Source organism: Malaya genurostris, chromosome 3 (genome assembly GCF_030247185.1).
Source record: "Malaya genurostris strain Urasoe2022 chromosome 3, Malgen_1.1, whole genome shotgun sequence".
Lineage (NCBI taxonomy): Eukaryota > Metazoa > Arthropoda > Insecta > Diptera > Culicidae > Malaya > Malaya genurostris.
In genome coordinates this window covers 36669067-36741155 of record NC_080572.1, presented here as the reverse complement: position 1 = coordinate 36741155, position 72089 = coordinate 36669067, and the positions used below count along the sequence as shown (strand labels likewise).

Here is a 72089-nt window from a genome sequence, read left to right as displayed (position 1 = left end):
TACTAGAAATTTAAACGATGCGCCTAGATTAAATTACAGATTAGTTACATTAAACATTCTGAAACGCACTTAAATACTATGAAATAAGCAGTATAGTTCTTTATAATAAAAAAAATGGTGACGATTTTAGTTAGTTCAGCACGCAGACTCTGAATTCTAAACCCATATTCCAGAACTAAGCTCTAAAACATGAAGACGATTTTTCGCCATGACTACCAGAATGGGTTTTATAGAGTACAGTAAAGTAAATTTCCGCATAATTCTTTAGGAGTGTTATTATGGTTCTAAAAAGAACCGAATAGAAGAAGTCTGGAATAAAGAACTGGATCCTGAGTTCAAGAACTAAATTTAGAACCAATAACAGACTCAGAATCCAGTTTCAATTCTAGAATTGCAATTTCGAAACTCAAATTAGTTCCGGAATACAGTTCCAGAATCCAGTTTCAGCACGCAGGCTCTGAATTCTAAACCTATATTGCGGAACTACAATCTGAAAATTGAACTTCTCGTTATGACTACCGAAAACCAAATGATGGCAGGTGGTCTCTCCGTCGCTGATGGTTTAACTCCCGCGATGGCAGTCTGCTTGCCTTGAAGCCCAGCAAGCGAATGAAAGTTGCTACCTGAGCGTTTGAGCTTTTAACCACGCAGAAGGCGCTCTCTCCGTCGCTGCTGGTTGATGGTTTAACTCTCGCGATGGCAGTCTGCTCGCCTTGAAGGCCAGCAAGCGAATGAAAGTTGCTACCTGAGCGTTTGAGGTTTTAACCACGCAAAAGGCGCTCTCTCCGTCGCTGCTGGTTGATGGTTTAACTCTCGCGATGGCAGTCTGCTCGCCTTGAAGGCCAGCAAGCGAATGAAAGTTGCTACCTGAGCGTTTGAGGTTTTAACCACGCAAAAGGCGCTCTCTCCGTCGCTGCTGGTTGATGGTTTAACTCTCGCGATGGCAGTCTGCTCGCCTTGAAGGCCAGCAAGCGAATGAAAGTTGCTACCTGAGCGTTTGTGCTTTTAACCACGCAAAAGGCGCTCTCTCCGTCGCTGCTGGTTGATGGTTTAAGGGTCAAACCGCATTCGGCCGACATTTCCATAGCCGATCTTTTTTTCGCTCTTCGGTTATGACTGAGCTGCCGGCGTGCACATGTATAGGTACGCCGGACCCGACATAAAATCCATATCTTTGGCAACGATATTCCTCACCGAGCTTTTCGCACCGTATCAATCGTGTCGGGTCCGGCGTACCTATACATGCGCACGCTGGTAGCTCAGCCATAGCCGAAGTCAACACCGGAGAGCTCGGATCGGTTGGTTCGGCCGAATGCGGAGTGCCCTTAACTCTCGCGATGGCAGTCTTCTCGCCTTGAAGGCCAGCAAGCGAATGAAAGTTGCTACCTGAGCGTTTGAGGTTTTAACCACGCAAAAGGCGCTCTCTTCGTCGCTGCTGGTTGATGGTTTAACTCTCGCGATGGCAGTCTGCTCGCCTTGAAGACCAGCAAGCGAATGAAAGTTGCTACCTGAGCGTTTGAGGTTTTAACCACGCAAAAGGCGCTCTCTCCGTCGCTGGTGGTTGATGGTTTAACTCTCGCGATGGCAGTCTGCTCGCCTTGAAGGCCAGCAAGCGAATGAAAGTTGCTACCTGAGCGTTTGAGGTTTTAACCACGCAAAAGGCGCTCTCTCCGTCGCTGCTGGTTGATGGTTTAAATCTCGCGATGGCAGTCTGCTCGCCTTGAAGGCCAGCAAGCGAATGAAAGTTGCTACCTGAGCGTTTGAGGTTTTAACCACGCAAAAGGCGCTCTCTCCGTCGCTGCTGGTTGATGGTTTAACTCTCGCGATGGCAGTCTGCTCGCCTTGAAGGCCAGCAAGCGAATGAAAGTTGCTACCTGAGCGTTTGAGGTTTTAACCACGCAAAAGGCCTCCGTCGCTGCTGGTTGATGGTTTAACTCTCGCGATGGCAGTCTGCTCGCCTTGAAGGCCAGCAAGCGAATGAAAGTTGCTACCTGAGCGTTTGAGGTTTTAACCACGCAAAAGGCGCCCTCTCCGTCGCTGCTGGTTGAAGGTTTAACTCCCACGACGTCTGCTCCCATCGAACGCACGAAAAGAAATGATCGATTTTCACCACGGTTCCCCTTTTATACGCATTCAGTTGAAGATATGTGCCTGACTACCTCAAAATCGTCGTCCTTGCGCGAAAAACCCAAGCGAAAGTAAAGAGTTTTCCGCATTATTTTGAAATTTTGAGAAAACTTAATTTTTGAGTTGTTTGTGGTTATCTCACACTGTTCAAAATATTATCCTAAATTCCTGATCATATTTTTGATGAAATGGTGAAAGAATTATGTTGCTACCATTAATACAAGTCGAGATATTCACGATTAAGTTCTGCCCATTCTTCCATATGGCTAATTTTGAAAAGGCACCCCATAGTAAAGTAGGTCGTATTCACGACAAAACAACGGTGGAGAGCATTGCACAAGATCAGCCGTTCTAATGGCTCTAAAAGTTTTCTAAAGAACTATTAGGATTTGTTGTTTGCAAATCGTACGGAAATATCCTCAGTTTACTGCAAATCAAGAACAGTTTGCTTAGATTTGTGCACTTTTCGCTGTGTGAAACTCACAGTAATCGAGATCAAGTGAAGCCTTCTTTGTTTTTGCGAAAAATGTTCCAGAGTTTAATGTCGTAGAGAATTACGCAATTTGACCTTTCTGAATGCTAGAAACGAGTCCCTTCAGCATATTGATAGTTTCTTTCAATAAATTATGCAAATCTGAAATGAAATAATCAACATTAAAATTCTGAATGCGGTTATTTTTATAGCCGTTAGGACCGCCCATTAGTGAAAAAGCTACAAACGAAATCACATAAAAGGAAATCTCTTAACAAAATTTGAATCAGTTTGGATTCTATCGCCACTGCGAGAAGATGTGTTTTGTGTCGTCTGCACAGCTAGTTTCGCTTTCGACAAGAGCGATTACGTCACAGCTGCCAGTCATTAGCATTGGGAAAAAACCTGTTTTGATCCACCTAGTGGTGTAATGATGCCTTTCTCATATCAATCATACTATCATATATAATACTGTGGTATTCTTCAAAATAATTCTCTGCGATTCTTGAAAGAATAACCGAAATTGGTTTGTTTGACCGTCTACTGATAAAAACAATCAATTGGAAAAGATTTGAGGTCGATTTAGAATTTTTTTAAAGATTTTTCCCCATTTTCAGTGATGGTATACAATTTTTAACACACTTCACCCTATATTTCCGGATCCGGAAGTCGGATCCGCATGAAATTCAGGAATTACGCATGGGACCACAGGACCTTTCATTTGAATCTAAGTTTGTGAAAATCGGTCGCGCCATCTATGAGAAAAATTAGAACACATATTTTCATATTTTAATTCCGGAACCGGAAGTCGGATCCAAATAATATTCAGGAATTTTTTATGGGATCACAAGACCTTTCATTTGAATCTAAGTTTGTGAAAATCGGTTCAGCCATCTCCGAGAAAAGTTAGTGCAAAAAAACGTTACATACACACATACGCACATACACACACACACACACACACACATACACACACACACACACACACATACACACACAGACATTTTGCGTACTCGACGAACTGAGTCGAATGGTATATGACACTCGGCCCTCCGGGCCTCGGTTCAAAAGTCGGTTTTCACAGTGATTGCATAACCTTTCTATATGAGAAAGGCAAAACAACGGTGGAGAGCATTGCACAATATCAGCCGTTGTAATGGCCCTAAAAGTTTTTTAAAGAACTATTAGGATTTGTTGTTTGCAAATCGTAGGGAAATATCCTCAGTTTACTGTAAATCAAGAACAGTTTGCTTAGATTTGTGCACTTTTCGCTGTGTGAAATTCACAGTAATCGAGATCAAGTGAAGCTTTCTTTGTTTTTGCGAAAAATGTGAAAAAGGGGAATGCGTGCATAATTCATACAATTGATATTCGGAAGTGTTAAGGAACATGTCAGTTGTTTTCGTATTCACAACATCCAGTTATGTCTCTGACATTACCCACCCGCCTTTTTTACCTATGATAAAACCTTGATCCGAAGTGAAATATGCAACTTTATGCAGCTGGTTTTTACAAAATTTATAGGAAAAGATATGCCAAATACAATAAAAAAATCTAAGAGGAACTCGATGAACTTTTTTCAGGCCTTTCTAAAGTTAGTTCTAGTTATTGAATTATGACAACCACCTTGAAGCTAGTTTTCTAATCATAAGTTGTTTCGAATTATTTTTTATGCCTAATTTGTTTGCAATAATTGTAGAAAATATAAAATCCCATAATTTTGTAGAAGGTAATGCATAGGTTTATTCTTTTCTCGAAAAGTTATACATCATTTTACATTGTGCCGAAGCGAAATATGCAACTTAATGCAGCAAACTTTTACTTTTATAATACTTATAGGAAAAAATATTCCTAATCCAATTTATTTTCCAAATCTTAAAATCCGTCTTAAAAATCGTGTTGCTTCGTGATAAATCAATTCATTCATTTACACGTTTAAACATGAAATCTCTTCGGAAAGATATTTCGTATTGGACTATTACAAAACTTTCATATTTTGTGTAGAAAACATCAGCCCGGGTCGGCAGTTCAATGCATAGGACACTGGTCTCACAAGCCGGTTGTCGTGTGTTCGAGCCTCGACCTGTGGAAGGATTCTTAGTGTCAATAGGATCGTAGCGCATGCAATGATTTAGTACGCTATGAATCGGCTGCGCGAGGTCTGTTGAAACAGAAAGGCCAAATTCCACGAAAGGAATGTAGTGCTAGGATTTTGCATTGCTTGTAGAAAATATTTTTTCATTTTTCAAATAAGTGTTTACCTTTTGATAATTTTTCGGATTTTGAATAATTGAAACTAACTTTGAAAAGACCTAAAAAAAATTGCATTGAGTTTCACTTAGATTTTTTTGTCAATAGCGGCCCTTACTCGTGACAATATTATTGTCAATACCGTCAATCCAATTGACTTGGTAACTTGAGTCCGCATTTTTCGAACAAATCAAGCGTTTGAAGCTTAAAATATTGCAACTGAACATTGAAACATTGAGAGAAGAGTTCATTACACATATTTGACAGTTTCTTCTCTGGAGAGAAAGTATTGTCGGATTGATGAGCAGTTTTGATTTTTTGATAATGAAGTCCAATGAAGTTTCCACTACACGATCAAAAGTATTGTCAATACATCTTGTATTGACAATACTATTGTCTCGTGTAAAGCTGCCCTTACACGTGACAATATTATTGTCAATCCAAAGTATTGTCAATACCATCAATCCAATTGGCTTGATAACTTGAGTCCGAGTTTTTCGAAAAATTCAAGCGTTTGGCGCGTTAAATATTGCAAATGAATTTTAAAATATTGAGAGAAGAGGTCATTGCACATATTTGACAGTTTCCTCTCTGGAGAAAAAGTATTGTCGGATTGATGAGCAGTTTTGATTTTTTGACAATATTTTCGTCAATCCAATGAAGTTTCCATTACACGATCAAAAGTATTGTCAATACTCCTTGTATTGACAATAATATTGTCTCGTGTAAGGGTCGCTTTTTTGTCAAAAAAATCAAAACTGCTCATCAATCCAACAATACTTTCTCTCCAAAGAGAAACTGTTAAATATGTGCAATAATTTCTTCTCTCTATATTTTAATATTCATTTGCAATATTTGAAGCTCCAAAAGCAGCCCTTACACGAGACAATATTATTGTCAATACAGAGAGTATTGACAATACTTTTGATCGTGTAATGGAAACTTCATTGGATTGACGAAAATATTGTCAAAAAATCAAAACTGCTCATCAATCCGACAATACTTTTTCTCCAGAGAGGAAACTGTCAAATATGTACAATGGACTCTTCTCTCAATGTTTCAATGTTCAGTTGCAATATTTGAAGCTTCAAACGCTTAATTATTTCGAAAAATGCGGACTCATGTTACCAAGTCAATTAGATTGACGGTATTGACAATACTTTGGATTGACAATAGTATTGCCACGTGTAAGGGCTGCTAAACGCAAGTTATCAAGTCAATTGGATTGACGGTATTGACAATACTTTGGATTGACAATAATATTGTCACGTGTAAGGGCTGCTTAAGGGCCGCTAATTGTCAAAAAGTAAACAAAATAAAAATCGCAACAATTTGCTTAAGTTGCGCGTGCAAGCATGTTTATGCGTGTTTACGCGCGTCCAGACTGGTAGTCGTTGGTTTCACTCCTCCTCGGAAATCGGATAGAAATATCATTATCTTGTTATACACTATATTAATTTAAAAGCTTAGCTCTTAAAAATCAGTGAAAGCCAGTACAGATTTTTGAATGTCTTTTTCCAGTTTTGGAGATGGCAGCCATGTCTCCCTCAGAACCGATCTTCATCGGTTCTGAGGGAGACATCGGTTCTGAGGGAGACATGGCTGCTATCTATTTGCCATACTGCTGGTAGCCAAAATGACCAGAACCGCATGTGAAAATCGTTTTGACTCGGTTCTACATTTTTAGCACCCTCAATTATTTTTGTCGTGAATACGACTTACTTTACTATGGGGTGCCTTTTCAAAATTAGCCATATGGAAGAATGGGCAGAACTTAATCGTGAATATCTCGACTTGTATTCATGGTAGCAACATAATTCTTTCACCATTTCATCAAAAATATGATCAGGAATTTAGGATAATATTTTGAACAGTGTGAGATAACCACAAACAACTCAAAAATTAAGTTTTCTCAAAATTTCAAAATAATGCGGAAAACTCTTTACTTTCGCTTGGGTTTTTCGCGCAAGGACGACGATTTTGAGGTAGTCAGGCACATATCTTCAACTGAATGCGTATAAAAGGGGAACCGTGGTGAAAATCGATCATTCATTCTCGATCGTACTTCGGTTAAGTTCGGACGTGTCTTATTCCCGGGTGTATCACCGTTAGTTTATTTGAAATCGTTAGTAAATCGTTGTCGTTCTCGTCGCGTTGTCTCGCGAAAGGAAGCAACCCGACATGGGTAAAAAGAGCTCTTCGAAAGGGCAAACTAAAAAACGCCCAGCCGATGGGGAAACTGATACAACGAGTTCCAAGAAGCTTTTGGCAAGCAACCAGTACTCCATTCTTCCGGAAGAGGGATTAGAAAGGAAAGAGAAACTTCCCCCGTTCTATGTGAAAGGAAAATCGGAACATCTTATCACGGATATTACCGACCTTGTTAACAAAGGCCTCCAAGCATCGATCAGACTGTGCTCTGATGGATACAAAATCACCGTTCCTTCCATTCGTCATTTCAAAGCAGTGGAAAAATATCTGGAATTACGAAAAATGGAATACTTCACTCATGACATCGCTGCGAACAAGCCGTTCAAAGTGGTGTTGCGTGGGTTGCCTGAAATGGAAGTGGAGGTGTTGAAGCAAGCACTGGAAAATGTAAAATTGGTCCCAGAATCAATTTACAAAATCATGCGTCACAACAAGGAAGCTAAATATCGCGACCAGCTGTATCTGATCCATTTGAAACGTGGTTCAATCACTTTAGCCGAACTGAAGTCACTCCGCACACTTCACAATATTGCCGTTCAATGGGAGCGGTACAAGCCCGTTCATCGTGATGTCACGCAATGTTCCAATTGTCTGAATTTTTGACATGGAACCAGAAACTGCCATATACGCCCTCGATGCCTGAAATGCGGTGATGACCACAAACCAGATGAATGCCAGATGAAAGAAGAAATAGACATAGTTAAGTGTCACAATTGTGGAGGTGATCACTTGTCCACCAGCCGTACGTGCCCCGAGCGTAAGGAGTTCATCGATTTTCGTAAACGAACATCCAACAAGAATCAACCGAAACGCAAAAAGGAGGTGGAATTCGACATCAATGATTTCCCTCCCTTGAACCCTGTACTTCCCGGTCGGCCATCAGCTCCGCAGCTATCAAATCCAAATCCGATTAATCCTACCCCTCCAAGATTTCGGTCATACGCTCAAGTGACAGGTGCTACCCAATCCGGTGGCATGTACTCCATGGATCAACTAGCTTTCCTTTTTCTTGAATTGGATAAGCAAACCCGTGCTTGCCGTTCAGCCCAAGACCAGGTGGCTGTAATGATGAAGTTTTATTATAACCATGGACAGTTCTTCAATCCGAGTCCTTAATTGGAATGCCAGGAGTGTGGCACCAAAAAAACTGGAATTCAGCGAGTTCCTAGAAGCCGAAAAAATCGACATAGCTGCAATCACCGAGACGCATCTAAATCCAAATGATACCTTCAGTCTTCCTGACTTCACATTCGTCCGCTTAGATCGCACATCGTCCGGAGGGGGTGGTGTGGCGATAGCAATTCGTAAAGGGATTCCCTTTAAGCTACTGCCTAGTTTCAACACAACGACCATCGAAGCGCTTGGCATCATAGTTACAACATCAATCGGTGAAATAGTGTTTATAACAGTTTACTGTCCTAAGCAGTTCAGTGCCCGTGCTAACGGGAGCAATCAGTTCCAGAATGATCTCCAGAAGCTGACACGCAGAAATACCAAATTTATTATTGCTGGTGATTTAAATGCTCGCTCCGGTTCCTGGGGCTGCACAACGACGAACAGAAATGGCAAAATTCTCCATGAAGATGCTCAGTGTGGACATTATATCATCGCAAACCCGGATGAACCCACGTTTTATTCACATGCGGGTGTTGGATCTACGCTCGACCTATTTCTGACAAACATGGTTGTCGGTTTATCTATTCCGGAAACAAAAACTGCACTATCGTCTGACCACCTTCCGGTGATGTTGGAGATCGGTGCTGAATACGTTCGTTCCCGTAGTTCCCGTAAAAACTTCCATCGTGCTAACTGGGACCGGTTGGTAAATCACATCGAAAGCCGCATTGATGATACCACTTCCATCGAGACCTGCGAAGACGTCGACAGTGTATTAGAAAGATTTACCAAGTTAGTGCAGGAATCTGAGGATCTACATGTTCCGGTGGTGCCGATCAAACGTAAGTTTATTCAACTTGATCAGAAAACCAAGCAATTGATTTCTCTAAAAAATTCGCTGAGGCGTCAATATCAGCGAACTCTGAATAACAGCCGAAAAGTTCTTTTCAAAGCACTATCTCGGATTGTAAAAATCAGACTGGAAAAAATTCGGAATAGAAAATTTTCCAAAGATATTAAACATCTTCCGGACTACTCTCGTCCCTTCTGGCGGCTGGCCGAGGTACTGAAAGAGAAGCCGAAACCGATTCCTCCGTTGAAGGATAATGATGCTTTGCTCATTACTCCCTTGGAAAAGGCTAATTCAATTGCTCTGCACTTTAAATCGTCACACTGTCTCGGTATTAATATCGTCAGTCCGAAAGAAGGCTTAGTCCAGGAGTCAATCTTGCACACTGATCGTGCTACCGTCGAAGTTTCCCCCGAAGCCCGTATTACCGTTGATGAAATAAAGAAAAACATCAAGTTTACTCGAAATATGAAGGCGCCCGGTTTTGATGGGCTTTTTAACGTTGTCCTGAAAAAACTGGGTCCCAAATCTTTGGAGTTGCTCTGTAAAATTTTCAACAGTTGCCTTGCTCTGAGCTATTTCCCGTCGCAATGGAAACTTGCAAAAGTTGTTCCTATCCTCAAGCCCGGAAAAGATCCGACATCACCGTCAAGCTATCGACCAATTAGCTTGCTGTCTTCACTCAGCAAACTGTTTGAACGCTCCATCTACAGTCGCATTTTAATGCATGTGGATGATCACCGCATTCTCCCGGATGAACAGTTCGGCTTCCGTAAAGGTCACTCGACAGTGCACCAACTGCTTCGTGTGACAAATGAAATCAACCGTAACAAAACCGTCTCTAAATCAACCATAATGGCCTTCCTGGACATCGAGAAGGCTTTCGACAGTGTTTGGCATAATGGTCTCATCCACAAATTGGTTACCTTCAACTTTCCAATGTACCTGGTTAAAATGGTTAACAGTTACCTGAAACAGCGTAGCTCCCGAGTGTTCCTCCAAGGAACGCTTTCTGACGAGTTCGACGTTCCAGCCGGAGTCCCCCAGGGAAGCATCCTTGGGCCTGTTCTGTACAATATATTCACTGCCGATGCCCCCGTTCTTCCTCGGAATGGGAAACGTTCATTTTTCGCCGATGATTCATCGTTGTCGTACAGCGGCCGAGTGGTCAATCATCTAATAAGCAATCTTCAGAGAGGAATTGACTGCTACACCAGCTACCTGTCGGACTGGAAGATTCGCGTGAATGCTTCCAAGACACAGGCCATCATCTTCCCTCACCGGAACACGCAGCGGTTGCTAAATCCACCGAAAAACATCCAGGTCCAAGGAGTGAACATCGCATGGTCAGACTCAGTACTGTACTTGGGGCTGAACATGGATGCCAAATCTCTTTACCGACACCACGTAGAAGCCGTTGGGCAAAAAAGCTTGCTCTTGCTTAAGAAGCTCTACCCGTTAATAAATAGGAAGTCGAAACTGTCCATCATTAACCGTCTTGCAGTTTACATGCAAATCGTCCGTCCGATGCTGCTGTATGCTTCGCCCATCTGGATGAACTGTGCTCCAACTCACAGGAGAAAAGTTCAAGTGATCCAGAATAAATATCTTCGGATGATACTCCAGGTCCCGCTGTCCACGCGAATCTCGGATATCCACGAACTGGCCAACATCAAAATGATCAACGAACAAATGGTTGAAGTCTACAATCGCTACCAGCAAGCAGCAAGTGTATCTGAACATCACATCATTCGTGAATTGTTTTCTTAGGTCTTACATTAAATTCGTAGGTTATCAAATTAAAAACATCAACTACAAAGTTAAAATGTAAATTAGCAAACTGCAAAAATTCCAAAATTTGTTAAAAACATTACTACAAAAACTGAGATGAAAAACTAATTGTTGAATCCCTCTATATGTAAAATAGCACATTGTAAACCGTCAAACTGTTTTAATAAAAATTAAATTTATGCAAAAAAAAAAAAAATCGATCATTTCTTTTCGTGCGTTCGATGGGAGCAGACGTCGTGGGAGTTAAACCTTCAACCAGCAGCGACGGAGAGGGCGCCTTTTGCGTGGATAAAACCTCAAACGCTCAGGTAGCAACTTTCATTCGTTTGCTGGCCTTCAAGGCGAGTAGACTGCCATCGCGAGAGTTAAACCATCAACCAGCAGCGACGGAGAGAGCGCCTTTTGCGTGGTTAAAACCTCAAACGCTCAGGTAGCAACTTTCATTCGCTTGTTGGCCTTCAAGGCGAGCAGACTGCCATCGCGAGAGTTAAACCATCAACCAGCAGCGACGGAGAGAGCGCCTTTTGCGTGATTAAAACCTCAACGCTCAGGTAGCAACTTTCATTCGCTTGCTGGTCTTCAAGGCGAGCAAACTGCCATCGCGAGAGTTAAACCATCAACCAGCAGCGACGGAGAGAGCGCCTTTTGCGTGGTTAAAACCTCAAACGCTCAGGTAGCAACTTTCATTCGCTTGCTGGCCAGGGTTGCCACATATACAGATTAATCTGCATTTTACAGATTTTTCAGATAAATTTGTGACCAAGATTCTGTATATGCAGATTACAGATTTTTGGCAAAAAATACAGATTTGTGCAGATTTTTGATAGCGGGGATTGAAAATTGAATAAAGATCAAGTTAAAATATATTAAATGATGGTATTGATTATTTTTTCAAAGCGAAAACATTATCCTGATTGTGTGTTAATTCTAAAAAGAGACCAGATTAAGTTTCACTTTCAGATTGGATTTTGAAAGTTTTTCGTCAAATCATTATTTGGAAAGGCTCCAACGCAAAAACAACTTCCAGCGTTTTTTCAACTTCAAAATCATGAAATTCAGACTAGACTGGTTTCTTTAAATTTGGGTTCTAAAGACTTTTTCATTGCGTTGTGCTTCGATTTCTTATCACTTCTATATACAGATTTTCAATACAGGTTTTTGAGCTCCCGATACAGATTTACAGATTTTTCTTCTGAAAAATGCAGATTTAAATGTGGCAACCCTGTTGCTGGCCTTCAAGGCGAGCAGACTGCCATCGCGAGAGTTAAACCATCAACCAGCAGCGACGGAGAGAGCGCCTTCTGCGTGGTTAAAAGCTCAAACGCTCATTTAGCAACTTTCATTCGCTTGCTGGGCTTCAAGGCAAGCAGACTGCCATCGCGGGAGTTAAACCATCAGCGACGGAGAGAGCACCTGCCATCATTTGGTTTTCGGTAATCATAACGAGAAGTTCAATTTTCAGATTGTAGTTCCGCAATATAGGTTTAGAATTCAGAGCCTGCGTGCTGAAACTGGATTCTGGAACTGTATTCCGGAACTAATTTGAGTTTCGAAATTGCAATTCTAGAATGGAAACTGGATTCTGAGTTTGTTATTGGTTCTAAATTTAGTTCTTGAACTCAGGATCCAGTTCTTTATTCCAGACTTCTTCTATTCGGTTCTTTTTAGAACCATAATAATACTCCTAAAGAATTATGCGGAAATTTACTTTACTGTACTCTATAAAACCCATTCTGGTAGTCATGGCGAAAAATCGTCTTCATGTTTTAGAGCTTAGTTCTGGAATATGGGTTTAGAATTCAGAGTCTGCGTGCTGAACTAACTAAAATCGTCACCATTTTTTTTATTATAAAGAACTATACTGCTTATTTCATAGTATTTAAGTGCGTTTCAGAATGTTTAATGTAACTAATCTGTAATTTAGTCTAGGCGCATCGTTTAAATTTCTAGTAATGAAAGAGGGGAAAGTTGCACAATTCAAACAATCGATGAACTACCAATTCGAATTCGGAAGCATAAATAAATCGTGTCATATTCGTATTCACGACATCCAGTTATGTCTCTGACATTACACACCCGTACTTTTATTATAAAGAACTATACTGCTTATTTCATAGTATTTAAGTGCGTTTCAGAATGTTTAATGTAACTAATCTGTAATTTAGTCTAGGCGCATCGTTTAAATTTCTAGTAATGAAAGAGGGGAAAGTTGCACAATTCAAACAATCGATGAACTACCAATTCGAATTCGGAAGCATAAATAAATCGTGTCATATTCGTATTCACGACATCCAGTTATGTCTCTGACATTACACACCCGTACTTTTTTATAAGTATAAAGAAAGACGATAACATAGCTTCCTTACTACTAAACATGATATGCAAATTTACATCTCAAATTACCCATATACCAATCTCATTTAACCTGGCCTCAAGTCTCGTTTATATTTTTGTATGTCCATATGCATTAACGAATATCGAATGAAGTAATTGCATACATTTGGACTATCGATATAATTTCGTCCGATATGACACACAAGACATGGTTCATGTGTTTGGCGTTCTTTGAATTTCCACAAGAAAACTAAAAACTCTCTGTCGTGAATAAAGCTCGACCGAATGTGATGCTCGTGCGATTGCACATTCATGTTGAAGCATTAAGGACTATTCACACATATACGGTCCGGTTCAGTGCCGGCACGACACCGTGATATTATTTCATTCGTTTTCTATGCGCCTATCCGGCACCGTGTCGTTTCAGTGCAGCTCGCCGTCAGTGTAGCATCCGTCCGGCAAACTCAAATTCGTCGTCACCGATATTTTTTATTTTCACTGAAGTCGGTATGTTATTGCATTGGCTGTGCCGGAACGGAAACAGTACGGAAACGGAACGGAAGGGTTCCGATAAAAAAGATCACTGACGGCGCACTGAAGGCACTTTCACTGAATTGTCACGGAACTGAAATGTGTGAATAGTCCTTTATGGCGACTATACTATATTCAATATAAAATATCAATTATTTAAAAAAAATGGTTGCCTTGTTTCACATCCATGGAACTGATCCTAGTAATTTGATAACCGGTTTCGACTGGGTGCTGCAGACTCCAGCGGTAGTAACACTAATACCGTTTTTGTTTTAGAACCTACACGCGGGCGACCTTGACTCCGAGTAAAACGAACACGTGGTACGCGCCCTAAACAACAACTCATATAAAAAACTACAAGGATCAGCCCCATGTGGTTGTTCGAGCCGTCACACTTTTGAATCCGCAAATGCACGAATCTGCTTAGATTGATCTTTATTAGAAACCAACACCGAACACGCGAACCCAGAATATAGACTCTACCCGATCAGATGCACATAACAAAATCATAACACAAGTATATCAACAGTTGGAATATATAACAATTTGTGTTATTTTGAGATATTTAACAAATGAAAACAATTGAAAGTTAAATCTTATTATAACAACATAATAACAAAATCAGTTATGTTGTTTTATTTTCATTTGAAAATAAAATGATAAAGTTCATTAATTGGAAAAATGAGTTCTTATATTGATCAGAATTTCAAAGAATTAAAAGAAGAAACCAGATCACTAAATAAATTACTTATTTAATATAAAAAAACATTCAACAATTTTGGATTAGAACGATGCTAAATAAAGTTCTGTGATAAAGTTCTTCTGTGTTAAATTTGCTATCTAATTTATTACAACTATTATTAGGAATTTCTGCTTTCGGACTTCTGTAGTCATACCAAATTCAATAATAATTGTGATACAAACGTTTCAAAATCTGTTAAGATTTTGTTCCCGCTAGAGTCTTTTTTGTTATGATTTTTGTTATTTTAACAGCTTACCAGCCAAAAATATTTCAAAATTTGTTACAAAATATTTCTGAAATAAATTACTCTAGTTGTTATAATTCTGTTATTACCATCTGATCGGGTATTTGTCGTGTTTTGTATTTGTTTTATAGCCGACGAAATTACATCAATAGCCCAAATGTATGCAATTATATGTTTGTACATGCTTGCGATACGGATATCGATATTTAAGCTTCTCTTCACCAAACTTGTGTTCAAGTTTTGAATGCAAGCAGTTATTTTTATAGCGTTTCTATACCATTACTACCATTCTGCGATTTCGGTTGAAGCGATAAACTTTTTCACATTATCAATCGAGTTCATCTTATATAAATTAGAAATTAATCTTATGCACTCAACATTTACCCTGGGATAGTTGTCAATTCCTCAGACGAAACGACATAACATGGAATTTCATCCAATCTTTCATGACACAATATCAGAGCATAGTAATTAAAGCTTCAAATCGTTTTATGACACTTTTTATCTTGCTGTCTAGCAACCTACCTCTAGCAAGCTACGCGTAGGACTGAAACGTTAGCTATAATTTCGCTTCTATTTATAGATTCGCGTGATTCCAACAGCTTCGCTTTTGCATCGATTGACCAATCAGAGTGATGCTTTCCCTTTGATATATCGCTTACTCCTTCAAAACCGTCGACTATGGCAGGGAAATCCGGTATGCCATAGATTTTTTGCAGCCAAAATAGGACACTGCTAGCTATTAATCAACATTTCAATGATACATAATTGAAAATACATGGCTATGAACATTCAAATCAATACGTAGAAATATTTCCAAACAAATGGTGACATAATATTGATAATTGATACAAAATCGACTGAGCTGTAATTGTTCAAAACCTGACCACATTTCTACGTGTATTTTTCTTGAGTTTCTAATTTGCACCCCTATATAGAAAACAAAAATGTGTTCCACATTAAAAGAAAAAATAAATAAACTTGCATGGATACGTGGTGCGACCCGAAAAAATTTTCAGAGCGAAACTACGCGATTGGAGTCCAATCTAGAGCGACCCCAGGTTGCTAAAACAAACTCATCAAAATTTGTTTTGGCGACTCTGGGTCAGCTCTCGGGCTGCTCTGATCAATAAACGAAAACGGTATAAGCATAAATCAAATAAACATAGATTTCCCAGTGTAATAGTAATGTAGTTGAGCAACCCGTGACACCAAAAGCACCGTCTGGTGGAGAATGGGTGCGTAAATGCTCCTAAATGCATGCAAAAAGTCGCCTGCGCATTCAACACAACCTGTTCGCTAATTTAGCTCAGAGGAATTAAGTTTCAGGTGGTTTAATGGTGATTCCAAGAGTCAATTAATAAAACGTGCTTTCGATACAAGCGTATATTTCTAACTGAGTTATAAAGTCAACCTTCTCTCTTCTCTCTCACTTGAGTTCTAGTTCTTAAGCCAAGGGGTCTATCGAAATGCAATTACACGTATCATCATTCTGCCCCCGTTGAGTCCACCGGATCAACTGAAGGAAGCAAGCAGATCTTCGTCACCGCTCGCCGAAAATCTCCAGTAGCTGTTTTGATGGTTACAACTCGAACTATACCATCTGCTCCTGGATGCGTTGCTACGATGCGTCCCAGTCGCCATTGGTGTGGCGGCATATTGTCCTCCTTGAGTACTACTATTGCACCGAGTTCAAATTTAATGATGTTTTTGTGCCACTTAGATCTGGATTGAAGATGATGCAAATATTCAGCGGACCATCGCTTCCAGAAATGCTCCTTCATAAGCTGAATATGTTGCCAACGATCAAGCCGCCCAACCTTTAGCCCTTCGTATGACGGTTCAGGAATACTTACTGCTGTTCTTTGAATAAGAAAATGTGATGGAGTCAACGCCTGATAGTCATTCGGATCATTGGAAACTGGAATCAGCGGTCTGCTGTTCAATACGGCTTCGCATTGCGCCAGGAAGTGGTCATTTCCTCAAATGTTAATTTGGTTTCACCAACAACACGTTTCAGATGGTGCTTCGCTGATTTGACGCCTGCTTCCCAGACGCCACCGAAATGTGGACTACGAGGAGGTATGAAGTGCCACTGGATTCCCTTTGCAGTGCAGAAGTCGTTCAATTTGCTCTGGTGTGTTTGATCTTCAAATAGTTTGCGCATGGCAGCAAGTTCGTGATTGGCTCCAACAAACGTAGTGCCATTATCGGAGTACAAATTAGCAGCATATCCTCGTCGACTTACGAATCTTTGCAGTGCTGCGATAAAATTACCTGTCGTGAGATTCGACACCACTTCAAAATGAATAGCCTTGGTGGCCATACAAATAAACACACAAATGTTTGCTTTATACAACGTTGTCTTCCTTCCCATTTCCTTTAAATATATTGGACCGGCATAGTCGACTCCCGTGTTGGCAAACACGGCCAATAAATGGAGCTAACCCACTGAATCTGTTCTGCCTTTTACCGTTGTTTTCCAAAGTGTGAAATAATTCTCGAAATTCGTCTCGTTGAATCAACAGAACGATAGCATGAAGTGCATCATACCATGTTCACATTAGCGCTTATATCACGTGATATACCGAGATGATACGCATATCACGTGGAAGTGTTCACATATGATCGAAATGATATCGTTTGACAATCAAGTTTTCATATTGAATGTTCCCATTAGGAGTAAGATCAATAATATTGCTTTTCTCTCCTACAATTCCATCAATAATTTAAGTCTTGCATTTAATGGTCTCCGAACGCAAGTATTCGTTGAAAAATTCGAAATTATAATGATTGTTTATTGTCACTCTCAAAGTGACGTTCATAAATAAGTGCGTTCAATGCCATTATCCGTGTTGCTAGTTGCGATTTTTGACAACTCGAGATGATATCGTACATGATATCCCGTATATCATGCCAAAATGGTGATACGCGTTGACATCAAATTGTATGGGATATCAAGTGATATCGCACATGATATCATCGGATATCAAGTATATCTGTATACCACTTGATATCACCGCTAATGTGAACATACTATCAGTCATTTCGTGTGCCTTGAACTCCGATGTGTCACGGATTTTAGTGCGGGTGTTCTTGATGAAGCGCAACACGTACACCCATGATCTCTGCAGTCGTCTAAAATTATTTAATCTTGTCAATTCAATCTAAAGCTTTCATTGCACAGTAGCCACAACCGTCGCTAGTTTTAATTCAGGAATTTCATCATCGCTCAGCTGGATTTCACCTTCGTCGTATTCTAGAAACTGTTGTCGCAAAAGAACGGATGGTTCCCACCACTGCTTCGTCATCAAAAGGTCCTCTGGAAGTACGCCACGTGAGATCAAGTCGGCTGGGTTGTGCTCAGATCGTACGTACTGCCAACGATAGTTTTGTGTTAGTTAGATGGATTCGGCAACACGGTTTGAAACAAACTGATTCAGAGCAAGCGGTGATTTTCTCAACCAGCACAGTCGAGTCGAGATGCAGTGTCACATTCTTGAACGGAATTTTTATTGCTGCAAAAGTTTTATCAACCAGTCGTGCGAGAAGAAGTGCCCCACACAATTCCAAACGTGGAATCGTCAACGGCTTCAACGGAGCAACGCGAGATTTACTGCACACCAGCTGCACATCAATTGTTCCATCAGGGGAGATGCACCTTGTGTACAAGACAGCCCCGTATGCGCGCAGAGACGCATCTGCAAATCCATGTAACTCTAATTCGGTTGCGTTACCATTGACAACGCATCGTTTTTTCTTCAATTCGTTGACCAACGGAAGTTGTTTGCAGAAGGCCAACCATAAATTCACTTGTTCGTCAGGCAGAATATCGTCCCAATTAAGCTTCAGTCGCCATAAATCTTGCATTAGCATTTTCGCCGTTGTGTCACGTACAGTTCATCGTAGAGTTCCTCAGTTTCAAATCGATTCTGTTTAAACTCATCTCGATCGTCTCTGGGAACAATTTCGCAAATCTCCAAATAACAATTTTCCAGCTCATCGTTGGTCCGTCGGAGATTCTCCAACTGTAGATTTAACCAATAAATGTTTTTATCCGTTCTCTGCATATTCGTATGAATCCGTAACAGCTTCTCTTTCGCCAGGTCTTGGCGATCGATCACTTTCTCCAAACGCTTAGCCATGGCTTTTTTGCCTTTTTGTCACTTTGTTTTTGTTTTTGCACTTTCACTGAATCGTTCATAGATTCCCCACTTAAACAGTCTATAAGTTTCTTCGGGGATTTTTTACGCGTCACTATTGGAGTTTTTTCGTCTCCACTCATAGGAAAATCGTGGGTTCACTTTTCGATTCGTATATCGTATATGTTGTAGGACGCGTCGTTTGCAAAATGGCGGATTTTTTTCAGAATGTGAAAATCGCGAAACAAAAAGCATCACTTTTTGTCAGAATATCACCATAAACCAACAATAAACATATCAAATGTTTCTATCCGGCTCGAAGGACCAAAATGTTCGCTAATTTAGCTCAGAGGAATTAAGTTTCAGGTGGTTTAATGGTGATTCCAAGAGTCAATTAATAAAACGTGCTTTCGATATGTACAAGCGTATATTTCTAACTGAGTTATAAAGTCAACCTTCTCTCTTCTCTCTCACTTGAGTTCTAGTTCTTAAGCCAAGGGGTCTGTTCACACCGCTGGGCAGTCACCGTCGAACAAAAAGGATGTCGGCGAAATCACCGAACCCCTTTTCAAGTGATGTACTTCGCAAAGGTGGAAAGTTGTCAGTGCTGTAAAAAAGGAGAAACAACAACTAGAAGAAAAACGTCAACAACATTAAAATTGCATATCATCTTATAGTGAGTTTATTTCGGATTGCTCATATAGTTTAATAAAAAATTTATTAATTGGTTGAATAGTTGGTAGATGACTGAATAGTGTTGATAATACAAAGGTAAAAATTTAATCCATTTAGAGTAAGATTTGAGATTATTGAAATGTGTTTGTAGGTCGGTGAAACCGTTAGCGTGAAGTAAAATCTTTGCTAAAAACGTCGTCGAAGGCCATATTCAACAAAGCGTAAGATGATTCTGTAAATAAAAGAAAAAATATTATAAACAATTAAATATTAATAGGAATAGCTGAATTGTACGAACAAAGTTTGTAGAAGGAAACGAGATCTAGGAAGGATTCGATATTGTGAAAAAAGGAAAGAGGATACTATTTGAGTATGTATATAAAAAAAAAACGAATGAAATTATTGTTAAACTGAAATAAAATTACTTACAGTTTTTGAGCTGCTACTAAAAGTTGCTGCAAAAGATAGTTTCTGGTTCATCCGAACAAACTCAAAAATCAAATATTGAGATTTCGGAGAACCTCAATCACGATGAGCGAATCGAACCTGGATTTCACCATGACACCGTGCGAAGCCTGTGGGGAAATATCGACGCAGAATGAGGAGATGATTGCTTGTGATAACTGTGAGCGATGGTATCACACTCGTTGTGTAGATGTTACGGCGGCAGACAAAAAAGGCAAGAAATGGTTCTGTCCTGAAGATGTCTGCCAAGCGGCTTCCCAAGACTACCAGAAACGGAAGAAAATGTCACGGTCGAAGAATAACGCGGAAGATTCGGATAGTTTGACTACGAAATCCGGAGAACGTCAACATCCGCCAGTATCTCCTTCCTTGCAAAATAAAATCAAAGAAATGGAAGTGGAGAAAAAGCGTTTGGAAGAAGAAATGGACGCAGAATATTTACTGAAGGTAAAGGAACTCGAATTAAGAAAATCAATGCGAGAGAAAAAAATGCGTTTAGAAAGAGACTTGCGTGAAAGGGAGCTGCAGTATGATAGAGAGCTTCGTGAGAAGGAAATCAAAGAAACAAAGTCTCAACATCGTAGAGAACTTCAGGAAAAGAAGGATCATTTATGCCGTCTGAAGAAGATACAAGATCTTCACGAAGCAGAAATGTCGTTTGTAAAAGAGCAATTAGAAAAGGTAAAATTGGAGAACAGTGGAAAAATGCAGAAATCATCGGTTGATCCACGACAAAGTTCTTCTAAATTGCAAGGGCGGAAAGGTACGCCATCGCGTAGTCCGGCGCTTGACAGTAAAAATCTAACGGTTGAAAATGAGATGTCAGATGAAAATAATGATGACATTGATGATGAAAATATCCAGTCAGGACGCTCGGATAGCGAATCGAATAGCGAAGCGGGTGGTGAAGCTGGCGGCGAAGCGGATAGCGATAGCGAATACAGCGTCGGAAATGGGGACACAGTGCCCGACGGATTTCCAAACGGACTGGGGCCACAGCGTACTGGACCAAGTAGGGCTCAATTGACCGCGCGTAATGGGCTTACCAAAAAGCTTCCTGTTTTCTCAGGAAGACCTGAAGAGTGGCCACTGTTTTTCGGAGCATATCAAGCGTCCAACGAAGCGTGCGGATTCTCCGACGTAGAAAATCTGGTGAGACTTCAGGAGTGTTTGAAAGGACAAGCTCTGGAGTGTGTTCGTGGTCAGCTTCTTCTTCCAAAATCGGTTCCCCGAGTGATAGCAAAACTCCGTCAACTTTACGGACGTCCTGAACAGCTACTGCAAAGTCATTTAGAGAAAGTGCGAAAGCTTGAACCGCCAAGATCTGACAAGTTGGCCAGTTTCATACCGTTCGGAATACAGTCGAGCAACTATGCGAGCACTTGGAAGCGGCGGATCTTTCACAACATCTGGTGAATCCGATCCTCATCCAAGATCTAGTAAGCAAGCTGCCGGATGGGGAAAAGCGACAATGGGTACAGTATAAAAGGAAGAAGAACACTGTAACGCTTCGAACGTTCACAAATTTCCTTTCGAGGATCGTGACAGACGCTTGTGAAGCAAATGTAACCTACGAATACAAACCGGAGGTAAGAACTACTGCTGGGACAAGCGGAAGAACAAAAGCGAAGGAAAAAGCTGCGCTCTTCAGTCATAGCGAAGTACAGAGTTCTAGTTCAAACGGATCTGATAGGAAACAACAAAGGCCGTGTAGGGTATGCCAGCGTACGGATCATCGTCTGCGGTTTTGCCAAGACTTTCAAAACTTGCACTTTGCGGAACGCTTGAAAATTGTAACAAAATGGAAACTTTGCAAGATTTGTCTTAATGAACACGGTGGACAATGTCGTTTCAAGATTCGTTGCAACGTCGGTGACTGTAAAGAACAGCACAATCCGTTGATTCATCCAAGCTCGGGCGCCGTTGGAATGAGTGCGCACATTATATCGAGCAGTACGGTAATGTTCCGAATGATTCCGGTGCAAGTGCATTGCGGACGCAAATCGGTAATCGTTCTCGCTTTCTTGGATGAAGGTGCCTCAGTAACTTTGATCGAAAGCAAGTTGGCAGATCGCTTAGGGCTTTCAGGGGTACAGGAAAAACTCACTATTAAGTGGACTGCAGAGGTTACACGAGTGGAGAAAGCATCGAGGCGAATGAACGTCTGGGCTTCCGCTGTTGGAGCGAGAAATCAAGGGAAGCTGTTACTGCAAACGGTTCGTACAGTCGAAAGAATGATGTTGCCTCATCAAACGCTAAACGCGATGCAGTTGGCGTCGAAGTACGAGCACTTACGTGGTGTGCCAATCGAATCCTACGATGGTAGGCCGGAACTTCTGATCGGTTTAAATAACATTCACTGTTTTGCACCGGTAGAGGCGAAAATCGGTACTACAGTCGATCCAATTGCGGTTCGATGCAAGCTTGGGTGGACGATCTACGGACCGAGACAAGCAGACTCATCGTTAGGAAAGAATTATCTGGGATTCCATCAAGAAGTTTCGAATGAAGTAATCCATGAAATTCTAAAAAGCCACTATGCATTAGAAGAATCGGTGGTAAACGTTCAGCAGGAATCGGCTGAGGACAAACGAGCTCGCTCGATCTTAGAACGGACGACAAAGCGCGTGGGTAGTCGATTTGAAACCGGTCTTCTGTGGAATTCAGATGCCGTATGTTTTCCTGATAGTTATCCCATGGCTCTCAAACGAATGAAGCTGCTAGAGAAGAAGTTGGGAAAAACGCCCGAATTGTTTCAGAACGTCCGTAACCAGATAACAGAATATCGAGACAAGGGTTATGCTCATCTAGCCACGGCAGATGAATTGATCGACACTGACGATAAAAAGGTTTGGTATCTCCCGCTAAACGTCGTACTGAACCCGAAGAAACCAGGAAAGGTTCGTATAGTTTGGGATGCGGCGGCAACTGTGCAAGGAGTTTCATTGAATTCCATGTTGCTGAAAGGACCTGATCTACTCGTCCCACTTGTGTCGGTGATAGTTGGATTCCGTGAACGAAAAATCGCTTTCGGCGGGGATATCAGAGAGATGTACCATCAGTTGAAGATCACTTCGGAAGACAAGCATGCACAGCGTTTCCTGTTCCGGGATAGCTGCAATGAGTCACCTAAAATCTACGTGATGGACGTCGCAACATTTGGGTCGAAGTGTTCCCCGGCATCGGCGCAGTACGTGAAAAACCGGAATGCAGAAGAATATGCTACTCAATTCCCGGAGGCAGCGGCAGCGATCATCGACCGCCACTACGTTGATGATTACTTTGACAGCGTCGACACAATTGATGAAGCAGTAGAGCGAGCAAAGCAGGTGAGTTACATCCATAAACAAGCTGGATTCGATATTCGCAATTGGGTGTCTAATTCGCCAGTGGTGCTTTCGGCTTTGGGAGAAGAGAAATCGATGGGGCCCGTTCTGTTTAACCAAGATAAACAAATGTATGGTGAGCGTGTACTAGGAGTGGTTTGGGATCCTACACAAGACATGTTTGCGTTTACTGTACAACATCGTGATGAAGTTCGAGCCTATTTGTACGATGGTAAGCGCCCGACAAAGCGTATCGTTTTGAGCTGTGTTATGGGATTTTTCGATCCACTGGGTTTGCTATCTCTTTTTACGATCCATGGTAAAATAATCGTTCAACATTTATGGCGAACCGGATGTGAATGGGATCAACTGATCGATGAGAACTGTTGGGCTAAATGGAAGCAATGGACAGAATTACTTCCGGAGGTAGAGTCGTTACGCATACCACGATGCTATCTAGGTGAAGCTGTATCGTCGTCCATTGACTCTTTGGAACTGCACATTTTTACGGATGCGAGTGAGCATGCTTACGGTTGTGTCGCATATCTTCGTGCGTCGAAGAATGGAATCGTACACTGTAGTCTGGTAATGTCACGAGCAAAGGTAGCTCCACTCAAAAGACAATCTATTCCTCGATTAGAATTGATGGCCGCAGTTCTCGGCGCACGTATGAGTCAAACAATTCTGGCTTCACATACTTTACAAATCACTAAGACTGTACTGTGGACAGATTCACGAACGGTTCTCTCGTGGCTGTGTTCGGACACGTACAGATATAAGCAGTTCGTGGCATTTCGAGTAGGAGAAATTCTTGAATTGACGGGGATGACGGCTTGGCGCTGGGTCCCAACAAAACAAAACGTTGCGGACGTACTCACAAAGTGGGGACGAGGTCCTCCGTTGCAGAACGATGCTGAATGGAGAAATGGTCCCAGTTTTCTGTATAAATCTCACGACCAATGGCCATCAATGGAAAATACTGTCGAGACGGACGAAGAATCAAGAGGAGTAATGCTATTCCATGCTGTTGTTAAGGCTGAAGCATTTTCTCATTGGACTAAGCTAGTCAGAGTGACGGCAACAGTGGTGCGTTTTATTTCTAACTGCCGGCGCAAGATGGCTGGACAGTCGATTGTTACATCGAAAGCGACGAAAAATCAGCTACGTTTCATTAAAAAGGAAAACAATAACGTTCAGAGACCCCTCCAGCAGGACGAAATGTACAAGAAACCATTTTATGGAAGCAGGCGCAGTTTGACAGTTTTCCTGACGAGATGAGTACGATGACGGAAAATCTACAGCGGAAGCCGGATCGGCCAATGAAGAAAATTGAACGATCTAGTTGTTTGTACAAATTGTCGCCGGTGATGGACGTAGAAGGTGTACTGAGAGTGCGAGGCAGGCTAGAGAAGAACGAAACAATCCCGTTCGACAAAAGATACCCGATTATTCTATCCCGGAAGCATGAAATCACAAGAAAGTTGATTATGCATCTTCATGAAAAGTATGGTCATGCAAACCGCGAAACTGTCTTCAACGAGTTGAGGCAGAAATTCTGGATACCAAATGCTCGCGCTGCTATTCAGCAAGTTACGAAAGAATGTGTGTGGTGCAAGGTTAATCGATGTTTGCCTTCCGTACCAATGATGGCTCCGTTACCAGTTCAAAGAATTACGTCTCATTTGCGGCCATTCAGTTCAGTCGGCGTTGATTACTTGGGTCCGGTCGAGGTCTCGGTAGGACGTAGGAAAGAGAAAAGATGGATCGCCGTCTTTACGTGTATGGCTGTTAGAGCTGTACATCTCGAGATTGTACACACTTTAACGACGCAATCTTGTTTAATGGCCATCCGTAGATTCGCGTGCAAGCGAGGAGCTCCGGAACAAATATTTTCGGATAATGCAACGTGTTTTCGTGGAGCAGATGCCGTGATGGAGAAGACGAAAAAGAAAATCCACAGTGAATGCGCAGAAAAAGTCTCGTCAGCGGTGACGGCATGGCACTTTAATCCTCCAGGAACGCCGCATATGGGCGGCGTATGGGAACGCATGGTACGATCCGTTAAGGAAGCAATGCGTGCGTTGGACGACGGGCGGAAATTGACAGACGAAATCCTCGCCACTACGCTGGCCGAAGCTGAAGATATTATTAATACGCGGCCACTGACTTATATTCCACAAGAATCAGCCGAGGAAGAAGCTATTACTCCAAACCATTTTCTGCGCGGAACCGTAACCAATACGGATAAGAAGATGGATGATTCTGTTGATTTTGCTGATGCTCTGCGAGATGTTTACAAACGATCGCGGTACTTGGCTGATAAAATGTGGGACCGGTGGTCGAAGGAATACTTGCCGTCACTAACTCATCGCTCTAAATGGATGGAGGATCAAAAGCCAATAAAGACTGGAGATCTAGTGTTCGTGATAGACGGAAAGAATAGGAGAAACTGGGTACGTGGACGAGTACAAGAAGTAATAGAAGGAGCTGATGGAAGAATCCGTCAAGCAAATGTAAAGACTGCAGATGGAAAAGTGCATCGACGTGCTGTGGCTAATTTGGCGGTGTTAGATGTTCAGGATGGTAAATCTGGTATTTCCGGAGAACCTACCGGATGTTACGGGCTGGGGATTGTTCACACCGCTGGGCAGTCACCGTCGAACAAAAAGGATGTCGACGAAATCACCGAACCCCTTTTCAAGTGATGTACTTCGCAAAGGTGGAAAGTTGTCAGTGCTGTAAAAAAGGAGAAACAACAACTAGAAGAAAAACGTCAACAACATTAAAATTGCATATCATCTTATAGTGAGTTTATTTCGGATTGCTCATATAGTTTAATAAAAAATTTATTAATTGGTTGAATAGTTGGTAGATGACTGAATAGTGTTGATAATACAAAGGTAAAAATTTAATCCATTTAGAGTAAGATTTGAGATTATTGAAATGTGTTTGTAGGTCGGTGAAACCGTTAGCGTGAAGTAAAATCTTTGCTAAAAACGTCGTCGAAGGCCATATTCAACAAAGCGTAAGATGATTCTGTAAATAAAAGAAAAAATATTATAAACAATTAAATATTAATAGGAATAGCTGAATTGTACGAACAAAGTTTGTAGAAGGAAACGAGATCTAGGAAGGATTCGATATTGTGAAAAAAGGAAAGAGGATACTATTTGAGTATGTATATAAAAAAAAAAAACGAATGAAATTATTGTTAAACTGAAATAAAATTACTTACAGTTTTTGAGCTGCTACTAAAAGTTGCTGCAAAAGATAGTTTCTGGTTCATCCGAACAGGGTCTATCGAAATGCAATTACACGTATCATCACAACCACAGTAGCTAATGGAAAAAGTACATCCGTTTGTCACTAAAGGGGCTGTTAGTGTCACCGTACAGTGAGAAATCTATGTTTATTTGATTTATGGTATAAGTGAGAGGGTAAATGTAAATGTGTAAATGTGCGAGGGTGCGGTAACCTTCTTTAGAATGAACAAAATGTATGACCTCAATGACGAAAGAATAAGAAATACCTGTTTTAATCCACCTAGTGGATATATATATATATATATATATATATATATATATATATATATATATATATATATATATATATATATATATATATATATATATATATATATATATATATATATATATATATATATATATATATTATTTCGAAATGTTTCTCTTCGATTTTTGATGATAGCCGAAATCGGCTTGTCTAGATTTGAGTTCAGGTTAGAAAAATCGGTTCGTACGGTCACCAATTAATTTTTACTAGTCGAATTTTCAAGTAATTGGCATAACCTTTCTGTATGAGAAAAGCAAAACATGCATGTACCCAACCACACTGGTCGACTAAATATAACGAAATTCTTTCTATAAAAAGTCATTCACAATTGATATTTCTGATATTTACCTTCTTTTTTATTCATACACTTGTTATTCTGTTGAGAATAGTCTAAAATAGTATTTCGAAATAAATATAACCATACAGTTGCTTACACATGTCTTGTGGATCATTAAGTGCTTACATGCTGTAGAATAGCTTCCGAGCATATTTCACATTAATGTTCTCCATTATTACACCACAGAAAATCTGACCACAAAGAAAACGCGTGCATCGATAACCTAAACCTCTGGTACAACGGTACGGAATAGAATGCAGAACAAATCTTAGCTTAGTTCGAATCCAGATCCACTCTGAATTGCATAAAGTAATTTCTCGCGCAGCACTTCCTCTTTTTCGACGGCCGGCAGTTTGAGCAAATTCATGCACGTACTCGCAGACGGAAGACGATCTGTGTCACCGGCATTTTGGATACAAAACGGAGGGTCCAAATCTTTGAATCCCAGAAGCGGTGGCCGTGAGCAACTGGTGACAAACTTAAGCAATTGTCGCCGCTGAATATCATCGAACTCTTCTACCACTTTCCAAAACAGTTGGATTGTGTTATGTTCTATCGTAAAATCGCCACCGTAGCGTGTATTTTGCCGTAGATCATGTACATCCACTGGAATTTCAGCACCCGATATGAGTACTTGCAGTTCCTTATTACTAAACATGTATAACCACTCAATCGGTAACACATTTGCTAAACCTTGCCGAAACGCTAAACACTGTGAACGTATCTGTCTGTTCAGTTTAAAATCGGCCATCAGTTGAATATACTCCAAGCGGTTGGACGTGGTCACCATTATGTTGGAACCGTTCGGCTTAAGCTCTTCTATCTATAATTGTACAGAATAATTATGAATTGCCGACACTCGATTTATTGAATACATTCAAGCGTACCCTAGTTTCGCCTAGTTCATCACAAACTATTGTAAAATCTAATCCAAGATCGCTTACGTCACCTTCGTATGCCTTCAGAGACATAAGGTTCCTGTGCGTGTGGTCAAAATTACTCCTCACTATAATGCTATCTAAATTAAGTTAGAGAACCTACCTATGCAGAACGGGATCAAGCGATGCCAGCTGATGAATGTCTACATCAGAATGTTTCCCAGCCAGTTTGGAAAGAAAAAATTCTGCTAGTGGCAATTCAACCAACAAATTTTCGTACAGTGCTTTGCCCAGAATTCGCCCGATGAAGTAGTAATGTCGCTGATAGTCTTCCACAATTTTGCCTACACTCGGATTCGGGTACAGCATATTGTCCTTTGTGATCCTGGTAAAACAAACATGTTAATCATCGAATATAAAAATCCATAACAAATCAATGTCATACATGAAAAAACCACGATGCGGATCGAAAGCAGTTTTAATAAGCTCGGATAGAAATTCTCTGAACACTCCACCTCCATCTATGCCAGCTTCTCTCATGCCGGCAGAGTTAACCATTTCTATGCGGAATTTTGGCCGTAGATCCGGTTCTGATTTTGAAAACCAATAATCAAATAGTTAGTATATCAAGAGATTAAACGAATAAAAAATAGCGTGCTACCATTTATCGGACTCAACTTGTCGAATGCATCCTCATACATGTGCGACCTTCGAATAGTCAACTGAATTGAAGGTCCCTGTAAGAATCCCTGTAGATCACCCTGGGTTCGGAGTTTGTCGGCCGCTACCAATCCCTGAAAGACACCGACGCGTGTGTTGAACGCCACCACAAATGGAATCTCCCGCAGAATCGTTATAGAACGGATCTGCTTTGTTGAGAGAGGAGGTCCATCTTCCACATCTTCACGTGTAAAATCCCTGATGGGTTGAAATGGCCGTGGTCCACGTCGTCCACGGGACAGATGCAAATCGGTGGGTTTATCCAAAGGAAGGTTCAGATTCTGTGCCGTCCAGTGGCCGTCAGGGCAAAAACCTCGTCGCAGGTCACGAGTGTGGATTTGTCGTAGTAACGAAACGCATACTTTCAGCAGGTGGGGCCAAACGTTCTTAGTTTGCTCATTTAGATCACATTTTAATCGGTAGTGAGAGGTGGACTCATTGTTCAGTGAGGTTAACATGGTTCGATAGCTGTCCTTCAGTGAGGATCGTGTTTCGGGAAAAGCTAGTTCTACCAAACCGAGTGAAATTTCCTTTAGAGTCGTACTAAGCGGAATGATTTCTGCAATCGTAAATGGCATGATTTTGCTGACCGTTCCTGGCAGGACGTTTTCCTGGCAGAATTCGCCATCATGCAATGTGGCTATAAGTCTACCAAACAGTGCACAAAACGATGCCAGTATTGGCACAATTCGATCGGAGTCATACTTGGCTAGAACGAAAATAATAATTCATAATTCTAGAAAAACGAAAGCACAAATAAACATACATATTGTCAATCCTTTTGATAATAACGATATTGGTGACGAGAACCCTTGGCTTACTGTTTGGGCAGTCAAGGTATACCAGAGCGAACGGATAAATTGCGGTTTCGATGCTAGCATGTACAACAATTTGTACTCGTAAACAGCTAGCCGATTGTAGGTCATCAGATTATGACAGATGAGGCACAGATGCTGCATCACATCGGGCTTATCTAATATCTCGTCAACGTGTCTCACCACGAACGCCACTCGCTGGTTATCGTTAAGCATGTTGATAATTTCCCGTAGCGTTTGATTCTCCACGCTGGTTAGCATCTCGATATCATCGGATTCTGAATCGGAGTCACTAGAAACGTCCTGCCGGTGGTGATAACTTTCGGCTGACATACGTGGAAGTTTCGTGATGTTGTTCACCATCGATGAAAGAACTTTCACGTATGCACTATAAAGTGTTACGTTGTTGAGATTTTCTGCAAATAATACGAAACCTATTTTAATCCCTCTAGTGATGATTCATAAACGTGTGTGGATATTTCTTCGAAAAACTTTTCATTGACTCTTTATTTATTGATTTATTTATATAATGTATAATGAATAGACACAATATGGTTCTACATATTTAGGTTTTTTGTTTGTCACCCTTTTCGATGCTAGTGCATATTTTTTTGTATAGCCTACACTATGTTTTAAGGAGGAAATATTGAAAACGTTTCATTGTTTAAAAAAGTGGGAGCGTTATGTCAGAGACATAACTGGATGACGTGAATACGAATAAAACTGACATGATTTTTCCACACATCCGAATATCGAGAATCGCTCGGACTGATTGATGGTGTGAGCTGAATACATGAGACTAAAAAAATACGGGGTTGTGTAAAGGACAAGACCGATTAAATCAAGAAGGCAATGTTCAAATGCATTCATAAATTGAAAGACTCACCAAACATGGACAAAAAGTATCTCTAATTCCTTCTAAACTTTATGAGAAATGGTAAAATATTATTCACTCATATACTGATATGATATGCACTTCACAAACTAGATGTTTTAAGTGAAAATAATATGATACATAGTTGGAATCAGGTAGGTAAAGTATTGTCATCATGGTAAAAATTTTGATCTGTAACAAAGAATGAACAATTCCGCAATAGATGAGAAAATCAATTTTGAGTGCATTTTGGTTATAAATTCACCGTCTTAAACAACATGCATAAATGTTTCTGCCCACTTGGTCACTGTTTTTTTGTACTGATTCAAACAGATTTTATAAAATTGTTGTTATATTGTTTTCATGTTTCTATCTTATGGATTTTGTTGTTTTTTATGTAATGTATATTGTACATACATACATGTACACATATACACATGCCCCTATATACACATTTACACACACATAACACATTGATCAATAAGTCCCGAGACTAAAGCAGAGATGGCGCTCGTAGTAAACCAGTAACCACGTCTTTCTAGAGTACTAACCTTTGCTTGAAACGGGTCAAAATTTTAAGTCGATCCGACCAGAAACAGCTGAGTTATCGAGGTTGGAGTAAAGTCGTTTTGTAGTTTGTTTAAAAAATGGAAAAAAACGAGTTTCGTGTTTTGATAAAACATTGTTTTTTAATGGGTAAAAACACCGTGCAAGCGAAACAATGGATTGAAAAATGTTATCCGGACTCTTGTCATTCAAAAGCAACGATTTGTCGGTGGTTCGCCGAGTTTAAACGTGGTCGTACCGACACAAATGACGCGGAACGCTCGGGTAGACCTGTGGAAGCCGTTACACCGGAAAATGTGAGTGAAGTGACAAAAATTATAATGAAAGATCGTAAAGTGAAACTCCGTGAGATTGCTGAGATGACACAGATATCATATGAAAGTGTATCTACTATCCTTCATGAAAAATTGAGCATGAAAAAGGTTTTTTCCAAGTGGGTGCCGCGATTGCTTTCGATGGAACAAAAACATCCTGCCACAAGTCGATGAAAACAATGGCGAAATTGAACGAATTGGGCTTTGATCTGCTTCCCCACCTCCCATACTCGCCAGATTTAGCCCCCAGTGACTACTGGCTCTTTGCTGATCTTAAAAAAATACTCCAGGGAAAAAGATTAGGCTCAAATGAGGGGGTCATCGCTGAAACTGAAGCTTATTTTGAAGCGAAAGATATTTTTTTTATAAACATGGTATTGAAAAATTGGAAAAACGTTGGAACCATTGTATCGCCCTAAGAGGTGATTATGTTGATGAATAAAAATAAAATTTGCAAAAAAAATGTTATTTCCATTGTTAGTCTCGGGACTTATTGATCCATGTGTTACACATATATTCCCCAAGTAAACATCGTAATATTTAGTTACTATTCTAATAGATTCTAACTACCCAAGTAGCATATTAAGTTGCTGTCCTGTATTTTTCTTCCGATTGTGCAATTTATAAAGTTAGTTTATATTACTATTCTGATAACTGTTGTGTTATGGGAAAAGAGCAATTTTTCTGTGTTGTGCAACATATAACTGATACAAAAACTCATGCCTCGATCCCATCACAAAAGCAGTAATAAAATCAGTGAAAAAACAATTGTGAAACTCTTGAGAGCTACTACGTAATGTAAACAAGAAATGGAATGACGTTTACAAAAACATGCAAACTTAATTTCTAATGAATAAGTTTCACATTTGATTTTCAATACAACTGCTCTTAACACAAACATGGATCTTGTAAAATAATCTGCACATGAAAAATGATAATGCTACATATTGTAGAATTGATTTTTTGTGTTTTTGTAATTGAAAAATCGACAACGAACTGCATTTTTATGGTGAAACATATATTCGTACGGCCGAAATTTCCAAGCGCCTTTGAATTAACGCGTTTTTAATGATTGTGCACCAATTACTGTGAAAATAACAGTCTATTATTTTGAATGAAAATCATCGGAATGGTGTTTAAAATACGTGTATTCAAACATTCTTCAAAATTCTCAGACGATTTTGATCAAACTAATGTGTAATTAAACCTGAAAAATCTCGAAATGAATTTTGCTTGAATATTTTCCAATATGGTATCGATGGTAACAGTAAGTTGAATAGAAAATGGTTCACCCAACGTAATGTCATATATTATCTAAATAACAGGAAACATTAACATGATATTATTTCGAAAAGAAATGCTCCACGTTTTGTTTTTTTTTATCAGTTTCAATCTTCTAGTTGAATTAAACAACAATACAGTATAGTCATTCATCTTAGCGGACCCGACTTTTGTGATACGCACTGTAGGTATTATTTTGGTAAGTCCGTGTGCTGGAGTTGCAAAAACAAGTTGCACAAGCGGTAATTTATAACTATGATGACATTAACTTTTCGTTCAATATCTTTGAAAAGTGATGTCAGGTCTGTTTATTTTGTTCCCGAGATGAAAACCGAATACAATTTATCTGATTGATTTTTGTTTTCATTGCGTATGTAATGCTGTATTCCTGCAACTTTTATGATAATAATGTCATGTCGGCAAGTTTTGCGTTCAATTCAAACAGATAAATCTTGCACAACTTTTTTGCAAGTTTTGAATTTTATATCATTGTTTTTTTCTAAAACTGAAGAAAACTGCACACATTGAGCTAAAAATTCATGGGGCAGCCAAAGCTATGTGGATTCAGTAGAAACATATTCTTTACAGCAAGGTTATCAATTCGGCTAATCATTTTTGCCTTGCGGAGAGCATCAATCATTTACTAATTTTTCTTCCACAACAGATTTAAAGCAATTTCGACGTATATTGTGTCCGCTACAATTATGACAGCCGTTTGGAAAGTTTTTGATAAGTTGCACAATTGTTATAATTACTCCCGTTTCACATGACGATGTGATTTTTTTTGCAGAACTTTAGTGAAACATAAACAAGTTGGTGATATACTGCACAAATGTTTTAGATGTACCTAAAGTTGTTCTACAGTGATTTTTTCGGTAGTATTGTGAAACTTAACAGTAATGAGTTGCACAACCAATTTTAAAATATTTAAAAATCTTTCTGAACATATCAAACATAAAGAACATTTCTGAATCAATTGTAAAACATCTTCAAAGTTCAATAAGTTACATTTGCTACTTGGGTAGGGTTAATGTACCAATACTCACCTCATTAGTAGAGTCACCATGTTATTTTACCCATTACTCGACTTTTAACCAAAAAAAATCGAATTCTTTGCTTCGGTTATGTGAAGCGATACTGCAGAAAAAGTAGTTCGAAAATTGTTCAATACTGTGTTATAGTGTCGCGAAAACTCGTATCAAATGCCCCTAATTTCAAACAAATCTCACTCTAACTAATGGTTTTCGTATATGAGATGACTAATGGAGGTGAGATAAAGGGGGTGCCGTCACCCAACTTTTATCTCTATTATTGGTCGATCGATAATCCTGAGCTGAAACGGTGGCCCTTATTGCACACTTACACTTCACTCACACATCAGCTAACCCATCAGGTCCCACACGAAAACGAAACAATCTCATAAAATAACTTGGATGAACATCGTGTGGCAGCTATCAGTGGTTTGCTCATATGTTCAGTATTATTTTATTCTATTCCACAACATTCCATCTTATTCCACAGTATACCATGGTACACAAACCATCAATAAACGTCAAAGATGAACTTGATTTACCGTTCACTTGTTGTCATCGTGGGACACAATTGGGATACGCTCACTTTATGTAATTACTGCTACATACTGGTAATAACTGGTAATAAGGGCCGGTAGTATGAAAATGAAAACATAAAACTCAGTTAAGCCCTACCGGCTCTCCAACCCTGGATGCTGGAATGTAATGCAATCAACATCTTATTCAAATCGTTCCATATCTCATTCATTTAATTAAATAATGAAGCTAGAAGCTGTAACACATATTTATATTAAATTGTAAATGATTGTATCTGACAATAATTGCAATAACGTTAATCCCACCAACCATGGGAGAGTATTTTAGCTAAAAGGGTTTTTTCGCAAAGAAAACTCTATAACAATATTTGACTTTGGTCAACTTTACTAGGGAATATTATCAATGTCAACTTCCCTTAAGGGCTGAGGCCAGTGTGTTTCAGGGTGATTTAGAGGGCTATTTTCACGCTTCAAATCTGATTTTCTATGAAACGGTGACGAATATCAAAACACCCAACTGAAAATCTCTTAGAAAAATAGTTTAGATTATTCTGTGAAAATTTCAGAATGATGCATTGACTTTAGCGGTAGGGAAAGTCTTTTTTCTGAAGGAAGAATTGCATAGCTGAAGACGGCAAATTTCAACTTGTTCATTGAATATCTCGCCTTCAAAAGCATGGATCGAAAATCTATCCTGACAATGTCTAGATAATTTAGTTTAGATGCGATTAGTGCATAAAAACCAAGAATGGCTTTTATCGTATCAAAGAATGCTCACTCTTCATTCTTTACACGAATGAATCAGTGCCATCAAAAAGAGACACCCGGCATGGCTCATTTAACATAGAATAGACACCAGTGCGAGAGCGATTTTTTTTCGATGACATTTCTGAGAATCAAAGGTTAGCATGCTGCTGTGGGGATCCTCTCTGAAGCAACAAACGGTCGCTTATTCTCGTTTCGCGATCCGATTCTGTAAGGGCAGTGGATAATTGCGATAGAATCATTTTACTATTGCCGCTTATTCTAACTATGTGCATATAACCTTTGTATAAGTTGTGTCTATGAAAATGTATGTGAATGCTCCACACAAGGGTTTTGAAATATTGCAACCTAGTATGAGAAACATCAAGTTGAACCATCGATTCGATTTTCTGCGATAATTGTCAACTTGCGATCCTCTCTTGGGAAATTCCACACAGCAACGATCATTATCAGACTGTATTTTTTTTTCAAGGGCCGTGAAATACTCAGAGTATAAAGTGGAGCGAAGAAATGTAGAAAAATTCTCTCGCGATTCATGCATTGAATGACTCGAGTTCCTATAGGATCTTCTACCGGATTGAAAATGTTGTATACAATATAGAGAGCAATATAGCAGCTTCTGTCAAATTTTCGGCAATCACCAACACTGATAAAAACACATATGTTGTCGCGATAAAAATTAAGTGAATGTTATCTTTGTGAAGGTAAATCCATTTCTATGGCGGCACCATTTGTATTTTGGATTTTATGTGATGTAGTCAAACTTCAAAATATCAAAACTTTTTTGGCCACCCGGCCACATCGAGAATCATTTTGCACATTTGCGAGAGAGCATGGAGAGAAACTATTCGTAACTATTGGACCGAGGTGATGCGTGGGTACGTTGTATTCACGACACTTCTGGAGTACTTGTTCTATCGTGAATATGTGATCCGTAGTGGCGCGGGCTCCAGTAAATCCCGCTTGGTACGGCCCTACGAATTCCTTAGCTATTGGTGATAGACGACGGCAAAGGATTTGGGAGAGTACCTTGTAGGCGGCGTTCAGCAATGTGATTGCGCGGTAATTGCAACAGTCGAGCTTATCGCCCTTTTTGTAGACGGGACATACCACTCCATCCATCCATTCCTGCGGTAGAATCTCCTCCTCCCAAATCCTAGAAATCATCCAGTGCAGCGCTCTAGCCAGTGCCTCTCCTCCATGTTTGAGCAGCTCGCCTGGCAACTGGTCATTACCCGCGGCTTTGTTGTTCCTCAGCTTACCGATCTCCTCACTTATATCCAACAGATCAGGGGCTGGGAATCTGTCGTCGGCTGAGCGTGCACCCAGATTGATTCCTGTACCGTTCTCTGTATCTTGTACTTCGCCATTCAGATGCTCGTCATAGTACTGCTTCCACCTGTCGATCACCTCACGTTCGTTCGTGAGAAGGTTACCACTGGTATCTCTGCACATTTCGTCCTGTGGCGTGTAGCATCTACGTGAGCGGTTTACCTTCTCATAGAACTTCCGTGTGTCATTTGAGCGATACAGCTGTTCCATCGCTTCGCGATCTTGGTCTTCCTGGTGGCGCTTTTTCCTCCGGACAACCGTGTTCTGCCTGTTCCGTGCCTGTCTGTATCGTTCCTCGTTCGCTCTAGTGCGATGCTGCAGCATCCCTTGCTGCATTCTTCTCTTCGACCAACTGCTGACATTCGCCGTCAAACCAGTCATTTCCTCGATTCGATAACCTCGTACCTAGAACGGTTGCAGCAGTGCTACTCACGGCGGACCTTATGTTTCTCCAGCCGACTTCAAGAGTCGCCGCGCCAAGCTGCTCTGCCGTTGGTAGCACTAGCTCCAGTTGTTGCGCGTATTCCTCTGCAGTACGAATGCTACGTAGCTGCTCGAGAATGACTCCCGGCGTTCCTGTGCGACGAGTATTGTGCACCGTCGATGGTTTTGAACGCATACAAACCGCGACAAGGTAGTGGTCAGAATCAATATTGCCACTGCGGTAAGTGTGGACATTGATGACGTCGGAGAAGAATCGCCCGTCGATGAGAACGTGGTCGATTTGATTTTCCGTATGTTGATCAGGTGATCTCCAGGTGGCTTTGTGGATATCGGCCTACCTGAGCATTAATGTCGCCGATGACGAGTTTTACATCCCGCCGTGGACAGCTGTCGTAGGTTTGTTCCAGCCGCGCGTAGAATGCTTCCTTCTCGTCATCGGGTCTCGTCTCATTTGGACAGTGCACGTTGATGATGCTGTAATTGAAGAAACGGCCCTTCAATACGCACATTCTATCACTGATTGGCTGCCACCCAATCACGCGCTGGCGCATCTTGCCCAACACTACAAATCCTAGTTTTTAGAACGTTGGTTGTGCCACAGCTCAGGTAGAAGGTAGCCGCTCGATGTCCGCTTTTACACAGCTTCTGTCCCGTCCAACAAAGTTCCTGCAGTGCTACGACATCGAAGTCGTGGATTTTAAGCTCATCATGCAGCATTCGTTCGTATCCTGGGAAGCCAAGCGATTTGCAGTTCCATGTACCAAGCTTCCAATAGTAGTCCTTAGTTCGTCGCGTAGGAATAGACGCTCGGGCAAGCCCCCCCTTCCCTGTCAGCATACGACCAAGGTCCCACCGGGGTTGGTTACCCGATCTTTTCTATGGTTACTCGTACCCCAGCCGGTACCGCGGGGAGGTAGGGATAGGAGTTACTGGACAAGAGGCTAAGAACAACATTGGGCCCTGAATTGAGCATTGTCCAGTCGTTTACCAACCAACCGTTATCAAGGTCATTCCATATTCAACTGTGTCTGCATAAGTGCCGTCGAGTGATAATTCGAATTAATCCGTTTGCAAACAATTGGGACATACAGCATCCCATTGTTGCAATAAATCCCGTTCTATCAAATGTGGAGGAAGTCATGCGGATAACTCCTGCGGCGGAGACATTAAAAAGTGTCTCTCTGTAAGGAGGGACCGCATGATATCTCGGTATGCACCGCGTACAATTTGCGCAAGGATAAGATGAGGCGTTCACATAAGCGACATTCAAAGAGTTCTTTTGCTGAAATGTTGAAGAGTGCTACGCCTCATGTAAATCTATACACTTGTTTGTCAGCTAACGAGACCGAATATGATGACCCCCTAGGTAAATTTTCGGCTGTCCCTCTTAACTCATTATACAGAAAGAGAAGAAATAAATCTTCTCAAAAGCTCCCTAGTAAGGGTTCGAAGGTGTCCTCTGATGGGTCTCAAAAAATTACAACAACTGGTACTTACTCTTACTCTTTCAGTCGTAGACCACGCTAGTCTCTGCTGTATACAGGAAGCGTCTCCATTCAACTCGGTTCATGGTTGCTCGCCGCCAGCCTCGGTTGCTGCGAAGGGTCCGCAGGTCGTCCTCAATTTGATCGATCCATCTCGCCCGCTGCGCGCCTCTTCTTCTTATACCGGTCGGATCATTATCGAGAATCATTTTAACCGGGTTGTTCTCCGACATTCTAACAACATGCCCGGCCCACCGTAACCGCCCGATCTTGGCCGTTTGGACGAGGGTTGGTCCTCCCAGCAACTGGTGCAGTTCATAGTTCATTCGCCTTCTCCACGTACCGTCTTCCATCCGAACTTCGCCGAAGATGGTTCCAACACCTTCCGTTCAAAAACACCTAATGCACGTTGATCCTCCGCAAGCATTGTCCGGAACTCGTGCCCGTAGAGGATAACCGGTCTAATCAGCGTTTTGTAGATTTAACAACAATTTAACGATGAACAACGCACATCACTCGATCCATCGTAGCCTTGACCAATCGTATCAAACATGTCCGGGAGTCCGTAGTCGTGCATGATTTTCCATAGCTGTTCTCGATCGATTGTGTCGTAGGCTGATTTGAAATCGATGAACAAGTGATGTGTGGGCACATTGTATTCGCGGCACTTTTGCAACACCTGGCGGATGGCGAACACTTGGTCCGTGGTAGCGCGTTCGCCCATAAATCCTGCCTGATATTGTCCCACGAATTCGTGTTTTAGTAGCTCGCTTGGTAGGTGGTCAACGCCAGCGGCCTTATTATTTTTCAACCGGCTTACCACCTCCTCCACTTCTTGGAGGTCTGAGACCGGCAGTCTATCGTCCTCCACACGCGTTCCCAAGTTCGTTACCGCGCCACCACTTTCGTATTCCGCCACATCGCCATCGAGGTGCTCATCGAAATACTGCCGCCACCTCTCGATCACCTCACAGTCGTTCGTGAGAAGATCCCCGTTGGTGTCCTTGCACATATCGGCCTGTGGCACATGGCCTCTGCGCGAACGGTTCACCTTCTCGTAGAACTTCCTTGTGTCATTAGCACGGAACAGCTGTTCCATCGCTTCGCGATTTCGGTCTTCCTGTTGGCGCTTTTTTCTACGGGATACCGAGTTTAGTCTGTTCCGCGCCTGTCTGTATCGCTCCTCGTTTGCTCTCGTCCGGTGTTGCAGCTTACTCGCCCAAGCTGCATTCTTCTCGGCCACTAACTGTTCACATTCGTCGTCGTACCAGTCGTTTCTTACGTTCGGTGTCGCCGTACCTAGCGTTGCTGATGCAGTGCTACCTATGGCAGAACGGATGTCTCTCCAGCCATCTTCAAGAGTAGCTGCACCAAGCTGCTCTTCCGTTGGTAGTGCCACTGCAAACTGCTGCGCTTAATCTTGGGCTACTCCAGGATCCCGGAGCCGCGCGATGTTAAACCGCGACGTTTGGTTTCGACGTTGGGTAGCACACACACACCGTTGGCCGTTGTTATTCGATGCGGCACGCAGGCTGTTCGGCCCGATTACCGGTCGGTACATTGCCTCCCTTCCTACCAATCACTCGCTGACGCATCTTGCCCAGCACTATAAAGCCAGTTCCCAGCTCGTTCGTTGTGCCACAGCTTTGGTAGAAGGTAGCCGCTCGATGTCCGCTTTTCCACACCTTCTGTCCCATCCAACAAAGCTCCTGCACAGGCTTCCCAAATGTACCGCCGCGCGACATTATTATTGAGGCTGTCTTGCTACTCTTTCCATGACAGCCTTGTGATAGGTTTCATCACGACAGCCCTTAGACAAATAGTTCTGTACAGCCAACGTTGCCGTCATTCCCTTCGTTCGACAGTTCATTCCATCTCAAAACATTTTGTCATGGTCCACGACAGCCGAAGAAGCATGAAGTTCTTGCTGATGCGACAGTAAACTTCGGGTATCAGTCACTGCGTTGTTTCTGTCGAGAGCAAAATATTACTCTCCCTTGACCAGGTCTGCGACAGTAGCTGGTGCGGTTAAATTTGTTGCTCTTGGTTTGCTATGAAGATTCGAGGCAAGCATGTGGGTTTTAGTTTTGCCTTTGGTGATTGCTTTGCGCAGCGGTTGATCATTGCGCATAGCAATCACCGTTGTTAAGGCATTGATAACAATATTATTGATAATTAATAATATACGAAACTACTAATACGAAATGGATTAAAGAACGGACTTTGGTTTAAATGAATAGTCAATTTTTTATTTTGGTCGATCTTCTATGAATCGATCGATCAATGAAATTCTATAGAAAGAAAAGTTTGTTTTCATGAAATTATATTCATAATTAAAGAGCTGAGACAGTTCGGCGTGCTCGTTTCAGGCAGTTTACGTTCGGTTTGTGGCCTGTAACATTCATAGTGTAGGCGCGTACTGATGTGCTTGGAGCATTATTTCCATCCTCTTTATCTCTTCCTTCAGAATATCAAAGGCGCGATCGTTTCTTATTCAAGAGTGTATAAGTCAATTGAATCAGATTTTAGATGTAAACGGTGAATGAATGTTTGTAGCAAAAGATATATTCAAATTAAAGATTCTGTATTCGATACTAGTTAGCGTGATTCTGAATAGCATTCAACTTTGCGGTCGACTTGTATGTCTACGGGACTATTGCATGGTCAGTGTTGCAATACTACGGAGACTAAGAATCTTTCCAAGTCAGAACTGAAACATACAAAATCTGACTCGTTAAGTTCGTTATATGTACATTGACCAATCGAATAAAAACCTTGAGTGCAAAATTTGGAGTCGGAATTAGCAATGCAAAAATCATTTAGAAATTTATTTGCAGGTACCGTACAACAAAGCTTTGAATGCAAAAACTGAATGAAAAATTGCGGTTCTTCCAAAAAACATGTTTCCAAGCGTGGAATGCAGCATGGTTGCCCGTAACAGATTCGAATGTTTATTTCGTTTTATTTAGAAAAAAGTTTTAGTTCACCAAGTTATTTAATAATGTCTTTCTTGAGTAATATGGTCTCAAGCCTTCCAGACATATCCAGTTATCTTCTATATATGAATAGTATAGTGTTTCTATTAACCTGGAATATATTCCAAAATACATATGTGCTGATAATCTGGAATTCATTTTCTTCCTGTTATGCATTGAATTATCTTATCTCTAGAAACGGCATATTAACTATTATATTATTTTGGTCATAGCTACCAGAAGTTCGCGACTTTTACACACATTAAAACTGTCACTTTACATTGTAAAATTTAAAACTCGGTTAAAGCGCATCTTTCATCAAGTAGAAGCTTGTGTTCAGTATCTTTTGAATTCTTTAGCTTAATGTCGTTGTTTACCACAAAACTTGATATAAAAGTAACTGAGGCCCAAATTTATAGCTGCAGTTAAAAGGACAATTTCATGTAAACTTTGAGAAGTATCTTAATCATTTCCTCTATGTGCTTTTACGCTCAAGCCAATTTTGGAAATGTAGATGTTGCAATCACGAGCGCACGCAGAAGAAGATGCGGTGCCTTGAAATTTCAAACAGCACATCCAGTTTCTATGCGCTTGCTACAATTCTCGTATACATTTTTGGTTCTCTGTTTCAGTCGGCCCTCACGCCCTCACATTTCGATGCACTATAGATTCATCGTATTGAATTTCATTGCCGGTTCTGGTTAGGAAATTTGGGGATAAGTACGATTACCTATAAAGTACACTTATATTTCCAAAAATGGTAAGTAACAAAACATGTTATTACCTAAACATGAATTCAAGCTCAATTTGGTTTTGAAGAATCTTATATCTGCCATTGGAATTATAAAAATTTCATAGTGTGTATACATAGATTTTGATTTTGTCATAAAAAAAGGTTTTGAAATTACTTGAAAATTCGACTAGTGAAAGTTGACATTCGACTAGGATAAGTTAAGCAATTCCTCCGTGTGTATGTATGTGTATTGTATGTGTCAAACAACGTCACTCAATTTCTCAGGCATGACTGCACCTATTTTCCCAAATCAGGCTGAAATGAAAAGGCTGCATAGGTTACTATTGAATTTAATTCGGATCCGACTTCCGCAGTTACAAGTCTAAGAATGTCGAAAATTTTCTACTCTAATTGGCTAAGTAGCTTGTGTCCGCATTAAAAAAAATCAAACGTTTGGAACTTTAAATATTGTAAATGAATAGTGAAACATTCTGAGAGCCGAGTTCATTGCATATATTTAACAGTTTTCTTTCTGAAAAGGAATTATGTAAAAAAAAAAAATTATATATTGAAAAATGTAGGTGTGATTCCCCGGTGAACGACCACAATTAAGTTTGAAAGCGGAAATAAATAAATATAATAATAATAATAATAATAATAATAATAATAATATTAATAATAATAATAATAATAATAATAATAATAATAATAATAATAATAATAATAATAATAATAATAATAATAATAAAAATACTCAGCACGTTGAATAGTAGCCATGTGATCATTGAGTTTGCTATGTCCAGTCAGAGCTCTGACCAGAATACAGCAATGATGCTTGGAAAAATACAGTAGACACTTTGACATTTTCAGATTTAAATCTGGTAGACATGCTTTTGTCTGAGCGCAAGTTTGCAAGCTGCGCCAGTAGCTGGCATGTTTGGATGCAGCCCAAGAACGAATCTTTTGCTTTATCCAACTAGTTGAAAGTGGTAAAGCTGGTTCAGGACCAACGAAATCATTCGTTTCACCAGCTCTAGCCAACTCATCAAATAATAATAATAATAATAATAATAATATTGTGGCTGTCATTTCCGACCCTAAAAAATTCATTGGTTTAGTTATCCTAGGAGAAACAGAAAAATCAAAACGTCGTTATTCAGAATAAGAGTGCAGAAGATATTTTAGGAGTATTATCAATGAATGCTAGTGTATCTGTTTCTTTAGGAATAAGAAGGAAGCACTAAGGATGAATACTTCAGTAATTCAGATATATGAGCCGTTACACAAAACTCTGTGTTTATCTTTTAATATTCGTTACTTATTAAAATTCATTGCCTTCACCGACAGTATATATAAATCTAAAACAATTTCTTTATTTCACAATGGTAATGTAATGAAATCCTAAAATTTCCTGCAAAGGTAATCCCAACAACGCAATCGTATGTACTAGTACCACTTCATTGAGGCAGCCGAAATAGTGCGAGCGCACTATGAACCACAGCTCGTCTCCAGAAACAGCCGGTTTATTGCTTCATGAGACATTGATGAGACAGCCGGCTTGCGACAGCCCTTCGTAACAGTAATTCCCTAAAAATCAAAGGATGTCTTCGATTTTCTAAGGCTGTCCCCGTAACATTTTATGCGAATGAGCGAACAGAAAGAAACAGGATACAAACAGCCCGTTCGGTTTGACTACTCTCCGGATAGAATACTCTCATCAAACTGGTGAGTAGAAACTGTCTCAGTGACAGCATTCATTTAGGCATGCGAGCGCTGTTGCCATTACAGTTCGGCATATGCTTGCACACATATTGTAGACTGGGCTTTCGACTTTGCGGTCCGACAGTTCATGATATCTCGTGGCGGATGTCATTGAAAAGCAGTACTGCTGGGAAGCCTGCTCCTGCAGCGCTACGACGTCGAAGCTGCGAGGATTTAGTTTGTCGTATATTCTCCTGTCGCAGCCTGCGAAACCTAGCGACTTGCAGTTCCATGTTCCACGTTTCAAATCGTAGTCCTTATTTCGTCGCGTGGGTCTATGCCGATTGTTCCGGGTCGTATTCTCTCCTGTATTGTTTGTAATTAATGTTTTATGGGCGGCTTATTAGGCCTACGCCAACCCCCTGTCTCGCCGGAGGATCATCGTGCTTGCTCTGTTTAACGTCCCAACTAGCACTAGAACGATCCCGTTGGTGGGGTTGCAATCTTGGATTTAGCTGGACGGGATGCAGCATTTCATACTCAGCCGCTGGATACCAGATCAGACGCTGTTTGAAGCCGCTCCTAACATGGAGTACAGACGCTCCGACATCCTCTAAAGAGGACCCCCTTCCCTGTCAGCATACGACCAAGGTCCCACCGGGGTTGGTTACCCGATCTTTCCTATGGTTGCTCGTACCCCAGCCGGCACCGCGGGGAGGTATGGATAGGAGTTACTGGACAAGAGGCTAAGAACCACACTGGGGCCTGAATTGCGCATTGTCCAGTCGTTTACCAATCAATCGGAAATTGTCTAAGCTTCTTAAAAACAAGCCGAAACCGATACCACCTCTTCGTCTGGATGACTGTTTGCTCATAACACCGGTTGAAAAAGCTACTGCTTTAGGTCAACATGTTATTAGTTTCCACCTTCTCGGTCACGATATGGTCATTCCTCATGAAACTACTGTTTCAGCCACTGTCGAAACTGTTGATAGAATGCCTTCTATATAATCACAGAAGAATTGGAAAAATCCATCAAAAGATCAAAAAACATAAAAGTCCGGGTGCTGACTCTATTTTCAACATAGAGCTCAAACACCTTAGCGTTAGATTTTTCCAACATCTTGCATCTGTTTTCAACCAATGTTTCGACCTTAGCTACTTCCCCTCTAGTTGGAAAGTGGCCAAAGTGCCCAGTGATCCCAATAAAAAAACCTGGAATGGATCCCACCTGTCCGAAGAGCTACCATCCGATCAGTCTGTTATCTTCACTGTCCAAAATGTTCGAAAAAGCAATCCTGTCCCGTTTGTAGAGTTTGCAGACACCAATAACACTTTTCCTGAAGAACAATTTGGGTTTAGAAGAGGTCGTTCTACTATTCACCAGTTGGTCAGAGTCAATAACACTCTTTCAAGAAATAAAGCTGTTTCGAAAACATCTGGCATGATTTTGTTAGACGTTGAAAAAGCGTTTGACAATGTCTGGTACGATGGCCTAATTCATAAAATGCATCATCTCAGCTTCCCAACCTATCTAATCAAAATAGTAAAAAACTATCTGTCAAACAGAAGTTTCGAAGTCTTTGTTAACAACTTATCATCAGATAAATTTCATGTTGTCGCTGGTGTTCTTCAGGGTAGTATCCTGGGCTCAATATTATTCAATATTTTCACGTCAGATATTCCAGCACTTCCGGGTGATGGCGTACTCTCACTGTTTGCCGATGACACCTCAGTCAAAATACAGAGAGGAATGGATGTACTGGTTGATTATTTCAACAATTGGAAAATATGCATCAATGGAACTAAAACTCAAGCTGTCATATTTCCCCACTCTAAATCTCCCCATCTTTTCCCACTTGAGAATAACAAAATTAAAATAAATGGCTCTGAAACAGGTTGGTTGAATGAGGCAGCTTATCTAGGACTGACCATGGATAGCAAGTTTCTCTTTAGTGTGGACAAAATAGTGTTAAAATACAACATTTTATTGGGATCTCTCTACCCATTGATTAACAGAAAATCTAAATTACCACCTCAAAACAAACTATCTGTTTATAGGCAAATAGTTTATCCAGTCATGAGTATGCAGTTCCAGTTTGGAAAAATTGCGCAAAATGTCATAAAGCTTATTAGCTCCAAGTCGTTCAAAACAAATTTTTAAAAATTCTGAATCTTCCTCCATGGGCTAAACTTCTTATGTACATACAATTGCTAAACAAGAAACAATCGAGCAGAAATTTGAAAACACACACAATAAATTCAAAACTAAATGTTCAACTTCTGAACATGCCATTATTAGAGCGCTTTGACCATGAAATAAGAGTCACTAACAATTTAGGACTGAAAAAATAAGAAATAAAAATTAAAACATAGACTAAGCAGATAATACCATAGATGTAAAGTTATGAACTGTATCACTAAAATATTGTAGCCACTAGATATAAATGTTGACTAAAAATATATAATAAAAAACATATTTAACAAAATTTTATTATAAAAAAAATAAATATGCCCTTTATGCAAATTGATTGTATGATTGTAATGACGTCGACGAAATGACATGTAACCTACGAAGACGGAAGAGTCTTTTGAAAGCGTTATTCCGCCGAGTCGCTGAATCATACTTTACAAAAACTACAAAAAATAGTTCGGAATAGGTGTCTGTATTGTAATTATTACACCTTAGGGAATGTGTAGTGACGTGACAATGAACAAGAGAATTCCATGGTAACAAAGAAAGTGAAATTGGGTCTTAATGATAATTTCCAAGCAAAATAATGGATTTAAAATGATCTCAAAAATAGCATTTATGAAAAATTATGCATGTAGATTGTTATTCATCTTTAGAAAGTTTCTTGACGTGATATCCGAAAGACAAAATTTCACCGATCTGAAATTTAGGCAATGGCTCATATATTCGTGATAAATGCACTGAATCTGATGAATATTTTTGAGTACATGTTTTACTATTTTTTTTAGTAAGAACTCAATATAGAATTGAAAACCATAGTTGCTGAACTATGTATTACATTGTCAGGATTTTGTAAGTACTTATTACTAAAATGCGCTTAAATGTTGTTCGGGACCGCAGAAATGTAAAATTCTCACCGTTGACTAAACTGACAGAACCAGTTTATTTTTGTCGTGAATACGACTTACTTTACTATGGGGTGCCTTTTCAAAATTAGCCATATGGAAGAATGGGCAGAACTTAATCGTGAATATCTCGACTTGTATTAATGGTAGCAACATAATTCTTTCACCATTTCATCAAAAATATGATCAGGAATTTAGGATAATATTTTGAACAATGTGAGATAACCACAAACAACTCAAAAATTAAGTTTTCTCAAAATTTGAAAATAATGCGGAAAACTCTTTACTTTCGCTTGGATTTTTCGCGCAAGGACGACGATTTTGAGGTAGTCAGGCACATATCTGCAACTGAATGCGTATAAAAGGGAAACCGTGGTCGAAAATCGATCATTTCTTTTCGTGCGTTCGGTGGAAGCAGACGTCGTGGGAGTTGAACCATCAACCAGCAGCGACGGAGAGTGCACCTTTTGCGTGGTTAGAACCTCAAACGCTCAGGTAGCAACTCTCATTCGCTTGCTGGCCATCAAAGCGAGAAGACTGCCATCGTGAGAGTTTAACCATCAACCAGCAGCGACGGAGAGTGCACCTTTTGCGTGGTTAAAACCTCAAACGCTCAGGTAGCAACTATCATTCGCTTGCTGGCCATCAAGGCGAGAAGACTGCCATCGCGAGAGTTAAACCATCAACCAGCAGCGACGGAGAGTGCACCTTTTGCGTGGCTAAAACCTCAAACGCTCAGGTAGCAACTCTCATTTGCTTTCCGGTAGTCGTAACGAGAAGTTCAAATTTCAGATATTAGTTCCGCAATATAGGTTTAGTATTCAGAGCCTGCGTGCTGAAACTGTATTCCGGAACTAATTTCAGTTTCGAAATTGCAGTTCTAGAATTGAAACTGGATTCTGAGTCTGTTATTGGTTCTAAATTTAGTTCTTGAACTCAGGGTCCAGTTCTTTATTCCAGACTTCTTCTATTCGGTTCTTTTTAGAACCATAATAATACTCGTAAAGAATTATGCGGAAATTTACTTTACTGTACTCTATACAACTCATTCTGGTAGTCATGGCGGTCTTCAAGTTTCAGAGCTTAGTTCCGGAATATGGGTTTAGAATTCAGAGTCTGCGTGCTGAACTAACTCAACTCGTCACTCTTCATCACGAACGCTTTCATAAAAAGTTCTTTTCAGAGCCACCATTTTTTATTATAATGAACTATACTGCTTATTTCATAATATTTAATTGCGTTTCAGAATGTTTAATTTAACAAATATGTAATTTAGTCTAGGCGCATCGTTTAAATTTTTTAAATTTGCACAATTCAAACAATCGATCAACTACCAATTCGAATTCGGAAGCATAAATAAAGCGTGTCATATTCGTATTCACGACATCCAGTTATGTCTTTGACATTACACACCCGTACTTTTTCTCTAGAGAACATGTTCTACAAAATGTAAACTTCAAAATAACGTTATTCGATAAAAATCTTTTAGGCGAACATAGAAAAAAAAACATTTCGTTTACAAAATTTTAAGTTTTTTTTTGTCGTGAATTCGACTTACTTTACTATGGGGTGCCTTTTCAAAATTAGCCATATGGAAGAATGGGCAGAACTTAATCGTGAATATCTCGACTTGTATTAATGGTAGCAACATAATTCTTTCACCATTTCATCAAAAATATGATCAGGAATTTAGGATAATATTTTGAACAATGTGAGATAACCACAAACAACTCAAAAATTAAGTTTTCTCAAAATTTGAAAATAATGCGGAAAACTCTTTACTTTCGCTTGGATTTTTCGCGCAAGGACGACGATTTTGAGGTAGTCAGGCACATATCTGCAACTGAATGCGTATAAAAGGGAAACCGTGGTCGAAAATCGATCATTTCTTTTCGTGCGTTCGGTGGAAGCAGACGTCGTGGGAGTTGAACCATCAACCAGCAGCGACGGAGAGTGCACCTTTTGCGTGGTTAGAACCTTAAACGCTCAGGTAGCAACTCTCATTCGCTTGCTGGCCATCAAAGCGAGAAGACTGCCATCGTGAGAGTTTAACCATCAACCAGCAGCGACGGAGAGTGCACCTTTTGCGTGGTTAAAACCTCAAACGCTCAGGTAGCAACTATCATTCGCTTGCTGGCCATCAAGGCGAGAAGACTGCCATCGCGAGAGTTAAACCATCAACCAGCAGCGACGGAGAGTGCACCTTTTGCGTGGCTAAAACCTCAAACGCTCAGGTAGCAACTCTCATTTGCTTTCCGGTAGTCGTAACGAGAAGTTCAAATTTCAGATATTAGTTCCGCAATATAGGTTTAGTATTCAGAGCCTGCGTGCTGAAACTGTATTCCGGAACTAATTTCAGTTTCGAAATTGCAGTTCTAGAATTGAAACTGGATTCTGAGTCTGTTATTGGTTCTAAATTTAGTTCTTGAACTCAGGGTCCAGTTCTTTATTCCAGACTTCTTCTATTCGGTTCTTTTTAGAACCATAATAATACTCGTAAAGAATTATGCGGAAATTTACTTTACTGTACTCTATACAACTCATTCTGGTAGTCATGGCGGTCTTCAAGTTTCAGAGCTTAGTTCCGGAATATGGGTTTAGAATTCAGAGTCTGCGTGCTGAACTAACTCAACTCGTCACTCTTCATCACGAACGCTTTCATAAAAAGTTCTTTTCAGAGCCACCATTTTTTATTATAATGAACTATACTGCTTATTTCATAATATTTAATTGCGTTTCAGAATGTTTAATTTAACTAATATGTAATTTAGTCTAGGCGCATCGTTTAAATTTTTTAAATTTGCACAATTCAAACAATCGATCAACTACCAATTCGAATTCGGAAGCATAAATAAAGCGTGTCATATTCGTATTCACGACATCCAGTTATGTCTTTGACATTACACACCCGTACTTTTTCTCTAGAGAACATGTTCTACAAAATGTAAACTTCAAAATAACGTTATTCGATAAAAATCTTTTAGGCGAACATAGAAAAAAAAACATTTCGTTTACAAAATTTTAAGTTTTTTTTTTTTCAATCGTGCATATGTCATTTGCTACGGATCTATCGGTTATTCCAACAATTTTTACGGCTATATGTGAGTAAGAAGAAATAAGAGAATACTTGAGATTTATTAGATTAACTCAACCAAAGTACTGTTTTCTATTAATAAAAGCAATAAATTTGGAGTGAAATGCGAATAACTTAGGTGCTTTGATAATACTGCAGACTGAATAATGGTTCGAATTCTAGTGACTTCATGATTGATAGAAACAATTTATATCCAGATATGAGTTTTGAGAGGGACAAAGTTCTCCGGGACAGCTTGTTTATTATAGAAGAAAACACGTCACTGTTCTCTACAAATAGAACATTGATGCTAAAATCTTGATTCGCGAAAATTTGGCCAGCGCTTTCTACAGTGAGTTACCGACATCCTCGCTCTATATCATCTATGGGAAACCCTTAGTTAAAACCTTCGACGAAGATCCTTGATTTATTGAAGTAAGCAAATGTTTTTGTAATAAACAGTTAGCCGGGCGCAAGTGGAAAATAGACTACGAAGATATACTCGAAAAGAGTGGCCAAATTTTCAAATTACCGTCTTACGCTATTATTATCAAAAATCTCATATTCAAATCACTTACCGAACTGATTTTCGCTCAGTTTCATCGCAGTGTAAAGCAGTGAACTGGTGAACAGAAGTGATTCATTCTGTCGACTCTTTCGGGGTTTCTTGCTAGAATTTTCCCCTGCTCTTTTAGCCATCATTGATCCACCGTCGGTCATTTCGTCGTCGATGTCAATCAAAATTGTGTTTTGATAATCCAACCGAACCTGATACTCATCTGCAATGTAGTGTATCAATGAAATATACGGAAAATCAAAGCTCTTCGCCAGCGAAGGAACGATGTAGTGTTTGATCTGATTAGAAAAGTCTGGGGATAGCATGTAGAAACAGAACGACTGCATAATGCTGGCATTGAACGATTCGTTTGCTGTCGGAATCAACTTCAAGGGACGGAGCAGCATTTGCAGCAGTGCATCTCCGACTGGATTCGGCAGTTCGGTTGTATCTTCATCTATGGGAGGTATTTTGTCTTCAATTAGCTGGCGGATGATCTGAAAGTACTTTTGGCGGATCAGATAGCAGAAAATGTTTTCCAGATAATTCCGACCACGATTTTTTAAACTCGAATCGATGTACTTATCTACATAGATGTTGGACGAAAAAATTTCTAACATGCGCATAGGGATGGTCTGTAAGTGAACAATATATTAGAGTACATCTAAAGCAAAGCAAGGGCATTGCTCACCGATGAATGCTCAGGAATAAATATCTGCTGTAAACATAATCCCAACAATTTTTTGATACGATATGTCCATATCGACTCGGTTGTTGCTGCCTCAAACGCTTCTTTTTGATTCTTAATAAGATATTGACAGAGAAAAATCTGCGAAAAACACGAAAAAATATATTCTTTTCTCCATCCACAAAAATTACTCCATTCACAAGAATAAAGTATCGATTTATTTGCCAAAATTAATGACCTTCTACGAACCCACTCGCAGAAACCTGCTGCAGATTCGCTAACCTACCAATCGATCTCCATCCTTGATATTTTTTACATGGTAGAACAATACAATCCTTCGAGACAGATATTCTAAATCCTGTAACTTTTTCAATCCATTAATTTTCCGGTATTCATCGAACCTTTCTCGTTCACGGTGTTTGACATTCTGCCGTTGCACAAAACTGCGCACCGAACTTTGAATCACCGTCGCACCGTGTTGCTGACGACGAATATTTTCCCGCTTCTGGCGTTCTTGCTGAGCCTTCCGGATAATGCTGAGACGATCTGATTTTTGCGAAACACCACCGAGACTTTGCTGTGGGCGACGACGAAAGTCGCCGTCAAAATTAAACATCACGAATTTCGGCACAAATTTTGACCTTCACCCCTTTATCTATACTTGAAAAATCAGTTGCATAAACTCGCGGAAATAAGAAAAACGCAGAAACTAATTTAAACTAGCACTTTTCTTTGTCAAGTAATACTTCAAAAAACCCTTCAACTTATTGGCATTCCAATCAGCTGTAGTGAATAAATTTTGATATCCTTTTTGTTTTCGCAATGACGTTTCAAAAAGCAACAATATGGAAATGTCAGAAATTAAAGATCTCTTGAACGACGTCAGCGCTGTAATGTAATGTAGGTCTTATATTGAGTTGAGTCTTTGCTGTTTTCTGACTTTATATTCCGCATCGCACTGAAAGAAATGAGCGACCACAAACTGAACGGTTTTTGCTTCATCCGATCCCCATAACAATTTTCAGATGTTTTTAATAAGTCGGCCATTCAATTTCCCCTCTGTCAAAAAAAAACTGATTTGTATGAATATCACTGAAAATTGGTTTGAAACACATACACTTGTAAATTGAAATATTTCAAAATGTAGATGATTCTCATTACAAAATGAGTCACCACAGCAGCCATATAGGAAATACAATTAATTTTGTAGTGTGTATGATGTTCGTACATATAATCGCATGCCATAAATCGAATGAGGTTTTGTATTACAGAGGCCTTATAATGCGGATGATATTAAGATGAATCAATATTGAAATTTGGGGAACGGGTATAGCGTGATGGATAAGTCGATGCCTTTCACGCAGCCCACCTGGGTTCGATTCCCAACCCCGCACATAGAATCAGAAAACTTTTCTGGTCCGAAAAGGTGAATGACAACAATGTTAAAACCTCTATAATGGAAACAAAAAAAAATATTGAAATTATACAGCTGGAAATGAAAATAAATTAAAAATGAAAATGACCTACAATTAAGAAAGTTTTAATTATGCTCCAGTTCCATTATTAAACATTTCAATGACAGTTGATTTTGTTTAAATTGCATTAGAATTCAATGAGTATGAGTAAGAACTGTTCAAAAAGGTATCACAGTGTGGTAGATCTGTGTCACCCTGTTGAGTTACACTGAAATGAAAATCTTATTTATATTCATTAGATTTGTCATATGAATCATATGCAAAATATAATTCATAGAAATTATATGGAAACTTATAATCTTTATTTAATGTGTACGTCAAATCTAAATGGACGTTATCATAATGAAAGTTATAAAAATATCCCATATAATTTATATGAAAATCAGATGGAAGTCGTGAATCGTACTGCTTGAAGCTGAAGAAATAGTTGTATCTCCGATATTCATCAACTGCTCCAGACCATTTTTTTTCAGGAAGTTCCGCATCTCAATGTAATTTTAAATCGCTGACAAGACAGCTCAACCAACTTCGTTCAAGGATATGCGTTAACGGACCATGAAATATATATCCGGTACATTTCATTACTCTATCTGTCTAGTAAGATTCATTTTTATTTTCAGTCTCGGGATCTCACTTCTCTTTCGCAAATATCATGAGGTGCTCCCTTACCGAACGGAATACTAGTAAAGCTTGAATCCTCAAAGAAAAGTAGTAGTTGGCGATTATCTGCTATTCGTATGAGCTCCATTGAAAGTTATATATATATATATATATATATATATATATATATATATATATATATATATATATATATATATATATATATATATATATATATATATATATGTATATATATATATATATATATATATATATATATATATATATATATATATATATATATATATATATATATATATATATATATATATATATATATATATATATATATATATATATATATATATATATATATATATATATATATATATATACATAAATTTTATAAAACTAGTCATATGGTATATATGAACCTATCTAAATAAAATCGAAGTGAATATAATATGCGCTTCATAAATTGTTCCAATGTATGTTGTGCGGATATCTAATAATGGTTATAAGACGCGCCAATCAATTTGACTCAGACTGGAAATTTCATTCGTTTAAGAAGAGTTTTATGTTTCATAAGATTATCTCATATATTTGACATGATGTTGAACACATCTTGTAACTATTATTGGAAATGCTAATAGTGCAAAATCATTAGAATATCATATAATGTGAAAAAGAAAATTTAGCTCAGTGTACGACCAGAGATCAATGTTGCCAGGTATACCGATTTATCGGTATTTATACAGATATTTGACCTTTATACCGCAATACAGATATGTACTCCCAAAATACCGATAATTGACGGATCGTACAGATAAATACCGATTTTCGTTGATAGCATAGATGGACACGAGAAAAGGTTGCTACGAGACCTTTTTTTTGCTCACCAAAATGAGCTTTTGGTGACATTTCCGTGAACTTATGTTGACGACATTCTGATACCGATATGGTACAGATAGTGAGAAGTTTAATGAGCGCTCAATATTCATATCATGCTACAACGACATTAAATGCTTTCAAATTTTCATCATAGGTCTACTATATACAAGAAAAATTTTGCCGGTCTTCATTTTTCAGTCAGCAAAAAAAAGGTCTCCCCACCAAATTATAGAGGCCAAACCGTAAAGATCTAGCGAGATCTGACAAAATCTAGGAAAATTTGGTAAAAGATCTGGTTAATTTGAGTGTCTGGCGAAGTGGGAAAAATCTTGCATTTTCCAGTCAAATCTGGCAGCCTGGCAACACTGCATATAAACATACATGGAGTGTGAATATCGAATCAGTGGATATTGGCTCTCAGCAGAGAAACCAGATCTGCAGATTTGTCTGTAAATCTGCAGATTTCGTACATAGTGCTGCAGACATTTTTTGCTGTGCAGACTTTTGAAAATCAAGTTTTTCGCAGACTTTCGTAAAAAATTACTGACCTTTGAAATTGTCGTGAACTTTTTTTTTTGCTCGCCAAGTCAGTTTAGTGTATCATACTTAAGGTAGCGCTTCGCCGTGGTCACGGGAGCTCGCTGCCTATCCCGGGGTTTCATGCACTTTACCCAAAATTGTGAGAAAACGGGAAAGAAAACGGAAATTCCAAGAACATACGATTCTAGATAATTAATTTTTCTATCGATTCGTATATAAATTGTGCCTGATAAACGTTTTTATCGAAAGATTTCGTGCGAGTTATAAAAATAAATGAGTTTTTCCTTATTCTTTCGCACGCACACAATGTCAACGCATGCATTGGGGTGTGCAAAATGCCACATGTGGTAGACGCTAACAACATTTCTTTTGTTTTCGTTTTCCGTTCTCTCTTCAGAGAGAACGGAAAACGAAAACAAAACAAACAGAGTTCTCTTCAGAGAGAACGGAAAACGAAAACAAAAGAAATGTTGTTAGCGTCTACCACATGTGGCATTTTGCACACCCCAATGCATGCGTTGACATTGTGTGCGTGCGAAAGAATAAGGAAAAACTCATTTATTTTTATAACTCGCACGAAATCTTTCGATAAAAACGTTTATCAGGCACAATTTATATACGAATCGATAGAAAAATTAATTATCTAGAATCGTATGTTCTAGGAATTTCCGTTTTCTTTCCCGTTTTCTCACAATTTTGGGTAAAGTGCGTGAAACCCCGGGATAGGCAGCGAGCTCCCGTGACCACGGCGAAGCGCTACCTTAAGTATGATACACTAAACTGACTTGGCGAGCAAAAAAAAAAGTTCACGACAATTTCAAAGGTTGAATATAGATGAGTAGAAAATGTAAGTAAGTGTTACTACTTTGTAAAATAATTCATGTTTCAATAGAACGAGAAATCAGTAATGATTTTCATCGTTACTAGCTTTGACGCTTTGTTGAAAACGTAGCACATCCCTACATATGCGAGTTGTTTATAGCGAGAAAAGGAAAAAATAAAACAAAATGTTTAACAAAACTCGCACGAAATCTCGCGAAAGAAAAGCTTTCTAACTGATATTTTTCGCCAAATGCATAGTAAAATCATTTACCTACAATTGTATGTTTTTGATTTTTCGTGAATCGGGTTAGTATTGGAGAAATTTGCAATTTAGGGTGAAATTTCGGCGACAAAGCAAGAGGAAGCAGTGAGTTGTCTCGCTTCGACCTGACCACGGCGAAGCGCTAGCTTAATAGAGATATAAAGACATACTTGGTAACTGCAGATATTTCTTCGGATATACAGACTTTTGCAACCTTGTCTGAAGATATTTGAAATTTTTACCTGGCATCTCAGGCTCTCAGTTAGATTCTTACTCTCGACTTGTAACGAGCTTACTCAGGTCCCACACACAGTATATGAGTATTTTCAAAATCGATGAATTCTGTATGAAATGTTCAAAACGACGAATGTAACAATGAGAAATTCTCTTTGTTTACTTTCTCTTTCGATTATTACGGTACTGTTAGCAATCCTTCACTCCAATTATTCATCGATAATAATAAATAAAGCTATCATCTTTAAATCTACACTGAAGAAATTACCGAAAAAAAGCAAGAATGTTTCGCAATAATCGAAAGAGAAAGTAAACAAAGAGAATCTCTCATTATTACATTCGTCGTTTTGAACATTTTATACAGAATTGATATGTAAGTGATCCTAACAAAGGTAGAAATGATCAGATTTGAGGAGAAAAAATATGACGAATAATGTCTCACACTCTTTCGTTAACCAAGATATTGGAAAGGTTTTCGACGTATACTATAGTTTAAAAAGATTGATAACATTATTCTCAAGAATCTGTTTTGGGCTGGAACCGCAGGATGCCTAATAAAACTATGAAATATTGTACGAATAATTAAGTTCGGGCAATTTCAATTTATTTTATTAAAATAGTAACAAAATCACTGGTTTAATGTTTAATGAACAGAATTGGTTGAAGCTGCAAGTTGTTTTCCTTTAGTTGATTTAGATTTTTTAACAAATATTTTCATTGAATTAACAAGTGCTATATACATAAAAAATAACATTGAAAGAAGATATAAAATAATACTGAAGATAAAAATCACAAAAGTAAAAATATATTTGTTCAAATTTTAATTTGGTTTATTTTCGCTTACGTGTTATTAGGGCATATTCAGGAGTGTTTTAGTTCTAGATGCATAATTTATGTCAGTTACAAAATTTAAATCTGGATTTTATAACAAGAAAAACTGGCAACCCCAGCAGTGTTGTACTCGTGTTTCAAATATACAAAAAATAAAAACGGCATCGTAGACCAGTTTTAAATTTGACAGAAGAACTGATCGAATAAATAAAACTAGAACGGCTTGCTGGGGATACGTTTGTTTCAGTTTCAGTTATACTATAGACTACCCATATAAATCTCGCAGCTACTGAATTTGCTCTTATAATTATAATTAATATATAATAAACCGATCAGCACTATCACTCAATTCATCAGGGAGGCTTTGCTTCTAACCATTGCAATTTCGTTTTTTCAAGTTTTGATCTGCTTTTCGAAGTTGGTCGTATTTTTGCTGTTAATATAACAGTTCATAACAATCGAATAATTTATTGCCGAATTTATGTAAATTCGCTTACGCTTATTACATCAGAAATTACCGAGCGTGCTATTTTTATTTGAAATAAATTCCGAACTTTTAAACATGTCGCAACATTGGTCGTTTGTATGCTGATCAAAGTTAATTTCTACGGGCTTTTCGCTCTTGACTAAAATAACTTAAACACAATTGGTTAAATAGTTGATAATGTCTTAAGAAACTTACCTTCCCACTCCATGGTAGTAAGAATAATATATTTAATAGGGTACTCTGCTTTAGCCCCGACCTGGAAGGATTCGTAGTGTCAGTAGAATCGTAGCACTAGCCATGCAATGGTTCTGTACACTCTGAATCGGCTGCGAAGTCTGTTGAAACAGAAGGTCAAATTCCACTACAGGAATGTAATACCAAGGCTTTGATTTTGCTCTGCTTTAGCTTTAAGATGCCGAGAGCAAGGTTTTCACATATACCACTTAGACACCTGAGACAATGTTGCAGAAAAACCATAAGATTTATTGTTACATATTTGTTTAAAGTTTTCCATTGAACATAAGTAGACATTTCAATGTTCTGTATGAACTACGCTGGAGACGGTTGAGTTTTCGTGCTAGTTTTCATCAGTGTATTCAATTAATTGTAACAATCTTTTCCCATCAACTATTTTTCGGAAAACAGTGTACAGTTTGAATATATTTATCATTTAGCCGAAGAAACAAATATAAGCAAAACATATTGCACCGTGAAAAATACATTTTGTCATCAGAATACAATAAATTGTATTAAACCCAATACATTAATACATTAAGGAACTACATTAAATCAATATCTCGCTCAGTCTATGCTTAAAATGATACTTCAGTCTAGCCCCAAATAAGGCACGGTTGGATGTTCTTTGAATGAGGGGCGGCCCGTTTGGCATAAGGTCATTTGGCATAATACCGTTTGGCATAACGCTGTTTGGTATAATGGTTATTTGGCATAATGGTCTTTTGGCATAATGGTCATTTGGCATAATGCCATTTGGCATAATAATAATGGGATTTGCAATATTTTAATCTAATGAAAATTGTCGTATGTGTTTCGATCGATTGATGTTGTGCAAGGGAAACTCCAACGAAATATGTGAAACCTTTTTATATAAGCAACTCACTTAGTGCCAGCACAATATTCTGTTCGTCATAGATGATTCAGGTCGAGACGGCCGAAGGCCGCGAGTGCGCCGGCGACCCGCCGTCGGAAGCGCCGGCCACTGCGGGGGGGCAGCGCCCCCGCAGAAATCACCTCTGTCTAGTTGCGGGCGTTTGCCCGGATTACCCAAAGCTAGGAGCTATCCCTCAGTTAAGTCCGAACGAGCGGCAGCGAGGTCGGACACCAGGTCATTAAAAACGATGCGGCGTAGCCGCATTAGACTTTTCAAAATTGCACTAAATTAGAACAATTTCTATTAAGCAGCATGTTCATCTGTTATGCCAAATGACTGTTATGCCAAATGACCATTATGCCAAATGACCATTATGCCAAATAACCATTATGCCAAATAACCATTATGCCAAACGGCGTTATGCCAAACGGTATTATGCCAAACGACTTTATGCCAAACGTGGTAGCCCCCTTTGAATGTCAAGTGGAAGTGCGTTATATTTTATTGGACCAACAAAAAGAATCCTTCTTTGACCAATGTTTGTGACTGCTCGAACGCGAAGCAGGTTGTTACTACGACGTGTAGTTCGAGAGTGAGCTAAAGTTGGAAACTGTAAATTCTGGTGAGTTGAGGTGTGAACGAACAGTAATGTTTGAACATCACATAAGAATGCTAGAGGTAAGATGTTATGGGTATTATCGGAGTATAACAATAAGCTTGAAAACAGTAGGGGTTTATTGAAGATGATTTTCAGACACCTGTCTTGTAGAGTTGAATTTTTTTTTAGATGAGAGCTAGCGGCGCGACCCCACACCGATACCAAATAAATAAGCTGTGAATGGATGTAAGCAAAATAAAAGTTTAGAAGTTCCGACTTAGAATCAACAGTTTCCGCTGTGAAATTGGTTGGTGAAATAAAAAATACAATGGTTTATTAATTTAAGGAAATATATGAAAACTGTAAGTTGACAGTATCAATTTCATGTATTGTTTGCTTATATAATATTTACTTATTTTTATCTTGAAAACCGTTATTACCTTTCCAAACGATTTCACAATAAATTCAACTATGCAAATCACCTAGAAAAGTTAAATTTGAATAGAGTAAAAATAATATTTTTATTTGCAATCAAATTAATTGATTCAGTTCGTGCTCGCATCTCATCTGACACAGTCGCAAATCGTTTACGGTCGAGACAACAGAAGCAAAGACAACACAGTGTAGTGAAAAATAGAGTGCACGAAATGGGCAAATACGATTTAACAAAGCCAGAAACTTGGCCTACAAGGCCAAATTCAGTTTGTATTGATTTCAAGCGCTGAAAAGTTAGACCAGCAGCAACCGAAATTGAAATCTTGCTTAAGGTGAAATGTAGCGGAATGCGAAAATCGCATTTTTTTTTCAATTATTCAAAAACTGGACCGATTTTCGAAAAATCAAAAACACTTAAGTATTCGAAATCAAATTTATCATAACTAAGTATTCTTAGAATTTTGAAATTTTGCTTTGCCGAGCCGTAATTGGTTTTTGAAATGTATAAACGGTTACTGTTCCATTCCACGAGGATGATCTCCAAATTATAAAATATTAGCTAAAACAGATATGCCGAAATCAACAGTTACGTTTGCCGAGATTTCGGAATATGCGCTAGCTTTTGCCGACATTCAGCACACCAGCTGTCATTTCTTGCCGCGTTACATTTTAGCTTCGCATTGCGCGGTTATTTTCTGGTGAAATTTTCTAGTGAAAAAATGGATATTCTAGAAACTGTTAGTAAGGAAGACGTAAGAATCTACGATCTATTCAGTAAGTACGATTGCAACACATTCTTTTTTATATAAAAGCAACTTCTATTGCTTATTTCTATTGTCGTGAAGTTATCGTGGAATTTTTGGAAGTTAACTCAATATATAAAGACCTATTTTTATTTTCATATTTTCAACTCGACTCAAAGTGGCCGCATCCGGAAGCGTCGCTATTAGTAGTGATGTCTGAGGAATTTGGCGAAGGAGACTGCTCTCTAATTTGGAAAGATGTAGTAATTCCCGCGGGACCGGGAATACTGTCAACATTCAATGATCTTTGCGTGGCTTATACAGTATTCAGTATTGAATGCGAGCCTTCCGACAATTTTTTTAAATATTTTATGCTACTTGTTTTCAGGTAGAGGCCTTTTAGCACTACCGGCAACAAATTTGTAAGTCTCCTTTAAGTGTAAATAAAATTAATTTTTGATCCCAAACGGCCTGTTTATAATGTTGACATATCACGAACTAAATTAATCGGTTAACTTTTTAATTACTGAGTAATTTATTTTTTCGTTTTTCTTTTTTTTTTTTCATTGCGTTACTGAATACTCAGTGAAAGTTTAACTGAACAAACAGTAAATCTTCTGCTGACGATTTCGGCAATATTTGACGTTTGTCAAATTTGAGGGTGCCGAGAAGTTCAGTAATTTTAATTTTTGCCGAGATGATTACTGATTTCTCAGCTGTGCGAATCTCGGCATTTTTTGCCGAGACTCAGCTAAAAAATGTAAGTGTGCACATATAAAATAATGACGCGAATTTATGCAGCATTGGGTTTTATGTTGAAATAAAAACGAGTTGAATACAATAAAATGGGTATTGTAAGAAATCGTTTATTTTCTAAGTAACTGTTATTTATAATGCTAATAATGTCCAATTCTGTTGAGTTCAATGCATTGATGTTGCTGAAGCAATAAAGCTTTTTTTGTTTACAAGGTGAAATGCATATACGCACGGAGTGTGGGACTCTCCACAGGACTACCCAACTAAAACACCTTGGATCTCCAACCGGGGTGGAAGGCTATTGGTGCTCAAAGCACCCTCCTCAGATTTATGCAAAATGGGGATCAGCATCCTGCTCTCGAGGGATCGACCAGTTGGATGACGAGGTCGGTCCAGTGATGCCGGCTGGAGGGTAACTTCCGGTTCGCTGGCGCCTCGACGACCCAAAACGTCGCGGAACTACTCGACTAGTCTCCGCCAAAAGATCTAGTCTACACCGACGGATGGTTCCCCGACGAGGGAAGTCCTCCCGAACCGACGCTTACGGTACGCGTCTACGACTCGACCGAAAGGATGCCTAAGTCGATCCAATGATTCCGGTTGGAGCGTGACTTCCGGTTCACTGGCGCTCAGACGATCCTAGCGGTACCACGCGACGATCTACTCATCTAGTCCCCGACAAAGGATCTACACTACTCCGACGGAGAGTTCCTTACACGACACGGGACACCTGATTGAGTGCCCAGGTCGAAGCAATAAAACTTGGTTGTGTAATATGGTATAACAGGTATTATTATTTGTACCGTATTGGGAGAACACTGAATCCACACCAGGAAAATGACTGGGGGTGGAAGTCTTGGAATTACATTCCTTTTTAGAAATTTGGCCTTTCTGTTTTAACAGACTTCGTAGCCGACTCATAGCATAGCTTCGATTACATGGCTAGTGCTACGATCCTATTGACACAACAGAAATAATACTTTCTACTTATTCGAAGATGATAATGAAAGTCAATTAGAATGGAATATATTGGCATTGAATGTATTCGATAAGTAAATTCGACCGCGCTCTATCATGCGAGTAAATACTTTTACACGGAACGACCGAAATTAGCTCTGCGCCTAATTCGTATTACTGTTTTTGAATTAGTTGATTTCAACAACAAAATTTCCAAAATAACTATAAAATTAGTTAAAATTGAGAATTTACTTTGCTGAAAAAACTCTTAGTTTTAGAGAATGTGTTTAGTTGGTGAATATCCTGGACACAAACCAGCAATATTTCAATCCAACACGAAATTCTCATTGACAACTAATTTTGTTATTAAAATCAGAAAATTTGTTTCTATTTATCTATCACCATCATTACTGAAGGACAGCACAAAAAAACCAAAACTGAAATGGGTATTATTAACAAGTTTATTAGCCAAAAACTCATGAGAAGTGTCAAAGCAAAACAATCCATTAAAAAGCTAAAAAGGACAGTCTTATTGAAACTGCTTGAACATTGTTTTGATGTTTTTCGCATGTGTTCGATATATCTTTATTTAAATTTCTAAACCGATATGTAAAAATGTCGTAAACTGTTAGTGGAAATCGTATTCATTCAGAATTTGTGCGCACTTGAAGCGATTGTGCGTAATAATGTTTTTACGCGGAACAGTGAAGTGAATTTCGAATGTTTCACTCTAATTGTGATGAAGTTTTTTTGTATCTTCAAACCTTCCGAGCTGCGCCGTCCGGTGTACTATTTGTATTCGGTTTTTGTTTTCCGAGTGCTCAAAGTTTTCAGTGAGAATGAAGAAACAGTGATTTAGAAGAAAAAAAATTCAAAAAGATGTTTACGTTTCGTTTATGTCTTTTTCTCCAACACAACATCGTATTTATACCTGCCAATATAGAAAAGACAACCGCGTCTGAATTTTTTTCGGCAGTAGTGTGCCATCTAGTGGCTAGTAGTCATTAAGGTGTTACCGTTTCGGTGACAGGGCGCCATATAGCTGCAGATTGCAGAAGCCAATTCAACCATTCATATTGGTTGAAAACAACATTATATTTCTTTAATTCAACTAAAAAATTAGTTGACTGGATATGAAGTGTGCCTTAGCTAAGAAATGACAGTACGTTTAATTTGTGAATTCAACTAAAAAAAATAGTCATTTCAACAAATATTTTATTATTATTAAGGGAATGAGAATAAAAAATCTAAATCAGCAAAAGTAAGATTTGTTTAGTTGTCTCAAAAAATAACTAACTAAAATCAGCAAATCAACCAAATTTTTTCGCGAAAATGCTGATTTCGGTCGTTCCGTGTACGTAAATTCTATCTCATCGGCTAGAAGGGCCTGGTGAACGACTGGCAAAGATATCGAAAATACTTGAATGTTATCTCGTCTTCAATCGTTCTTTTGAAGGAGAATCCATGCTTGCTACTAAACTCAGGCATATACATGGCTAGCAAGTTGGTCAATACATATACATATAGCCTCATGTTAGTCATTCATAATTATTCATGATTTATAGCTCTAGTGTAAGAGTAATCACTAACAATAACGATTGAATTAGCATAAGTGTGAAGGATGCAAAAATCCATTACATCCAGTCTTTTTTACAAGGCAATATAACGAGAGGTAAACCCACTGCGCTCAATCATTGAAAAAAGTTGTTGTTTCTATGTGTCCGTTTTTCTTGGTATGCTTTGTGCGTCTCAACTGTAGAGTAAATATAACTTACCATTGAGTAGATATAACTAATCTTTAAGTATTTTGTTCCACGTGCCTTACGGAAACTACCTAGAGCCACTTAACCAAGAAATAGGTTATTGAACGGAACCCCCAAATTGGGTGGAATGTACTTAAAATTAGGTTGTTTTGCGGTTCCGTGTACATTTCACCTTAGGCAAAGACATCATATTAACAAGATATCCAGCTCTCACATTTCCCGAGCAAATCATTGGCAACAACATTTTTGCGAGCATGGAGCCCTTAGGCGAGTTCGCATCGAATCACGTACACAGAAGTAGGGAAGAGAAATGTCAAATTCGTGCACGCCAAAATAGCAGCACTGCGCACCCATACAATTGACATGATATGTTGAATGTGACACCGTGCGATGGCGTTGCTGAACTGAAGATTGATTTCGCTCCAAGCTGACAGGGTCTGCCTTAGGACATCATTTTTTTTTTCATAAATACGTTTATTTCTTAAGGCAGTTTACATAAGTTTTTCTTCGCCGTAGCATCACTTTTACATAAAATTCTTATCCTAATTTAATTCTAACATAGTCACAACGTTTTGCATTTATTAAAACATATTCTCTTATTACTTAAATATCATCTTAGGTAACTCATACCTTAGGACATGTTTAGAAGTGTTTTAGTTCTAGATGTCAGTTACAAAATTTAAATCTGAATTTTATAACAAGAAAAACTGGCAGCCTCAGCAGTGTTTTACTCGTGTTTCAAATAAACAAAAAAATAGAACGGCATCGTAGACCAGTTTTAAATTTGACAGAAGAACTGGTTGAATAAATAAAAGTAGAACGGCTTGCTGGGGATACGTTTGTTCTAGTTTCTGCTCTATTATGGATCTTCCATATAGAACTTCTAGCTGCTGAATTTGCTCTTAAGGAACGAATGCATCTAAACGTTAGGGCATGTTCAGGAGTGTTTTAGTTCTAGATGCATAATTTATGGCAGTTACAAAATTTAAATCTGGATTTTATAACAAGAAAAACTGGCAGCCCCAGCAGTGTTTTACCCGTGTTTCAAATATACAAAAAATTGAACGGCATCGTAGACCATTTTTAAATTTGACAGAAGAACTGGTCGAATAAATGAAACTAGAACGGCTTGCTGGGGATACGTTTGTTCCTGTTTCTGTTCTATTAAAGATCTTCCATATAGAACTTCTAGCTGCTGAATTTGCTCGTAATGATGTAAGTGAGATTCAATTCAACAAGGCGTCTAACTGTGTGTACATTATGTTCAAACGTGAAAGAGACCCAAGTAGCAAATGTAACTTATTGAACTTTCAAGATGTTTTACAATTGATTTAGAAATGTTTAGAAAAATTTATTAAAATTAGTTTGCAACTTATCACTGTTAAGTTTCACAATACTACCGAAAAAATCACTGTAGAACAACTTTAAGTACGTCTAAAACAATTGTGCAGTAAATCACCAACTTGTTAATGTTTCACTAGAAGCTCTAAAAAAATTTCACGTCATCATGTAAAACGGGAGTAAATATAACAATTGTGCAACTTATCAAAAACTTTCCAAACGGCTGTCATAATTGTACCGGATACAATATACGTCGAAATCGATATAAATCTCTTGTGGAAAAAAAATTGGTGAAATGATTGATGCTCTCCGCAAGGCAAAAAATGCTAAGTCGAAATGATAACCTTGCTGTAAAAAATATATTTCTGCTGAGTCCGCATTGTTTTGGCTGCCTCATGAATTTTTAGATCAGTGTGCGCAGTTTTCTTCAGTTTTAAAAGAACATTGACATAAAATTCAAAACTTACAAAAAAGTTGTGCAAGATGTTTGAATTGAACGTAAAACTTGCAGACATGAGATTATTATCATAAAAGTTGCAGGAATACAGCGTTATATACGCAATGAATAAAAAATCAATCAGACAATTTGTATTCGGTTTTCATCTCGCAAAAAAAATAAGCAGACCTGACATCACTTTTCAAAGATATTGAACGAAAAGTTAATTTCATCATAGTTACTTCCATTATTATATATTACCGCTTGTGCAACTTGTTTTTGCAACTCCAGCACACGGACTTGCCAAAATAATACCTACAGTGCGTATCCAGAAGTCGGCCTCTAAGATAAATGACTATACTGTATTGTTGTTTAATTTAACTATAAGATTAAAACTAATAAAAAACAAAACGTTGAGAATTTCTTTCCGAAATATTAACATGTTATTGTTTTCTGTTATCATTCTATCCTTTATGAATTCAATGTTTTCTGTTATTTAGATAATATATGTCATTACGTTGGGTGAACCGTTTTCTCTTCAACTCACTGTTACAATCGATGCCATATTGGAAAATATTCAAGAAAAAATCATTTCGAGATTTTTCAGGTTTAATTACACATTAGTTCGATCAAAATCGTCTGAGAATTTTGAAAAATGTTTGAATACACGTATTTTAAACAACATTCCGATGATTCTCATTAAAATAATAGACTGTTATTCTTACAGAAATTTGTGTACAATCATCAAAACACGTTAATTTAAAGGCGCTTGAAAATTTCGGGCGTACGAATACATGTTTCACCATAAAAATGCAGTTCGTTGTCGATTTTTCATTTACAAAAACACAAAAGATTAATTCTACAATATGTGCATTATCATTTTTCATGTGCAGATTATTTTACAAGATCTATGTTTGTGTTGAGAGCAGTTGAAATGAAAATCAAATGTGAAACTTATTTATAAGAAATTATGTTTGTTATATTTTTGTAAACGTCATTCCATTTCTTGTTTACATTACGTAGTAGATAGCACGAGTTTCACAATTGTTTTTTCGCTGATTTTAACATACTGCCTTTTCGATGGGATCGACGCATGAGTTTTTGTATCAGTTGCACAATCGTTATGAATAAATGCTCGTAATAACGGATGAATTTGAAAGTATGTTGCACAACACAGAAAAATTGCGCTTTTTCCATAACACAGCATTTACTAGAGTAGTGATGTAAACTAACTTGATAAATTGCACAATCAGTAGAAATATACAGGACAGCAACTTAACATGCTACTTGCAATTGCATTTGCTTCGGTTAATAACGGGGTGCACAGTGTTGATCATGACAATGTTAAATTTAAAATCCCTGTGTACATGGTGGACAATGCCATAGAAGTTCGCGTGCATGACCTTCCTCCGAAGACCAGCAATGGGGATGTTCGGGAAAGTATGTCGCAGTACGGTGAAGTTCTTTCCATCGAAAGGGAAGTATGGTAGAATTTTTTCCCGGGTATCCGGAATGGCGTACGAGTGGTACGTATGCAACTACGTTAAGCAATTCCATCTTACATCATTTGTGATCAAGACGGGATACATCCGTGTAAAACGCTGATTACGTATGAAAATCAACTGGAAATTGCCCTTACATTACGTGAATTCTAAGTCTACTACAGATTCTCACTTCACTGAATACTTACCAAAGTACTCTGACACAAGGTTTTCCAAAACTTCCATCGAGTACCATTCTTAATCACTGATTTCATATCATCACTACAATACGTATCAAATATAAACCTTAAACGTATAACTTCAGTGAAAAAACTTTGTTTACATTCTGCCATTGGCTTTTCTGACAAGTTATCCAAGAATATTTTATCAATTGGTGGAAACGCACTGATAATTAATAATAAAATCATGCTATGTTATTTTTCCTTCATCAAACATTGCGAATCATCAAAGTTTCATTCAAATTTCGGAAGAAGAAATTCTTCTGTGTTCGATTGTATGAAAACCTGTAAAATGAAAACAATACATGCATGCAGTGTTGGTGATTGCCGAAAATTTGACAGAAGCTGCTATTTTGCTATCTATATTGTATACAACATTTTCAATCCAGTAGAATATGCTACAAGAACTTGAGTCTCTCAATGCCTGAACCGTGAGAGAATTTTGCTACATTTCCACTTCATACTCTGAGTATTTCACGCCCTTAAAAAAAAGGACAGTCTGATAATGATCGTTGCTGTGTGGAATTTCCCAAGAGAGAATCGCAAGTTGACAATTATCGCAGAAAATCGAATCGATGACTCAACTTGATGATTCTCATACTAGGTTACAATATTTCAAAGCCCTTGTGTGGAGCATTCACAGACTTTTTCATAGACACAACTTATACAAAGGTTATATGCACATAGTTAGAATAAGCGGCAATAGTGAAATGATTCTATCGCTTCGCAATTATCAACTGCCTGTATAGAATCGGATCGCGAAACGAGAATAAACGGCTATCCGCATTATGCCGATCCGACCGATCCGAGCTCTCCGGCGTTCACTTTTTTTCTGCTTCGGCTATGGCTGAGCTGCACATGCGGACAGCCTCTAAGCGACCGTTTGTTGCTTCAGAGAGGATCCCCATAGCCACGACGTAAAATACACTGGTGGCGTGATAAGACAGTTTTGGTTGTGTTGGTATTTTTCTCACGAAATTAAGTATGGCGCGCCGGGAGTTAAGCATGTAAACATAAACAAACGACCATTTCAGATCGGAATTTCACTTCTAAGTTACTCCAGTTGTCGCACAGCCTGGCGAATCTTTGGCACTAATTGAAAATCTGGACATTTTTTCTTCAAGGGGTTGCAAGGTAACGTCGAAATATAGAAAATTTTACACACATCCTATTCTGTTCATTTCGTTGGAGGAAGGATTTGGCGGATCGCACTGTGGTATTTATTACAGTTATTATGGATAATGAAGTGATTGTGCTGTGGGTGGCATTTCAAATGCATGTGATGAAAACGATTGAAACATCCGGGAAGAAAACACCGCATTTCACTGTCAACTGTCATTTCGCAAACAGAACCAACTCCAAATATTTTCATAAAAGCAACTCCCGGAACGTCATTTTTTTAATGTTTTTTCTTCTTCACGTCTCTCTGTTATTCCAAAATAAAATGACAACCGCACTAACACATAGAAAAACGTGATCACCAGGGTATTTTACATCGTGCCCCACAGCAGCGTGCTAACCATTGATTCTCAGAAATGTCATCGAGAGAAATTTGCTCTCGCACTGGTGTCGATTCTATGTTAAATGAGCCATGCCGGGTTTTTGTTGTTGCGATGATTTCCGTTTCTCTTTGATGGCACTGATTCAATCGTGTGAAGAGTTGCCAGTGAACGTTCTTTGATACGATAAAAGCCATCCTTGCATGCATGAAAAGATTTTTGTTACGGGAATATCATATAATTCTAGCAAACTTACAGACAATTGTAATACAATTCCATATATTTATGCCAATCATATAAATGATGGAAGAAAATCAGAAGAAATGTGTATAAAGCTCATTTTTTGCTCATCATAAAATTATTCGAACTGTTCTATGATTCATTATTAGGACTTAAAATGACAATGGGTAACATACATTCAGTCTGATTCATGATGATTAAAACACAGTTCACTAACACTTCAAATTAAACTGACAGTCATATAATATATGAATGGTATCACACAAATAAGAAGTAAAACTCACTGAATATTGATCATATGATCGTGCAAAATGTTCTATCATTCAATAGTCGGAATTCGCAGTGATTTATCACATTGAATGAGGTTTCATTCAAAATGCGGCTACCCTCTCAGCAAGCGGTTCTATTTTGTTGGTCGTTGAGCAACATACTGCACGAAATATTCGTTCAGTTTGCTGGAACGGTTTGTTGTTGTTTTTCTCTTGCAAAAATAGTGTTAAAATTAGGTGTTACCTTCATATAGAAAGAAGATTTGTTGTTATTCTACGTTAAGTAGAAGTTTTGTGCAGGTATGTAGTGTTAGTTTAAAAAAATAAGTGGAAAAAAAACTTCGGAAATTGTCCAGTAAAACTAGTCCAACGGGGCTCCAACTCCTCATATTAAAAATGACATTCGGTTCAACGGTCTGTTTCAAAATCGGCAAACAAAGGTCCCCTGTTGGCCTCTCGTTGAACGATTAATTGGACATTCATTGAACCAATGATCCAACGTATTGGACCAATGAAGGACCACCGTTGAACGTTTTTTTCTAAGAGGGTAGCGTTTTCATTCAGATATCCATTTGAACGTGCCATAAAATACGATAATAAGGTTCAGAGTGCTTAGCCGATGACACGACCTGCCACCAAAGTTGCCATTTTAAAATCTGTGTTTCAATTCAACTTGAAAAATCTGTGTACCATCTGTGTTGCATATTTTCGATCATAATCTGCGAAAATCTGTGTATTTTGATGAAATCTGTGTTCTGTGATACAGAATCAGTGTGACAAAATAGGCAAAAAATCTGTGATTTTACAGAAAAATCTATGAATATGGTAACTCTGCCTGCCACTCGGCTAAAAAACTGTATCGCAAATTTAACTACAGTAACTGGTAATGTCCACCCGAGCAAAGTCAAACATCAAAACGAGAGCAAATCGAAATCTTATTATGATAGCACCATCACATTGAAATCTTAATTTGATCTCAGCTCATCATTTTTTTCAATTGATATCACATTATGTTATCATTTTGCTGTTACTTCTAGAAAAAAAAAACTTGGGATGCAAATATTTTGGGAAACTCCAAAAATGATTATTCAAAAGCAACAACTTAATAACTGCATCAAAATAGGACTAATTCCATTAGGCGATACAAAAATGCAAAAATAAATTTTAATGGAACAATTATTCCTTTAATTCTATGTTGTGTTTTACAAAAATGCTTCCTGTGGCAGTTGTCCGGAACCATAACCGATATCAAGGAAAAGAATTTTGTGAACACTTTTGCATCTTTTACACCAATAATCCTCTATATTTTTACTTGCGAGATTATTGTTGTAGCACCACATATCTGGAGGACATTGGATAGGTTGACGATCATTGGTGTCACGTCTATCTGAAGCTAGTTCATCTCCTTTAGCGATCTCCTGGCATACTGGGCCTTCACCACATCCGGCCAAAAGGCTTCATTCTCTTTCGAGAACGAATAGCGGCTTGGGCATTCTCATCTCGCTGATCGTCAGCCACAGAAAGACCTTCGTCAGGAACTTGATATGAAAAATACATTTGACGTCAACGATTTCCTTCTGGTGGGGTGCCCTTAAATATCAGTTTCTCTAACAGTTTTCGCGTTTAGTTAAAAAAAAGATGTTAAATGTTCTGACTATTATTTTCGGTTGTTGTTTTGACCGTTATTGTCTGTGGTTCAGAATTCGAGTATCGGTATTGCCAAAGTGATTGTTTTTTCGTGCATCAACTAACAAGTTTTTTGAATAGTACGCTCTTCTTTATATCATACTAGCTGAATTACCCGGCATTGCTCGGAAATGTTTCGTAAATACAAGGCCGCAAAAACAATTTTAGAAATTGTTCTGACCATTGAAATACTCAGAGCGTAGTGTAACACAACCTATTTCGACGTAATCACTTAGTTGCTAGAAATATGCAGTACTAGTCAAGAAGTATTATTTTTTCATAAAATACGATCAATTCACTGTATACTTCCCATGTTTGGGGCACTTGCTACACTCCTTCCTTGAAATAACCCTTTAATCTATTTTAATGTGAAGGTAGTATCTGTGTTAATCAAGAAGTATCGTTTCTCGTCCAATGAATTTTACATTAAACTCCTCTTTTGTTAGTGAACTTACAACAGCTCTCTGCCCTCTGAGTAGTGTAAAAAGTATCTGTGCTCGTCAAAAAAAATGAAAATTGATTTTCCAGACTCTTTTCGCCTAGTCTATATCCTCCGGCTTCCCTCGTTTGTCGTCAAATAAGATAAATATAACATAAACACTTGCTACAAACTCCAACCTTTTGTTCACCTGTGCAATGAATATCTGATCTCGACAAGAAAAAATAATTTTATTACCACCTCTGAATTGCAAAAAGTACCTCTGCCAAGTTTGGTGATAATTTACTGAGTTATGGAATTATTCCGATATTTACAAACAATTGAGCTGAGAGCTTCTTCAATAGACACTTGTTATCTTTTCACGCGTATAAATATCCTTACGATCATCTCTTAGTTGTGATAAATCTCTGTGTCTGTCGAGAAATTTCGATTTCGTAAAACTCGAAACATTTTGACTCAAGTTCCCCCTGTTAGCAAACACTTACTGCAACCACCACCTCTTCCACCCCCCTCATCATTAAAATATCTCTTATAAGAACCTATGAAGAGCAAGAATTACATGTGCCAAGAAAGTTAATAATCTATTGAGTTGTTTTGGAGTTATGTTCGATCATATATACAATTTATCCTTTGCACGTTTGAGTTTAATCTTCTGTTAAAGACCCTAGCTAGGCCTCCTTCCACATAAAAATACACTTATGACCATCTCTGAAGAGCAAGAAGTATCTGTGCTAAATTTGATAGCAATCCGTTCAGTAGTTTCGGAGTTATAACATTAAAAACATTACATCCCCCTTTTCGAAGGCACTTGCTGCATTCACCCCTCGTCAATTCTAAGGTATGCAAAATGTTTCTATGATCTTCAAAACGTGTCGATTCTCGTCAAGTTATGTGAATTTTTT

At 38.8% G+C, this 72089-nt stretch overlaps 4 protein-coding genes across 4 annotated transcripts; 3 read left to right on the top strand and 1 right to left on the bottom strand.

The window, feature by feature from the left end:
* The first annotated feature begins 19334 nt into the window (after positions 1 to 19334).
* On the top strand, positions 19335 to 21863 carry LOC131438509 (uncharacterized). Its single transcript, XM_058608588.1, has 4 exons — positions 19335 to 19581; positions 19637 to 19706; positions 19763 to 19855; positions 19917 to 21863. Exon 4 carries the CDS (start codon positions 20017 to 20019, stop codon positions 21364 to 21366), a length of 1350 nt encoding a protein of 449 aa, XP_058464571.1. The 5' UTR covers positions 19335 to 19581; positions 19637 to 19706; positions 19763 to 19855; positions 19917 to 20016; the 3' UTR covers positions 21367 to 21863.
* Positions 21864 to 21878: 15 nt separating this feature from the next.
* LOC131433769 (uncharacterized) lies at positions 21879 to 24554 on the top strand. The gene has a single exon (XM_058600362.1). It carries the CDS (start codon positions 21879 to 21881, stop codon positions 24552 to 24554), a length of 2676 nt encoding a protein of 891 aa, XP_058456345.1.
* A 5-nt stretch (positions 24555 to 24559) lies between these two features.
* On the top strand, positions 24560 to 25981 carry LOC131433768 (uncharacterized). Its single transcript, XM_058600360.1, has one exon. It carries the CDS (start codon positions 24560 to 24562, stop codon positions 25979 to 25981), a length of 1422 nt encoding a protein of 473 aa, XP_058456343.1.
* A 1202-nt stretch (positions 25982 to 27183) lies between these two features.
* On the bottom strand, positions 27184 to 51882 carry LOC131435226 (ubiquitin-protein ligase E3C). Its single transcript, XM_058602891.1, has 9 exons — positions 51339 to 51882; positions 51056 to 51193; positions 50387 to 50999; positions 29551 to 30015; positions 28726 to 29493; positions 28510 to 28654; positions 28228 to 28449; positions 28074 to 28164; positions 27184 to 28009 (listed from the first exon to the last, which is right to left on the bottom strand). Exons 1-9 carry the CDS (start codon positions 51666 to 51668, stop codon positions 27455 to 27457), a joined length of 3327 nt encoding a protein of 1108 aa, XP_058458874.1. The 5' UTR covers positions 51669 to 51882; the 3' UTR covers positions 27184 to 27454.
* Positions 51883 to 72089: the final 20207 nt, after the last annotated feature.

Excerpts from the sequence above, each read along its gene's own strand:
- LOC131438509 (XM_058608588.1), top strand. The coding sequence starts at position 20,017 with ATGAGCGAATCGAACCTGGATTTCACCATGACACCGTGCGAAGCCTGT.
- LOC131433769 (XM_058600362.1), top strand. The coding sequence starts at position 21,879 with ATGAGTGCGCACATTATATCGAGCAGTACGGTAATGTTCCGAATGATT.
- LOC131433768 (XM_058600360.1), top strand. The coding sequence starts at position 24,560 with ATGACGGAAAATCTACAGCGGAAGCCGGATCGGCCAATGAAGAAAATT.
- LOC131435226 (XM_058602891.1), bottom strand. The coding sequence starts at position 51,668 with ATGTTTAATTTTGACGGCGACTTTCGTCGTCGCCCACAGCAAAGTCTC. Across the intron at positions 51,000-51,055 it reads TTATTCCTGAGCATTCATCG|ACCATCCCTATGCGCATGTT; the intron begins GTGAGCAATGCC and ends GTTCACTTACAG. Across the intron at positions 28,450-28,509 it reads CCGCATCGTGGTTTTTTCAT|GATCACAAAGGACAATATGC; the intron begins GTATGACATTGA and ends TTGTTTTACCAG.